The sequence below is a fragment of the Cryptomeria japonica genome, chromosome 9 (assembly GCF_030272615.1).
Source record: "Cryptomeria japonica chromosome 9, Sugi_1.0, whole genome shotgun sequence".
NCBI classification, from domain to species: domain Eukaryota; kingdom Viridiplantae; phylum Streptophyta; class Pinopsida; order Cupressales; family Cupressaceae; genus Cryptomeria; species Cryptomeria japonica.
Genome location: NC_081413.1, coordinates 540,527,538 through 540,599,626, shown reverse-complemented (window position 1 = coordinate 540,599,626; position 72,089 = coordinate 540,527,538). Strand labels below are relative to the sequence as shown.

Genomic DNA, 72,089 nt, shown 5'->3' with positions numbered 1-72,089 from the left:
GATGGCTTACTAAGGAGGTTGTAATCACTCTTCAAGTGGCTCTCTTATCTCTTTCTTTGGTATTCTTTCCAATAGAATTGAGAGCGTCAAATAGATTTTTTGCAATAAAAGAATTTCTCTCCACCTTCTTGTTCATACGAATCTTCAATTTGTTTAGCAATGGTCTCATCTTTATCATATTTAGCAATTGATCAAAGATTTGGCATTGCTCGGTCAATGTCTTATTGCTAAAATTTTGGTTGAAAATTTGTGTAGCCTACAACCGAATGGTTCTTGTTGACCTCTTGCCTTCAAGATTCGCAATAATATTCTCATCGATTTCAAATAACCATTTTGGGGTTCTTGAAGGTCTTGGATTTGGAATTTTTCTTTCATCCATGAGAGGGTCTTTATTTCTAAAGTAATTAGGTGTTAGATATGGTTCACTTGGTTGAGCAATTCCACCTTCAATGTTAAGTTTTCCACATTTTCACCTCCTATGTCAAAATTTTCCACATGTTGAGCATTTTAGTTATCACTTTCAACATTTTCAAAATTTTCAATATTTTTACTTTCAAAATCTACATTTTCATTTTCAATAACTTGTGGCACATTTTCAAATTCAATTTCCTCTTTAGTTGAAGTAACATTAGCAATATTTAACATACCTTGTCTTCTCCTCCTATGACATTCTCTATCTCTTTCTCTATACACTTCAATTTGGTCATTTGAAAGTTTTGTTTTGCGTTTAGACTTTTGACAACTACTACTCCCCATTTCCCTCCACACATGCTCCTTCATGATTGATAATGTAAGTTTTCACTTTAAGAATCTCCCAAAACCACAAATTTGTCTCTAGTTGTCTGAAAACCCGTGATCCTCGATAGAAAACAGAATATGCAGACCGTGGGCCGTTGGAATCTACAAAATGGCACACAAACCCTTTTTTTCCTGGTTTTTTGTACAAAAATTTGTGGTCCCAAAAAATTTCTCGTTGCCGCCATTTATTTAGTAAACTGCCACATGGTAGAAATTCGATATCCGATTAAATCGGATATCGAATTTTATTAGTCATATTTTAGAGAGAGAGAGAGAGAGAGAGAGAGAGAGAGAGAGAGAGAGAGAGAGAGAGAGAGAGAGAGAGAGAGAGAGAGAGAGAGAGAGAGAGAGATTAGGGGAGAGAGAGAGAGAGAAGGAGAGGGAGAGAGGGAGAAAGAGAGGGAGAGAGAGAGAGAGAGGATGATTTGGTGTCTTAAGGGCTCCTATGGTGTCGTTAGGGGTCATATGATGTCCATAGGGGTCATATGGTGTCTTGGGACACCATAGGACCCCTTAAGACACCAAATCATGTCGTTAGGGGTCATATGGTGTCCCATGAACCCTTATGACCTCTTAGGACACCATATGACCCCTAATGACACCATATTGGGTCTCTTTGGGTCATATTATGTCTTAAGGGGTCATATTGTGGCCTATGACCCCTTAGGACACCATATGACCCCTAACGACATGATTTGGTGTCTTAAGGGGTCCTATGGTGTTGTTAGGGGTTATATGGTGTCCATAATGGTGTCATAACGGGTCGTATGGTGTCCCAAGACACCATATGACCCCTATGGACAACATAGGACCCCTTAAGACACCAAATCATGTCGTTAGGGGTCATATGGTGTCCCATGAGCCATTATGAGCTCTTAGGATACCATATGACCCCTAATGACACCATATTGGGTCGCTTTGGGTAATATTGTGTCCTAAGGGGTCCTATGGTGTCCGAAGACACCATATGACCCCTATGGACACCATATGACCCCTAACGACACCAAATCATGTTGTTAGGGGTCATATTGTGTCCTACAACCCTTTAGGACACCATATGACCCCTAATAAGATGATTTGGTGTTTTAAGGGGTCCTATGGTGTCATTAGGGGTCATATGGTGTCCATATAGTGTCTTGGGACACCATAGGACCCCTTAAGACACCAAATTGTGTCGTTAGGGATCATATTGTGTCGTAAGAGGTCGTAAGACACAATATGACCCCTAACGACATGATTTGGTGTCTTAAGCGGTCCTATGGTGTCATTAGGGGTCATATGGTGTCTTCGGACACCATAGGACCCCTTAGGACACAATATGACCCCTTAGGACACAATATGACCCAAAGCAACCCAATATGGTGTCATTAGGGGTCATATGGTGTCCTAAGAGGTCATAAGGGTTCATGATGTCTTAATCTCTCTCTTTGTCTCCCCTAATCTCATAAGAGTTCATGATGTCTTAATGTCATAAGGGTTCATGATGTCCTATGATGTCTTAATCTCTCTCTCCCCCTCTCCCCTAATCTCTCTCTCTCTCTCTCTCTCTCTCTCTCTCTCTCTCTCCCTCTCCCTCTCCTTCTCTCCTTCTCTCTCTCTCTCTCTCCCCTAATCTCTCTCTATCCCTCTCCCCTAATCTCTCTCTATCTCTCTCTCTCACTTCCCCCTCCCCATCTCTCTCCCTCTGTCTCTCTGTCTCCATCTCTCTCTCTCCCCTAATCTCTCTCTCTCTCTCTCTCTCACTCTCTCTCTCTCTCCTCCTCTCTCTTTGTCCCTCTCTCCCTATCCTTCTCTCTCTCTCTCTCTAAAATATGACTAATAAAATCTGATATCGGATTTCTACCAGCGCCATTAATGTGGCAGTTTAGTAAATAAAAGGCTGCAACGGGAAAATTTTTGGGAGCCAAAAATTTATATATTAAAATCGGATATTTGATTATATTGAATATCCGATTTTTGTAGTCAAATTTTCAAATTTCAAATTTTGGCTCAGGAATGCTTTGATATTTGGCTTGGAAGTGACAAGCTTGGAAAGTCAACTGAAAAAACGTGTTTTTTAGTATTCCTTGATTTTCCAGACTTTACATTGGTGGCTGACGACTTTTTTGTAGCCAAAATTGATAAAATGAAAAGGTTTTTTTAAGGACGTTCCGAGCTTTCCAACAATATAAGGCGTGTCTTATTTTGACTTTAATAAATAATTATTATTTATTTTCTAATTGAATTCTGACAATATTCTTGATTGATATACTGATTGAAAAACACTCATAACTTTCAAACGGTATAACATTTTTTGAATCCGAAACATGCATCACATCCTATGCTTCATCTACTATAGGGAAAAATTAAAAAAAATTAAATTTCATAAGGTTTTGACCAAGTTAAGGTGGTCAGATGTAGGAGTTTCTGAATTTTTGAAAAGCTGTAGTAAAAAACTCATAAATAATTATTTACTTTATTAAAAATAAAATAAAAATGTGTCACATCCAAACATGAGTCTAATACTTATATTATAAATATTATGATTTGATTGTGATTAGGGTGGTCAGACATACGTTTACTTCTTATTTTTTTCCTGAAATTTTAGTACCACTGCATTGAAATTTGAAATTTTCATCAAATAGGATTTTTTTTTTCCAAAAAACAACTAGTAGCTTAGAAACTGCATTCATTTTTCTATATATTCTCTTCTTACATATTTTAAAAATAATGTTCACAACTTATTCAAATTTTCATGTCAAGTTGCATAACTCTGATTTTCTAAAATTTCATTGCCACTTAAGGGCTTGTTTTGGCACACCATGATCTTGCACATACCTGCAAACAAGAAACACAAACAAACAATGCAAACCCTGATGATTTTAAACAAAATCCAAACCAAAATAGGAAAAATACGAGTTATAGAGGTGGATTTAAACATACCCCAAGCCACAGAATGACACAAAAAACTGCAGTCCCATAAATTCCCCTTCAACAATGAGCCAGAATAGACGTAGGCTGCTTCAACAAGGAGCCCTTAAACAATAATATTTTCATTCGTGCATTAGTCTTCCTTTTTCCATGTTAGGCAGATAAAAAGGGCACCATGTTTTCTATCATCAAACAAACAACAGATCAACTCCTAATTGTCAGCAAACAACAGATAAAAAGGGCACCATGTTTTACAGAAGGTGGTACTGAAAACACAACTAGATCCAAATTCTAACCCCTCCACTAAATTATTATAGTTGATTAATAATATTAATACCAATTTTGATTCATTGGAAACGACAACCACCAAGAGAGTTCTGGATATATTTAAGGAGGTTCGTATGTAGACCTTTCAAAAAATGATTGAGGATGATAGAGTTATATTAAACAAAAGATTACAAACTATCTCTAGGCTTTGACTGAAGGTGGTAAGATATATAAGCTGTCTTATATTGCCCAAGTTCACAACTGATATAGACAAGTAGATTAGTATTTTCTAGGGCAAGCTAGCTGGAATTTCATAGTCATTTGATTCTAATGTTGCCCTTACCAACAACATAGAAGGTCAAGTGATGACTCTAAATGATCAAATCTCGATCCTTAATGCAGAAAAAGACAAAATTTTGAGGAGAGTTGGTGAACTCAGGAATCTTATTTCTCCCCAGATGGCCACCATGCTGAGTAAAAAAGTAGATTGTATAAAGGCTATGGCACAACCAGTTCCATCAGACTTGAAAGATGTAGAGATACATGTTTACATTTTCAGTGCTTTCATCATAATTTTGGATAACTTGAAGACTGGGTGGGATACCCACTTCAGATTTTTGAAGACTCTTTTTGCTGATATTTTCAAGTATGTATAGTGTATCCGATAGATATCCCTATATATAAGTTTTTGTGCAACACCCTAACTTTGGCATTGCTGTCAAAGGGGGAGAGTAGGATTGAAAAATGTACAGTGAATGACAAGTTTTTGATACAAGCTTTTGAGTTTTTGATCTAAGGGGGAGCCTTAGAAATTTTGATCTGGTATCCAAGTTGTTTCAACACTTACTCATTTTTCATGAGTGTTGCCATCAATGCCAAAGGGGGAGATTGTTGGCAATTGACACTCATCCAGTGGATACTAATGTGTGAATAATGGTATAAGGTTGTCATTAATGGCAACTCTTCTTGGAAATCCTATCTGGTAATTATGAATTTTGGTAACCGGAAGTGAATGTGATCTGGTGACAGATAACCAATATTTTAGGATAAGAAGAGAAATTTTGGTCCGAAACCTTTTCGGTGATTGCGGTGGTCATATTCATACACGGGATGATAGAGTCGACATATAGAAATCATCTTAACATCATTTGGGTGATTTGAATATGTTTTTGATGATCCAGTTCAAGCCGACTCATGATTACACGTTACATTACAAGCCGACTTGATAATTGTTTATTTTGTGATTGTGGATATACAAGACTAATATAGAAGATCTTTTTGGTGTGTGGTATGGTGTGATATGAGTGAGCAGTGATCGAGAAACATTTTTGGTGTAGTTTCACATGCACATTCTTGATCCGGTAGCTAGCTGAACAGAAAAAAGAGCAGAGTTGTAGAGTCGATGCAGTTAGAGTTTTTGCACTTAACTGAAACTCATCTAGGCATTGTTTGATGCTATTTTGGAGTTCAATCATTGTAAATGATTTGTAAGGCAGTGAGCCTTCTGAGGTTGTATCCCTTATTGTAATTGAGTAGTGAGCTCTAGGTAGTGTGCCTAAATGCAAGTGCATTCTCTTTTTTGTAATATTGTTTTTCTACTAGCCATAGTAGGATAATATTGTGGGTTCAAATCCCATCGTGTTTTTTCCCATTTGGGTTTCCTCGTAAAAATCCTTGTGTTATGATGATGTGGTTGATTATCTTGTGTTTCTACATTTTAATTTCTTGCATGTGCTTCTGATGGTTTGAGATTAAGTCAGAAAATTTGTTTACCGGTAGATCACTAATTCACCCCCCTCTTATTGATCCTTGATTCCAACAGAAATCACCTCGATCATGCTAGAGGAGGTCGATCTAGAATTAGAGTGGATCACTAAGGTTACAGATCTCATCTTTAGTGATGACAAACTTGATTGGGTCGAACATGCAGATATAGCAGCTGAGGTTGTAGCCGTGGTAGATGAGGAGGTTAGAGAACAAGCATAAACAAGCACAACTAATGTTAGTGAGGGTGGCATGGAGTTGCTGATGGAGACTATGGCTGCTGAATTATCTAGGACCTACCTTACACGACTTCATAAGAGGGATGCAGGCTCCTCTGAGCCTTAGAATTGTAATTGTTGTTTTGATATTTGTGTAGAACGTTTGATGTCACAAATTTCATATTACATGAGTTTTGTATACATTTGACAATATTTGTATATCTAAGTTTTCTATTTGTTTTAGTTACAATTTGTGTTTATACTTATGTGATTGATGTATACTTGTGTATGTGATCAAATTAGCTTATATTTGATGATGTTATTGTGTCTTTAAGGTTTATTTAATAAAGGATGCATGAAACAAGATTTAAATTTTTTAAAACTTCTAAATTTCTTGGGCTTTTCACTTTGCCAAGTCCTGCCAAGTCTACGCCGAGTTTTTTTCTCAAGTCCCAAGTCTTGAGCTGAGTCATCGTTGTTGAGTTTGAGCCGATTTTGAACCTTGTTTCTATGATCATAAATGAAGCTATAAGGAGCTTCCTACACAAAACAATTGTATAAAGGAAGAGTCTGAATCACTGACTTAAGAAGAATCACCCTTCCAGTAGAAAAAAGCCATGTGTAGGTTCAATGTGTAACAATCCAAGAAAATTTATCTAAAACATCCAGCTAAAACCTTCTTGGCAAAGTGCCTATAGTAGAAATAGAGATACCAAGATACACAAAAGGTAGAGTACTAATTTAGAATTTGAGAATTCTAGAAATCGTAGTTTGAATATCCTTAGGAGTGTGAAATAAAAAAATGGAGGATTTGTCCTCATTAATTCTTTGCCTAAAGGCTGCCAAATAATATCCAATAACCTTCTTAGTTGATCACCTCATTAAATCAAGATAATCCCATCAAAGTTATATCATCTACAAACTATAAATAAGATTGGCGAGGCACTATGCCACCCTGGTTCTATCCCTAAATTAATCCATTCCTCACATGAGACTTTAAAATTTTTCCCAACCTTTTAGCCATTAATATATGTAGACACCCAAAATTGTCATGTCTAATTAAATAAATATTTTATTTATTTAATTATCTAAGCTTCATTCTTCTATTAATTAAATAAATCTTTATTTATTTAATTAATTCATTTATCCTCTTCTAGCCTTATTTCTCATTTAAATAAATACATTTATTTATTTAAATTATCCTTTGCCTAAATTAAATAAATATTTTTATTTATTTAATTGATCCCTATTCTTCTATTAATTAAATAAATCTTTATTTATTTAATTAATTCATTAGCCTTTTCTACCCATGACACATGTCATTCATCTCTTAATTCATACACTACCTACCCCTTTCATTATTTTATTATTTCTTTTACCTACCCTCTAATCATAGCCGACCTCCTTTTACACCTCTCAATCTTATTCCTCCATTTCATATTGTGTCTTCTATATAAGGAGATGCTTTCTTCATTATCAAACCCTAATGAAAGATTTTAAGGACTTGACTACACTACGATCCTACTAGCAACCACATTCCATTCTTTGTTGAGCTCTTGTGCATATAAAATCTGAGAGCAAATATATCAAGCAAGATCAATGGAGATAGGAAGAATGGAGATTAAAACCCTATTGGACATGTGATGGTATAGTCTTTGTGATTTCATTTGATTTGCATTGTCTTAGGTAATCTTCATATGTTATGGTGGATCTTTGTTGATTGTTAGGCTAGGGTTTTGTGGTTGAATTCATTTAGCCTTTCAATAGCGTTATTATTGTTATCCATTTTGACCATACACATTTTGGCACGCCTGGTGGGACCCTTGTCCCTTTTGCATTTAACCTTTTGTTGCAGATTTTGTGTTTGAAGTTGCAGATCTGGCATTTCTGACAACATTTTCGACATTTTCGCGTCTGCATACTTTCGGATCGCGTTTTTGATTTTCTGGCGCGTCAGCGACATTTGGAATCGCGTCTATGTTTTCGACAAAATTTTATTTTGTAGGTTTCCGAAAGGCGCGTCTATGTTACGGAAACTTGTCTGTGTCATTTTTATCCACGTCTGTGTCTGGGAAGCGCGTCTGTGGTTTTTATCCGCGTCTGTGTCTCACAGAACCACGTTTGTGTCGTAGAGTCACGTCTGCGTTGAGGGTATTCACGTCTGTGTATCACCTGTTTCAAAATTTTGAAGTTTTATTGATTTAGTTATTGGATTTTGCATTTAGGGTTTCAGATCTGGTTTATTTTTGGACTAACATTTTCAGATCTAGCTAACAAAATTGGTGCAGCTTGTCTTGGAAGCAAAATCATTTGGTTGAAGGCCCCTATTTCACAAAGTCTTTTGGGTTTTAAAATTTACCTAACTTGTGTGCTTGCAGGAAGGGGTGATCATTTGAAACAACCCAAACTACTAACAACTCTTTGTTGCAAGTCCTTGGCAAGGGTTTTTGGATTTTTATTGTGTGCCTTGTTTTCATAGACTAGCAAACACTTCCATTGGTGCACTAAAATTGAATCATTGTCTTTTGTGTCTTGAGCAATAGGCTCTTTTTTGTTTAATCTTTAGAGGGCTTGTCTTCCCGTGTGGTCATTAGGACTACTAGTGAGAAGAGAACGACCCAAGTGGTAGCAAAAGAAAAGCCATCTTCTTCCAAACCACTATAAATAAATGTATTCATGGTGAAAACTATGAATAACGTGTGCTGATTAGTTCATACCGACACTATGTCTCCCCATAAACCCGTTTGATCAAATTTATTTGATCAGTTGTAGGGCGTAACCCCTACCGACTGGGAGTCTTCTGTATTTACAGCGCTGAAAGTGCCGCATGTATGGCCACACGAGTGGATGCCCTTACTAGCACCATTTTGTTTTAGAGGCCCAAATCTTTCTAGTTGTTGGGGCAGGAGGTCGGACCTCTGGTAGCTGCCCACACACATACGGTTCTTAGTAGAGATACAAAGTTTGCCATGGGGAGTTTTCATGGGGACTGATGCTTGGCTGACTCGAGAAGTGAGTGCCGAGGGTGGAGCCAGTGAGGTCACGCATCTAAGTATCCGCTCTGAATAACGTAGCCTCGGGGGTAAAACCCCATGTGGGATCAACAACTATTGTCTTGGCCAGCCATAAGAATTGTGCTTGACTTATGTTAAACATTCAAAATATTCAAGACCAAATAGCTAAAACATTGTGTCTTTTGTGTCTTCAAGTGTATGCAAAACATTTTTACATCAAACAACACACTTTTCTTGGAGTCATTTTGAGTCTAGACACTTGCAAACATTGAGTCATCATCAACATTGTGTCCTCTTGTCACGAAAAATAGTCAAACAGTCAGATTTGGTCACAACAAAACAACTTCATAGATTGGAAAAATTGCACAAAATTTGCAGAATCGCGTCTGTGTCGGGCATAATAGCGTCAGTGTCAAGAATCCGCATCTGTGAAGGGCAGAATCGTGTCTATGTTCCAACAGTCAACATTACACTTTGCAAAAAAATCTCAAAAGCGCGTCTGTGTCGGGAAACCGTGTCTGTGAAGTATACAGGTGCGTCTGTGTCCAGAATTGAAGAAAACTGTTACAGTCCAGCAAACAAACACAGTCAGTTTCAGAATTCTTGAGCTTCCTAGGTCATTTCTTCAGGGTTTCATCTAGCATTCAACCTGTCCTTGGGTCTCACAAAGTCCATCATTGCTTTACATCTCACTTTACATTTACATTTGTCTAAACTTGAGTCAAAAGGTCACTTGCTTGTCCTCATCATACTTTATCAACACACTACATACAACAACACTTTGCTAAGTGGTCCCTCATCAAGGTTTCTTACCTTTGGGTCTCATTTGGTCTTACTTAGAGTCAAGCTTAACTTACCTCATCAAGAGAAACTATCCTCTCTTTGGAAGTCACACCTACTCTACTACATACATACTTGGTCTTACACTTTGGACATTGCAAGTACACTTCAGATTCATTTACATTCCATCCAACTCTTGGTCTTCCATACTCTTTCCATTTTTCATCTAGTCTCACACATCTTGGTCAATACCTAGTTCATGGTTGAAACCCGTCTTCAAAAATCTAGGAGAGAAACTAAAGAGGCTCAAGAACCCGCAAACATGAGTTCTTATGAGTATGACAATGAGATCTTTTTCAATTCTGATCATACTACATTACCTGACATGGATGCCTATAGAAACATTCCAAATGTTGAGAACATGGACACTATAAACAACAATGCTACACACAATGACAATATGGACAACTTTTCTGTACATTCAGCAGATGTGGAAGAATCCATTATGAATCCCCATTTCAATCGATTGGTTGAGGAAATAATGAGGAGGGATAGACAATACTTCTTACAAATGATGGCACAAAGTGGAGCCAAGATACCTCATGATTTTGACATGTCTCAAATAATGGAAAATCAACCTTTGCAACAACCTCACTCCAACATGGATCAAAGGAGACCTAATAGTGGAGGAAATAGAGGACCACATATGGTACCTGAATCACCATCAGCTTTGCTTCAAAAACCAGAGGTCCCACATACACATGGTCAAACATATGATACTCACCTTTGCAGAACATTATGGAAGTCTTATGGAGAAAAATATGGTCAATCCCATATCAATGCTAAGGATCAACCACCAAAGCAATCGGATATTCCAAGGCATGCTCAAAATTTGGACACAAGGAAACCCCGTGTCAAATTTGGGGGCAATACAATAGAACATGACATGCCTGTAGAGTATGGTATACATGCACAAAATAGATATGGTGTTCCTCAACATGAATCTATACCAAGTGGTCCATATATGCAGCATCATTACAGACCTCCTCCATATGAACATGTGTATGATCAATATCATCCATATATGCAACATGCTCCTCCTCCAATGGGTACCTCAAACATAGGATATGGTCCAAGAAGTCAATCTCCACCTCAGAGCAATTTGGAGCAACAAATCAGGGACTTACAAAAGAAAATGGAGGACATAAATACACTGAAGCCAACATACACAATGAGAGACATATGTCCTTATCCATTTGACAAGAACATTCCAATGCCTCCTTTTCCTACACATTTTGTGACACCAAAATTTGATAAGTATAGAGGAAAAGGGGATCCTAAGGCACACATAAGACAATTTTTCACAACTTGCATTGAGGTAGCAGCAGAAGAGACATATTTGATGAGATTATTCCCACAAAGCTTAGGTGATCAAGCTATGGAATGGTTCTCCCAACTTCCACCTGGAATTAAGTCATGGGGTGACTTAGCAGAGACATTTATTCAACATTTCTCCTACAATATAGAGACAGACATATCAGTCACTACTTTGTGCAACACCAAGCAAAAAGATGGAGAGTCTTTTTCATCATTTTTACAAAGATGGAGAAATCTAGCCAGCAGATGCTCTTGTGAAATTCCACAAAAACAAATGGTAGAAATGTTCACCCAGAATGTTAACAAAGACATTGGCTATGATCTAAGAAAAGCTTGTTTGTCCACCTTCAAGGACGTCATTGAAAAAGGCTTAGCGACAGAAAAGGTCCTAATTGAACAAGGAGTCATTAAGATATTCAAGGAAAACAAAGATGACTTTAAAGGAAAAGACAAGCCAAGATTTTGGAATAAAAACAAGAACACAGTCAATGATGGTGTTGTTGACGCCAACACAGTGCGACCCAAAGTCATCTTTTCAGGATCAAGTTCTACAAACAATCAAGTGAATACTCAAACAACTTCCAGATCATGAAGGAAGTACACCCCATTGGGAGAACCACTTGAGTCGGTCTTCAAGAAGCTAGTGGCAAACAAGGTAATCACTATTCCAGATTTTCCTCCATATGAACCAAAGGTTAAACCAAATTGGTGGAGCGATGATGAGTATTGTGAATTTCATAAGAGCAAGGGTCATAAGACAAGAAATTGTCATCGACTGAGGAACATCATACAAGATCTCATTGATAGAGGTGACATTGAGATTGAGGGACATTCGTCTAATCAAGAACATGAGATGTTTAAGGAACCATTCCCAAAACATGACAAGGGAAAAGCTAAAGCCACAGAGGATCAAACCAATTATACCAGAGCATCCTATAACTATGATTCAACCATAAATCACATCTTGATGGACAATTATGTCTCTACCATTATCATCAAGGACAAAGCGTCTAAGAATCCTACTCAGAGACCCAAGATTGTCCTAAAAGGTGTTGGATCTTCTTCGGAACCTACCTCTGAATGTCATGTTACAACTCGCCGAAGTAAATTCACTTTGCAAGGTGCTCCAACTAAAAACATTGCTTCCTCATCAACCAAACCTGAGTATGACCTTGTAGAACAGTTAGGGAAGACACCCGCGCTCATTTCAATCCTTGAGCTATTACGCATATCTCCCGCACATAAAGCCATTCTTGACAAAATCTTAAGAGATACTGCTGTTCCTACTGATCTGAATGTGGACCAGTTTCAAGCCATGGTGGGATACCTTTCCATTCCACACTCCCTTACTTTCACAGAAGCCGATGACGCATCTGTAAGTCAGCCACATAATGCACCATTACACATTGAAGCCTTCATACACAAGCATCGAATAAAAAGAGTCCTGATAGATGGAGGAGCAGGTCTAAACATTTGCACATTAAGCACTATCACACAATTGGGATATTCTGATAAAGCTGTGAATTCTACAAATCAAATCACCATTAAGGCATATGATGACGAAGAGCGTTCATCCAAGGGCACAGTCACCTTATCTCTCAGAGTTGGGCCAGTTACAAAGGATGTGGTTTGTCAAGTCCTAGATCTAGATCTCACATACAACATACTCTTGGGACGTCCATGGATTCATGAGATGAGCGCAGTCCCATCTACATATCATCGATGCATCAAGTTTCCTCACAATGGAGTTGAAGTGACCATCAAAGCTGACCCAAATCCATTCATATATTGCAACAATCTGCGACCTAGATCAGAAATAACAATCCCAGTTAACAGAGAAGCTATTCCTTCATCAGCATATGTGGATCCAGAATCATTGACAGCTTCTACATCGAAACAAGCAGAGCTCAAAGAAAAATTCAAGATTAAAGACCCGGGATGTGGTGAGTATATCTTTCATGTTGATCAACTCCCATTATCTCCTAAGGTATTCAGTCAACATGAACAATCTACAAACAATATGCAAGACCAAGGAATTGGGTGTGAACCACCTAGTGTTGTGGCTACTAAGTCTGAATGCAAATCTCCTCTAGTGGTGCAAGCACCTCTTGATATTAATAGTCCTAAGAGTGGTTCCAACGAAGAATCTATTGAGTGTATTGCCAGCCCTCTTGATAACTCACATAGCCTTACCATTTCATCCGCTCATTCCATTTCCACTCCACTTTCAGACTTGGATCAACAAGAATTACAAAAGCCCTTACTAATTGGGGATGAAAAATTAAGCCTTGAAAAGAAAAAACTAAAAGTCAAAACAAAAGAAAAGTCCTTTAGTCCAAATCAAAATCAAAAGCTATTGGACTCTGCAAAAATCAAAGTCAAGGATAAAAATCCTATGAAGCAAAAAGAGCAAGAGTTGATCTCCCCTAATATCAAAATAACTGGGGGCAAAAGTTCTAAAATTTCAAGTCAAAAAGCATACTTGTTGATCCTAAGTCTCCATCATGCTATCCTACTTTCACTTCTTTTCACAATCATAAGCCTTCATAACTCATCCACTTGTTCCACACATCCATCCCCTTTTAGCGATACATCATGGACCTTTAATGGAGCTTCCTTGAAGGACTTTGTTATCAGGGATGCCCAAACTTCTTCAGGTGACACGCATACGGGCCTGTGTAGTCCACACACTAGTAATTCTATCTCAATTCCTTCATCGAGGAAGACATTCACTCGAGCTACACATCATTCAGTCAAGGAACAATGCAGTTACAATCATAAAGTCAAGCCTCGCATATTTGGGGTAGGGGACTTAGTTCTCAGAGAAAATCCTAAAAATCAGCAAGACAAAGAGAAGGGCAAGTTCGAACCAAACTGGCTTGGTCCTTATATCATTACAGCAGCATATGGATCTGGTGCATATCAGCTTTCAACTACAGAAGTTGAACCTTTGGAGGATCCTATCAACGGCATGCACCTTCGCAGGTTCTACACATAGCTCTTCGGAATATCCTAATTCGGAAAATACAAAAAAAAAATAAAAAAATTTATATACAAAAAAATCAAAAATTTCAAAAATACAAAAAAAATTATAAAACAAAAAAATCATTACTTGGTGAAAACCTGGCAAACAGGTGCCTTGTGACACAAAAAACATTGAAAACTCGAAAAAAGTAAAGAGAAATAATTTCGTCCAACGGTGAAAACCACTTCGGTGGCGCCCTGGGCAAGTACCATGGTGAAAACTGGGTCACCGGCGCCATGCGTAGAGACATTGCTCCTCCCTCCTTCGGGATTCTCTTTCATCCCTTCACTTTGCACACACTCACAACCAATTCATTCATCCTAAACTTACCCATTCCCATCATGGCTTGTTATTGATCTACCTAAGATTGGTTCGCCATTCATAATAAACTTCCCTTTTCACACCCCTTTCCATCCATAATAAATTAGATCCTATCTGTGGCTAAGGCAAATCCTACGTCTAGTGATGGGTGTGGATCTGAGAACATCACATGTTTCGAGGAGTACAGTTTCTTCCAGCTTTCTTCAGTCTATTCGCGCACAATCTGCAATAAAGCAACATCTGCATCACAAATCCGCAATAAAGTTCATCTTCTCCACAATAAAGTATCAGTTTCATGGATTCAGTCAGTTTTAGATGAGACACAGCAACAACAATGGGCTTCAACAAATCAAATATTTCAACAGACTCAGACAACATTATGGTTCAGTGCTATCTATCCTTTCTGTGAAAGTAAACATTGTGACCACAATCAAATAAGACCTATACAAGTGACAAGAGACACTAAACTTGAGGACTACAGTGGATGTTGGTGTCGAGTCTTGGTTTTCTTTTGATTTCATCTTTTTTTGGTGACATGTCTTTTAGCTTTTTCAGGATGTCTCTGACTAGAGATTCTATCTCTAGGATGTCTTTGACTAGAAAGGCGAGGATGGGGTATCGTCACCTATTTGTATTTGCTGTCTATGGATTGTCTCTTAGTAATGCTATGACTTGTCCAAGGATATGAGGACACTGTGAGTCTAGTGTGAACTGGGGCATTCCTTGTTTGTGACTGTCTTATCTCCATGCAAACAGGTACAATGACTTTCTGGGTCGAACATATGCCTCGATTGTCATAACCTACTTGCCATAATAAAGCTCAATGATGATAACGCACAAGAAGCTCTTTCACTTTCATATCTTCTGTCTTTCATCCCCCTTTCTTGATTGACTTCCATCATCCTTCTCGAGTCCATGTAGCCTACTATCACATGACTGAGTATAATGACACACCAAAAACATTTGCATTTCATGTAGCTGCACCTGCATTACCACATATAAGCATTTCATACATACATATAGATATCACAATTGCATCACATCCTGCACACAACAACTGTTAGCACAAATTACAATTTACATTTGCATTATCATATTCATCTGCATTACATACATTTGCATCATGCATACACATATAAAACATAAAAGAACAAAAACATGGCATTACATCATATAAATATTTGCATCCATATTATAAGCATCACATAAGAACATCTCATCACATAGGTACACATGCATATAGTTGCCGCAAAGATGAATCATCTCATATATATATATAAAGTGTCATGATAAAATGATGTCAAAATCATATGGCTACAATCACCCACAGGTGTCTACATCATAATACAAAAATGGTACAAAAACTGATACAAAGGGAGCCCCTCTACGGCTATGAAGAACTCCCTCCCTTGGAGCCGCCTGGCCTCGACGGAATCTGAGCCCCTGAAGGACTCGCCCCAGGATCATCCCTCCTGTCCCCTCTATCTGGTGGTGGTGGAGGACCCATAACCCCACCACTCGATGCCTGTCTCCTCCAGCTCCCTCCCGTAGCTGTCGCTGTATGCGATGGTCTATGGAAGCTCCTCGCCCGCTGATCTGCTGGCACTGCACCATAGTAGAGGTCTCTCCAGTAGGCAATCTCCTCTCCTACTCGTAGGACATATGCATACCCTGCCCCGGTGTCCTCCGCTACCTGCCTCCCAGCCCTCAGTGCTGTCTCAGCCTCAGTATAGCGCTGGATAGCCTGATCCCGCTCTCACTCAGTATCTCTGAGCTACCTCCTGAGCTGATCCCTCTCCCTCTCCAGCTCCTGGATCTCATCTGCCTGGCCCTGGCAGATCTCCCTCAGATCTAGCAGCTCGGCCTCCACCGGGTCATCCCCCTCTGCCTCTGCCTGTGGCTCACCCTGTACGGGTGCCTGCCCCTGTGCCTGTATCTGTACCTGTACTGGTACCTGTCTCTGTCCCTGTCCCTGTGCCTGTACCTGTCCAGGACCCTGTGCTGCTGGCACCTGTAGTAGAAATCCACCGCGACCCCTCACCACCCGAGCCTGCCTCTCCTCACCACCCTCCCTCCGAGCTGCCACCCTCCTCTCCCCAACTGCTCCCCTCCTCCTCCGTCGGCCTCTGCCCCCATCCCCACCACCGTCCCCATCTAATGGCTCTCCTGGATCTGTCAACTGTGGGAAGGGATGCTCTGCCCAATATGCTGTATACTCAGCATCCATACTGACATCCTCGATCTTAGGCCACATGTCCCACGGTAGGGGCATCATCTCCACTAGCTGAGTCACTGCCTGATCATATGACAGTAAGGGCCCAAACTGTGCCTGATCCCTGACTATCCGTGCATACCAGCCTGACCCCCGTGGCATCCTCTGAATCCGGCCAAACTGTCGGCTAATCCTGTCCACTAGCTGCCTCTCTAGCACATAGGGCGTCCGCCCAATCAGGTACCTGCTCTGGAAGGTGTAAGGGAGCTCAGCTGCGTCATCCTCCCACTGCTCGCAACCCAGATATGGTCTCCATATGACCACATCGATATCATCTATCACTCGCCGCCAATACTCTAGCCTGCCAATCCGTGGCTGCGATGTGATCATATCATACAAATGTACAAATCTGCGTCCATAACCCCTGCCCCTGAAGTGTATCAGTCGGGTAACCGACAGATGCTCATAGGCCCATACCTATAGCAAGGTGACCCCGCAGCCCAATCCTACTGATCCATGGTAGACGAACTGATGAAGCTCATAATACAAGTGGGCCAACACACATGGTCCCCAGGCATATCTGGTTTGCTGTGTGACCAGCGTCTCCAGTGCTCCTCCCCAGCCCACAGCTAACCCCTGTGTTGCCCTGTCTAGACACAGGAACCCACTGATAGCTCCTCCAATCACTGCTGGCAATGCTAACCCGGTGGCTGTCATGGTGTCCCATGCCATGTGTCCTGCCCTCATCTCCAGTCCAGGGTCCTGGAACACCCGTCTCAATGCCTCTCTGTCTCCATCTCAATCGTATGGGATCAGCTCCCCATCAATCGATATCCGTAGAATCCGGTATACATCCTCCAGGGTGACTATCATCTCACCCATCGGTAAATGGAAAGTGCACGTCTCAGAGTGCCATCTCTCCGCAAGCGCAGTCAGCAAACCCATGTTTGCCCGAAACTCAAGCACATATAGTACATGTCTCAAGCCCATCTCCTCGATGGTAGCTCTGTCCTCAAACGACAACTCAGGTCGCAATCTCTGCGTGGATGGGAATCTCTCCCGTGACTCTAGCATAGGCAAATACTCCTGCAGTCAAGCAAATCAATCATGTTAGTCATAGTGGCATTCACTGTTCATCACAAAATGCTACTTTTTATCTAAATGCATTTAGCTATCTATCCTAGTGACACTCACTGTTCATCACAAAGTGTTGCTATTTATCCTAGTGGTACTCCCTGTTCATCACAAAGTACTACGTGTGTGACATTCCCTGTTCATCACAAAGTGTTACTCACATTTGCACTCCCTGTTCATCACAAAGTGCTGCTCATACTCTAGTACTCCCTGTTCATCACAAAGTACTCTATCTTGGTACTCACTGTTCATCACAAAGTGCCTAGATCTATCCTAGTCTTCTTAGAGGACTTGCTTGAGTGTATCCTCTCAGCAGCTTATCCAATCGACAACATATGTTCATCACAGAACTGCCGATTTGACCTAGAAGATGCAAATTCATACTTTTCAAACGCAAACGCGCTTAAATGACATAAACATGCTTTCAGACTACACAGACGCCCCTGAAAAACACAGACATGCCTTCTTGACACAGACGTGCCTATGCTCTGCACAGACGCGCCTGGGAGACACAGACGTGCCTTCTTGGCACAAACGTCCCTGCACATCACAGACGTGGCCACATTTAACACAGACGCGGGTTCAAACGTAGATGTGCCTGGCACAACCACAGACGCGCCTAGCGAACACAGACGCGCTTGGCACCAACGCAGAAGTGCCTAGACATTTTTGACACTTTTTGGACCCTAGTCTAAGCGCATTTATTACCCTATTCGACATGCATTAATGACAAAATTAAATGCGTCAAAGTACGAGGAGGTTTGGTGGTACTTACCGGCTCTCCTGCCTCTGCTGGCCTCTGAAATCGGTGAATGCGGTTGAATCTGTGAGTGAAAGCCATCGCTGCTGACTGCTCCTGCTCTATTCTCGCTCTGCAATATGCTCTCGTGGACGTGTAGATGACAATGAGGATGTATTTTCCCCCGTGGTCTATCTTATAGACTACCCCTAGCCTTCGTTTCCCGAGTCAGTCTTCTTTATCCCGTGACTTTGTCACTTTATCCGATCAGTCCATTCTAGCCTTTCTTTCTTATCGAGAGATTGTCTGCAATCTTTTTCAAACATTTTTTCATCCAATCTCTTGAGGGGGCATATCATTCCCATCCTGGGGCAACTCTGTATCAGTTCATCTTATCTTCTTTGAAACAACGCGACAAGCCGCATTGTCTCAAAGAGGGGCAAAATGTAGACACCCAAAATTGTCATGTCTAATTAAATAAATATTTTATTTATTTAATTATCTAAGCTTCATTCTTCTATTAATTAAATAAATCTTTATTTATTTAATTAATTCATTTATCCTCTTCTAGCCTTATTTCTCATTTAAATAAATACATTTATTTATTTAAATTATCCTTTGCCTAAATTAAATAAATATTTTTATTTATTTAATTGATCCCTATTATTCTATTAATTAAATAAATCTTTATTTATTTAATTAATTCATTAGCCTTTTCTACCCATGACACATGTCATTCATCTCTTAATTCATACACTACCTACCCCTTTCATTATTTTATTATTTCTTTTACCTACCCTCTAATCATAGCCGACCTCCTTTTACACCTCTCAATCTTATCCCTCCATTTCATATTGTGTCTTCTATATAAGGAGATGATTTCTTCATTATCAAACCCCAATGAAAGATTTTAAGGACTTGACTACACTACGATCCTACTAGCAACCACATTCCGTTCTTTGTTGAGCTCTTGTGCATATAAAATTTGAGAGCAAATATATCAAGCAAGATCAATGGAGATAGGAAGAATGGAGATTAAAACCCTATTGGACATGTGATGGTATAATCTTTGTGATTTCATTTGATTTGCATTGTCTTAGGTAATCTTCATATGTTATGGTGGATCTTTGTTGATTGTTAGGCTAGGGTTTTGTGGTTGAATTCATTTAGCCTTTCAATATCGTTATTATTGTTATCCATTTTCACCATACACAATATAAATAAGGAAAAAGGGGATCCCTTTGGCGAAATCCATTAGAAACACCAAAGAGCTCAGAGGGTGCACTATGAATGAGAATAGAGAAAGAGGAAGAGGTCACATAACTCACAACCTATTTGATTCACTCACTACTAAACCTACAAGCCACTAGAACCTTATGTGAAAATTCTAGTTTACCCAATCATAAGCTTTTGAAATGTCAAGATTAATAAACATAACCTTCTCTTTGGAGGTTTCCATGGAGTAAATAACCTTAGTTGCAAACACAACCCCATCCAGAATTTGTCTACCAGCAACAAAACCCCCTCGCTCCTCTGAAATCAGAGCTCTAAGCCACAACTTGAGTCTCTTAGCTATCAACTTAGTAATTATTTTATAAACCACATTACGTAGGGCTATAGGTTTGAAGAGGTACAAAGAGTCAACTCCCTCTCTTTTAGTGATAAGGGAAAGGAACATAGCATTCATGGCTTTCAACATCTATTTATTTCTCTATAATTCCACAACCACCTTTAGAAGGTCCAATTTGATAATTTCCTAAAACTCCCAATAAAACTCAATTGGAAAACCATTTAGTCTAGAGGATTTCCCTTTTTTCATCTAAAACTCAATCCTTTCTAATTCATCTAGAGTAATGGGTTTGGGTATAAGCATGGAGTTGTGTCACTCTTTGGGCCAACTGAGGTTAGTTCGGCCAAACTGAGTTCAACCGGACTACCCCAGGCCACGTGTCGCCACGTGACGCCAAAATGGTGCCGGGAGTCCGATCGGACTCAGTTTGGCCGAACTCCCTTAGTTCAGATGAGTCCATTAAAAAAAATTCAATTTTTTTTTCTATAGTTTGAAATAAGGCTAGTGCAGCTAGACTGAGTTCGATCGGACTAGCCTATGTGTCATGTGTTGTGACACAAAAAGGTGAAAAACTCTGTATTTCCGAAACTTTTCTATTTTGCTCAATTTTTCTTTGAGCAGAATATTTGTTTACAAAAATTGAAAAATACCCTTTTGTAGAGCTCAAAGTCACGAATCTAGACATATTGTTTTTTTAGTATTTTGATTAATTTTTAAATTTTTATTTATTAAACATTGCGAGTAGCTTTTTAAAGTTAAAAAGAGGCTGATTAGAAATTAAATTTTTTTTTTTTCACTAGATGAGAGAATATTTTTGAAAAGGTTTTTTCTTTTGGTTAATGATAAATTTAGTAGTCAAAAGGTGACGCCAAATGAAAACTTTCAAATTTAGCTATGTTGGACTTCACAATATTATAATGAGAAAAATATACATCAATTTTTTTTTTTTTAACACTGCATATATATGAAACAAAAAAAAAAAAGTCTGTTTTCATTTTTTTTGGTGACGCCAACTAGAACCCCTGAGTTTCAGCATTTTTCAGTAATGAAAAATCTATCTTTGAATTTATGAAAAAAAATATCAGTTTTTTTCGTATTTAAAAAAAAATAACATACATAAATTTCATTCATATTTCTACATTTGATCAGTTTACATCATTTCAAAATTCAATTTAGAAATGTCACTTTTATGCGATCGAAGTTAAACAATTTTAGTTGTGTTGACCGGTTCCTTTATAAAAGTGTGACACAATATTGTGCTTTTACCCGTTTGTTTAAAGCATCATTCATCTCATGGGAAACCAAATAGGGTATTCATTCCAGAATAAGATCCTCTTCCTCCCAAGACAAGGGTATTCTCAATAAATGGAGTGGAATAGAATTGATTGATCTCTCTCAAAATCATCCTAAAAGAAGAGAGATTATTCCCTTCAGATGACCTGAGAGAGGTAGTGAGGTTCTCTTACCTCCCATCCCTAACAAAAGTTTGGAAAAATAAAGTGTTTCTAATCCGTTATTGTAACTAGTCAATACGAGACAACTACTTCTAGAATATTTCTTCATGCAACTCACATTCCTCCAAATCTTTCACCGCTGCTACTTCTATTAAGAAGGATTCCTCTATTAATGCCTAATCCTAGATCTAATGAGTGATAACATCTAGAAAAGAATTTGCATCTACTTTAGCCTTGAAAACATTGTCTATTCCATCTTTTCAGCCTATACTTAACATATTGAAGACTCTTAGTAAAGGAAAACATATATATGTCCCATATGTAGGGTCTCCTTTGGACCTCCAATTAGCTATAAACTCCTGTAGAGAAGAAATTTGAAGCCACATAAGTTATAATTTGAAAGAAGGATATTTAGAGGTTCTAAAGAAAGTAGTTGGAAGTTCAATTGGCAAATGATCTGAGCCTTTCTAATCAAGAATCTCAAAGATGGTAGTCCAACTATCTTCAACCCAAAAATTAGACACCAAGAATCTATCTAACTTCTCAGAGATAGCATCAATGCCCCACCTTCTATTATTTCAAGTGAACATACCATTAGATGGTTTTATGTCAATGAATTTCAAAAGTTCTATATTATCCTTTACGAGCATAGAAGAGGGGTCAAGAATGACAATACCTCCCCACTTTTCATTCATATTTAAAATAATATTGAATTACCTTGCAATAATTCAAGGCAAGTGAGGGGAAAGGGATCTAACCATCCTAATATGAGACCAAAGAAGAGATATCCATGGGATATTAGTAAGAGAATATATATTAGTGAGGAGATTAACTTTACTAGATTCCAAACTTGAGGCAACCATAGTCAATGAAGATTTGCTAGAAATCCACCACAAAGGAGTTAATTTTCTTGTATCTTAAAGACAAGCCACTCCACCTAAATTTCCTTGTGCCTCAATGCATTGACATTGGCCTCTAGCCCAGATCTTGGACTTCAAGCTCAACATACCTTCAACAAATAGCTTAGTCTCCTAGATAAAGATAAAGTATGGAGAACGATAACGAATCGAATCTTGAATAGCCTTTTGTTTAGGGATGCTATTCATATCCATTATATTCAATGAGAGAACTATCATTTTTGGGATGGAGAGAAATGGGAATCAATGGTTTTCATTGAGCTAGACTCAACCAATGTCTTTCCAATTAGTTTTATTTTTTCTTGATATTTCTTCCTACCCACTTTAGGAAGCTTCTCAGGAGCCCCCTTTCTGATAATTTTTTTCTTGTAAACCCAATGAAATTAGGGTTCCCTTACTTTTACTAGCCTTATGAGGGGCTTTCTTGAGATTGGCCACTGAGGTAGCTCTATCTGGACAATCTTTCACCTCTTTGCTCCCACTTGTTTCTGACTCTCCCAATGTCAACAAGGGGAATATATCTATATCCATATGAGCATCTAGCCCTCCAACCTATGAATCAACAAGAACAATATTGTCCTTCTCAGACATTGTTTGTTATATACCTATTGATTTGATACTAATAGGCATCCCTATAAGAACCTCATTTACTTAGTCTAGAGATTCTAGTGCATCAAATCTACTAAACATCTCATCAATATGTCTATCCTTCAAATTTCTCTTCTTTCCTCTTCCCTTGTTTTAGGCTTTGACTGGGATACAACTCTCTTTATCTTCCATCATAGGAGCTTTGTCTTTATTTTGTTTAGGTGGTGGATGGGAAGGCCCATTACTTGTAGGCCCTGCACAATTATATTTAGGGCACGTTTGTTGTAAATGACCATATTCATGATAGATTTGACAATGAAAATGAAGGGTTTCAAAATCAATATGTTGGATCCATGAGGTGGATCCTAATTGAATTTTCATAGAATTTGGTAATGGTTTACTTTAATCAATTTCAATACAAACATAAGCATAATTAATTACCTTTTTATCCATAGTTTGTTGTGACGAACTTACTGGTTTTCCAAGTAGCAATGCAATCAAATGTAAAATATCACGCAGGTCCAAAATTCTAGTGGGAACGATAGGAGTTGCACCCAAACACAAACTCTTGAAGGAAGCTATTTCGTAGGGTTGAAACCAACATGCCATGACTTAATGAAAAGCCCAACTTGATTGCAAAAATATGTCCCCCCTTCAAAGGCTTTGTTTCTATCCGAAATGCATGAAAAAACAACTTGAAAATAACTTTTAGCAAGCATCATAACCTCCATTTCCCCCTTTGGTTTCCAAGTGCAATGAGCCCATGATTAAAGAAAAAGAAGTGAAACACGAATACCGATGAACTTACAAATAAAGGTGTGATAGGGAAATTAATTAGCATCTTTCTCTATAGTATTTGGTTGAATCACAAGCACAAGCCTATGATCACTCCTAGCAAGGTATTCATTCACCTTTGAGGGTCAATAACCACTATTTTGAGAAGCATTCCCCTTGGCACTAACATTATGCATCCCAACACTAGAATTTAATTGCATGATAGGGGAGGAAGGACCCCCTAACATCACATCTTTAAAAGGAGAGATCTTATTCATCATGGCACCTCCATGCATAGCCATGCAACCCAATGAAAGAAAAAGAAAAAATCAGAAATCTCTACACACTAGGCTTGGACCAAAACCCCACCATTGACGGAAAAATCCTCAAAAACAACACCTAAGAAAAAAGAATCGAATTTTACAAGCTAAAGATGACAACTTGAACAACCTCCAAGCTACATAAAGCTAAAAAAAGTCATGCAAAGCCTTGGAAAAAAACTCACACACCCTATTATGCAACCTGCTCCCCCCCACACACCTTCAAATAACCCCATATATCTGATCCAAACATGAGTAAAAGGGTGCAAAGGATCTCCTAAGGAGATGCAACCTTAGCACAAGCCAAACAACCTCCCCATAATGTAAAACTTCATCATTTTCTCCTTGAGATTTAAATATAATGTTAGTTTAAGTATTGAATAATTGATAGTATAGATAATTAATTTAGAATAACACTTTGAGTACGAATATTGATAATTCTAATAGGATGAAATTTTATGACTAAGATGAGGTCCAAAGTACTAATGGGTGGATAGAAATTGAGTTAAAAATAAACAGGGAAGGGGTGCACCTAACATTATAAATGAGATATGTTGCTAAAATAGTTAATGTTGAAGTTCATCCTAGTGAATTAACTTATATAATTGCTAAAGATGTTGTATAGTTTGAGACAAGAGGATATGACTACAATAGATTATACTAAATAATACTTCAAGTTGAGAATCAAAGAAATTTATCATGATGAAGGCCTAAAGAAGGTGGAAAACTACATAAATGGTTTGAGAGGATCGATTTAAGAGAGTTGATTATGTTGAATACTTTGTGCTAGGTATTTTTATTTTGCATAAGGATGGGAATTATTGATAAACGTAAAGAGAAAAATTATAGATATTAACCTGATTTTGAAGAAGAAATTATAACAAAATCTCTATCACTCCTACTGCTTATTGATATTTGATATAATTTTATATTAGAGCATATGAGATAATAACATATATAAGAGACAACAATAAAAATAAAATGCAATCATAATAATGCAAATAAGTGGATAAGAGATATTGAATAATATTAAATATATAATACCAATCTATGAGGAATCTTATAGAGCTATACACATTGATGTATAAACGAAGGACAAATATATTGAGAAATAAATATATGATATTAATATATTAGCCTATTGACAAATAGGGAAAGCATACCAGTAGTTGATATAGCTAACTTCGTGCATCCATAGATCCTAAATAGTACATTGGATTTTGATCATTTTTTTTTGTTGTCTCTCTATGTGACTTAACTTCTTATAGCTATTGTTCTACATTTTGGGTAGTAACGCCGCATGCTGTGGGATCTGTGATGCATGCAAGGGTAAAAAGTACACATTTCAAAGTGTTTCCTAATACCTACTTAAAGATGCCCCAATAACCATGCACTTAAAATTTCCAATACTTATGCACAAATGACCTAGTATTTGTGCACAAATGCCCCAGTAGTTGTGCACAAATATACCAATTGTGGATAAAAAAAGCTAAAAAGTGAGCAGCTATTGGTACATGTGGACTTTATTAATGGACTTTTAGTTATCATTTTTTTGGTTTCTGTAAAGTTAATAATTGAAAGGTTCAATGAAAAATGGTAATTGAAACATAGAAGTGCTCTTCCATTACATAAATAAATAAAATGATAAAAGATTGGAGAAATCATCTATGGAAGAAAGAAGAAACATATGTGTAAGCAAGTTGGTGACCCCTTTCCTCACACCATGCCATGTGTTGAAATTATCTTTTAAATAAAATGATAAAAGATTGGAGAAATCATCTATGGAAGAAAGAAGAAACACATGTGTAAGAAAGTTGGTGACTCCTTTCCCCACACCATACCATGTGTTGAAATCAACTTTTGAATAAAATGATAAAAGATTGGAGCAATCATCTGTGGAAGAAAGAATAAACATACATGTAAGAAAGTTGGTGACCCCTTTCCCTGCACCATACCATGTGTTGAAAATAGATTTTGAATAAAATGATAAAAGATTGGAGCAATCATCTATGGAAGAAAGAAGAAACATATGTGTAAGCAAGTTGGTGACCTCTTTCTCCACACCATACCATGTGTTGAAATCAAATTTTGAATGATCTCCACCTTGCCATCATATGCAACACCAAACTCGCCCACTCACTCTCACCTTGCCATTTGAGCAACTCACGACCCTTGTAAGTGTACAATGATATACAAATTTACACATTGGTACACTACCCATCCATTAATGGGAGAGGACATGTGTGGGATGGCGCTAAGAAAGTTATGCGTGTGTTCATTGCAGTGTTAGAGAAGAGTCTAATTAGAGATAGGACAACACTAACCTTATGTCTACCAATGACATTTGCTAAAAAAATTCTAAAGCCTTTTCAACAAATTCATTTTGTGAGAATCCTGCAACCATGACAGTCCATGGGGGGCCATTTCTAGGAGGCGATCTTATTATTATTGAAGCCATATCCTTGTGATATAGAGTAAGACCCACTTTAAGAATTCTATTTGTCTTGGGTCAACAATTCTTCAATTTTCTAATGTGATGTATTTGATTATCAAGGAAGTTGACAAAAGTAAAAATCATTATCACATACGTGAAGTTCATGAACAAGTGCTTCATTCCATGAAAAGTTGTGGTGGCAATAAAATCATTAGAAATTGACTAGAGTTGATATATGATAGAAGACAAAACTTTAGCGTTAACGTGAATGAAAATCTCTTTCACGGTAGAAAACTATGTAACACTCTATTGACATGTATCTAGATTTAAGTTCAATTTATGATTGTGTTCTTTAGAATGATCTTTGTTGACTATAGACAATTAATGATATTTATTATAAAATTTGAAAAGGCATTTCATCTTTATTTATTGGGTGGAGAAAGATATTCTAAACATTATGTGTTGGTACTATATGGAAAGTTTGTGTATTCATAATTAGATTATTATATGATTATGATTTTAAACTCTAAACTTTATAAATAATATATTTTAAATTACCCTTTAATTAAGTAAATGGACTTTAAGTCTTTATGAGTTCTTACTATTTTCTATAACTCATGTGAGTTTAATGTGTTACATTTGTTTCCAAAAACTATAAGATATTTGAATAGTATAATATGGTTATATCGATTAGCAAGAATGTAAATCTTTTAAATAATATGTTTTAGATAAATGTTCTTCTACCTAATAATGTCATCATGATGAAATGATATTGATACAAGAGTTTACTTGGAAATAAAAAATTGATGTAGAAATCTAAAGTTGACTTAGAAATCAAGAAATTAATTTGGAGAAGTTTTTTAACTTAAAAAATATCAATTGACCTAAATTGTCTTATGAGTATAAAATTATGGAAATGACTATTTTCCATTCAAAATAGTATAATTGTAAAAACACAAATTCCTATAACACAATTGTTTTTCAGTTGATTTTTTGCTGTAAAATAATATTGAAAAAACAAATTAAAAAAATCAAACCAATAAAAATCGTTTAAAAATCCATTATGATTTATAAATTTTATATTTTGATCAAATACTATTTTATATAAAGAATAGAGAGCTCTTAAAATAATGACTGATTATTTAATAGTATCAATGATATGTGTAAGATTGTGAGGATACGTTGGTATTGCGTATTTTTTTCATATAAAAACACTCAAACTTTTATTGGAATCTTCAGTGCATTAAGCTGAGCAGTAAAATGGTATAGAGGAATTTCTTCGAAAGCTTCGTTGGAGTCTCGTGTGACTTAATTACAGTTATAGTGCTTGGTTTCCGTTAGATATTGACACAACATATATTTGTTTAATGCCTGTCAGTTTATCTTAAGTTTTAGATCTTTACTCTAGACCAACTTAAAACTGAAAAATAATAAAAATGGAAAAAATGATAAGAGAATATAACCTCGCAAAGAAGCTGTGATAATGCAAAGCGTTTTTGACGAGTGAGAATTGATCATGGAGGCACTAAAGCTAAAAGCCTTGACCCTTTTAGTGTTGGTTCCTAACATATGTATTGTGTATGTCTAATCAGGTGAGAAATGCGTACAGTTTTAAATCATACATATTAATCAGCATATTAATCAGCATATTCAGTTAAGAGGATGTTAGTTAATTTTGAACGTTTAACACTTTTAAATCTAAAAATGTATTTTTAGTGTGACCACATTCATTAAGCAACATATTAAGCTTAGAAAATGTCATTCAATTCTGAGTATTTAACACTTTTAAGTTTAGAAGTATAAACTTACTGTCAAAAAATGCAAACAGTAATGTACTCTGTTGTTATTGAGAATTAATGGTGCTACTTGCAGAGAAATCCATTGCAATTCTTACTATATGCAACATTGAGGAGTAATGTGGTGAGGAAAAAATGGTGGTCAGGAAAGCATGATTTAGAAGTCCAAACTAATTCTATAACTACTTCTAATGGAAAAGTTGTTTGTACTGGTTTTTGCTGTTTTCGGTGTGATATTTTCTGTGAAATGGCATCTGCATCTGTTGTGAAATGCATTGTGAGCCCTAAATATCTAGCTTCTGAGGCCTTTATCCATGACATTAAAGAGTTACGGGAGCGGTCCCTTGAACTGTAAGATGACTATTTAGTTTGTCTGGTGGAAGATATGATTACAGAGGAAGCATTGCCGACTTATCAGACTATGCTTAACACTTTAGATGGATTGCGGGATGAGAGTGGTGCCAGTCCCACATCCTGGGCTGTGTGGACTCGTATGTGGACAGCCGAAGAGAACAGACACGGTGATCTTCTCAATAAGTATCTTTCTTTGTATGGCCGTGTGGACATGAGACAGATTGAAAACACCATACAGTACCTCATAGGATCAGGAATGGTAAGCATTCATCATCATTCTAATATTATTCACTGATCTTTGCAAACATATACTGAAAGCTATTGTAATTGTTGAATTTGATGTTGGTGGCAATTAGATATTAAAAGCTGTATTAATACAGTTTATATGATTATAATTTTTGTTCTTTTGTGCAGGTTTTTGTTTGCATCAATGTTTTGGATCACATTCAGTGATTCATCATTAGAGTTCTCTTATCTTGGTGATAGATCAAAGAGCTATTACAACTCTCTCATTCTGATGACGGATCATTGAGTTGAACTATATCAGAATGAGAAAGTTGTAGATGAGTCATTGAATGTAATCGGCATCATCATTGAGTGTGGTCTAAAAGATTGATGCAAACAAAAGCCTATACAATAGAATCCAAAAATTAAACAACAATTTTTAAAAATTTTAAAACTGTAAAAATTAATCTTTTTTAAGATTAATTTTTTCATTTACCCTATTTGAAACCTTAATGAAGGTAATATAAGTAATGTATTTTGACTTGGTTTCTTGTCTCTGTAGAATCCCCGCACTTACCCTATTTGAGACCTTAGTGAGGTAATATAGATATATTAACGTAATGTATTTTGACTTGGATTCTCTGTAGAATCCCCGCAAAGAAAATAGTCCCTTCCTTTGCTTTTTGTACACATCTTTCCAGGAGAGGGCAACGTTCATGTCACAGTCCCTTCCTTTGCTTTTTGTACACATCTTTCCAGGAGAGGGCAACGTTCATGTCACATGGCAATACTGCAAGATTCGCCAAAGATAATGGTAATCTCAAACTAGCTCAAATATGTGGAACTATTGCTGCAGATGAGAAGCGCCAGGAGACTGCATATACTAAAATAGTTGAAAAGTTGTTTGAGATTGTTCCTAACGATACGGTCATAGCTTTTGAGGACATGATGCAAAAGAAGATTACTATGCCTGGCCATTTGATGTATGATGGGTAGGATGCTAACTTGTTTGAGCACTTTTCAGTTGTTGCACAGAGGTTAGGGGTATACACAGCAAGGGACTATGCGGATATCATGGAATTCTTGGTGAAGAGATGGAATGTGGAGAAACTAGAAGGCCTTTCAGCCGAGGGAAGGAAGGCTCAGGATTATGTATGCAAATTGCCGCCTTATATCAAGTTTAGAAACACTCCAAACCCTGGAGTAATTCCCTAAACCTCTTTCCTACTAACTTGGTTCCAAGACAATCGCTCACCCAAGGCCTACCTACATACTAATGAGATCAAATTCACATGTAGTTCTACTCTCCTAATCTTTCAAGGAACATAAATATAGGCACCTATACTTAGGGTTTGATAACGACACAAGTAACCTTCCTCCTAAAAGAGAAATAGACTAAAGAATAATATAAGAGAAAAATCATAAAAGGGTTTAAGACAATAATGTAATAGATCACTATTTACCAATACCATTTCCAAAATAAAGTCGCAACTCACAAATTCTATTGATTAATAACAAACCACCAAAATTCTAGAATATAATTTTATATTCTAACAAGGTTTTGTTAAATGTCTCCCAATGATTAATAATACTTTTAATAGTATGCACAAGGTAACCCATTCAGGTTCATATAAAACTTTTCCTAAAGTATTTCTATCCAAGTAAATCAAGATCTCAAATTAAACTTGATACAATTAATTGAACTTGAACATCCAAAGATCCCTTAGAGACTTGTCTCATTAACATAGAACATCGAGTTTAATACTCATCAACAATAAATTCTCAAGTTGTATGCACATACATATTGTGATAACTTCATAAAACTCATAATTCTTATGAAACCAAAGTAATTGTAGGTTCAAGTCTCTACGTGAACCTAGTTTGATAAACATAGAGTTGACTAAATCTCTACAACCCCTTTCAAATTTTCCACTAGGCATGAAAAGATACATTTATTAAATATAATATATTTTAATTATCTATCATCCCATACAAATTCATATAAAATACAGTGTTGAATATGTATATATTTAGCTCAATTAGATTATGTAGGAGCATCTCGGGCACAAGAGAAATTCGCATCATTGTGCATCTTTTTTTTTAAATTTTCGTTGGAGGCATTTTTGTTTTAGTTGCATTTTTGGGTTTGATCTTAGCGTTGCCTTGGTTTGGAGTTAGTGTTTGCAAAAGTAGTTCAAATTTCAAGCAACTCGATGAGATGAAAAAAATGCTCTCTCTGATTCAAGTAAGTCCTAATGATGTGATGTAGGAGCATCTCTGGTCGTTGAGTAATCTTGCATTAACCAAAAAAAATATATTTATTTTTTAGTTATTCTTGTTCTGTGTTGCAGTTACTGTGTTACTTCCAGAATTCTCCGGTAGTTCATTTTCCGTTGTGGATCAGATTCTTGGATTCCAGGTGTGTTCTTATTCCTTATTCTAGATTGTGAGTTCATTTGAACTCTTTTCTAGCAAGTTATTGCTTCCGGATTGGCTGTTTCTTGGTTCCAGAGCAATTTTTGAGCTTAACGACTAGTTGGAGATTTCTTCTCTTGCAAAGAGATTTATCGACTTGTAGATCTAATTGGCACCATGTACGATGTTCCTAGGCCCTTAACCAACCTTCTTGGGTGGTCCGCACTTCGTTATTATCTCTGGTGGAGGTGATCTTCACACTTTGGGTTTGACCTATCTTACACATTTCATTTTCCTATCTTTGGAGAATGCTATCTTTTGTGGCTAACTTGGATGTGTTCCATATGCTATTTATATTGTTGTAATTGATCCTTTGGAGAGTAGAGAAATATAGTATGAATATGAATTCATGTTATGTAATTTGGATACCTCTTGGGGGTCCGGATGGATTGCAATTTGGAATGTAAGTTGTTCTAGGCCTATTAGCTTGTATGTAAATAGGATGTTGCCGACTGATTTATAGTGAATCTATGATGTTGCAGATGTTTGAATCAAAATTTTCTCTATGTTTTGTTGTTGCTTCCATTGTGTTACTCTTACTACATGATCTGGATTGTTCCCTTTGAGGACCCTCTGGATTATTGCTGCACCAACTGGTATCAGAGCTGGTTGCGAACCTTGAGGCATTCCTTTGGGTGAACAGATCGCTGATTTGAGGCAGGTTGCAAGTGTGTTCAATAGATCACCGATGAAGAGGCAATTGAAACTTGTAGTTATATCGTCGAGCTGAGGAAGTTGAATCGAAGTAAAGGAGAAGATGCCGCCAAGAAGGATGAACCCTCGAAGGGTAGAGCAAATGATGGAGGATTTTAGAAATGAGATGAGGAATGAGATCCGAAATGCATTGGCTAGTTTACGGAGGAATCTAGAATCAGAGGATGAGTATGAAGAGGTTGGAGAGGAACTGGAGGTGGAAGAGGTTGAAGGACCAAAAGATGAAAGGGAAGAAATATTCCTTAGAGTGGTGACACAAGTGAGTAAAGTTCACAAAGTGGAGGTTTCTAACTTTTCAAGTACGTTAAATCCAAAAGACCTAATAGACTGGATTAGAGAATTGGAGGACTAATTTGAGTTTGAGGATATCAGAGATCTGTAGAGGGTTAGGTTAGCACAAACTAAGTTGAAAGGGCATGCTACTTTATGGTGGAAAGAGTTGCAGAGAGATAGAGTGGAGAATGGTGAGATGAAAATCACTTGGTGGAGACATATGGCTGCAAGATTGAAGGCTAAATTCATTCTGGGAGACTATGAGTTGGAATTGTTTAAGAAGTTTCAGAACTTGAAGCAGAGGAACATGAGTGTGAAAGAGTATACTGAGGAATTCTACAAGGTGATGATCAGATTTGGACATAGAGAGATGGATAGAGAGAAGGTGGCTAGATACATAAATGGACTTGGATTTAACATTCAAGATGAGATGAGTATGCTGAAGATTTCTACAATGGAGAAGGGTTACCAATATTATTTGAAAGCCGAAGATAAAGTGAAAAGAAGACAACATAATAACCCTAAGGGAAGAGATAGATATGCAGTGAATAGAGGGTAGATGAGTGGTAGTATGGAGAAGCCGACTACTGAAGATGAGTCAAGATCTAAATGGAGTAAAGAACCTAATCAAAAGACACAAAGAAAAGGGAATGGTAGTAGCAACATGGAATTCATGGGCAAATGTTTCAAGTGTGGAGAAATCGGGAACACATCTTATGAGTGTTCCTTGAGGACTAATAAAGGGATGGCAAGAAATTTCATAGCACGTGAGGAACCAAATACTGGAGCTGCAGATGAGAGTATGATAGCACCAAAGCAGGGAGAATCCCTTATGTTTAGAAGAGTCTTGGTGGAGCAAAGCAAAGAAGAAACCAGATCTACACAAAGGAAGGATCTTTTCCAGACTGTATGCAAATCAAGAGGTAAGTGTTGTAAGGTTATTGTGGATATTGGAAGTGCTGAAAATTTGGTATCAGAGGAGATGGTAGGGAAGCTTGGTTTAAAGAGGCTTGAGCATCCTTGTCCTTACAAGGTGAGTTGGTTAAAATATGATCAAGTGGTAGAGGTGAGAGAGAAGTGCTTGGTGAATTTTAATAGTGGGTCTTTCAAAGATAAAGTCTTGTGTGATGTTGTGTCTATGAGTGCTTATCATGTTTTGCTGGGTAGATCTTGACAATATGATAGAGGAGCTATCTATGATTGTACAAGAAACCTAATCACTATTGAGAAGGATGGAAACAAGTTTACTTTGGCTTCTTTGAAGGAGAAAGAGAAGGAAGTGAAGAACTTGAGTCTTGTGAAGATTTGAAGTGTTGAGAAGAAGGATACAAAGGTTATACGGATGATGGCATTGATTAGAAGAAGGATCTTGTGGATGGGTCTGTTAGCAAGATGGTACCGGATGACAGTGAAGTTAGATGTGGTAGTGGATAAGAGGAGTTCTGGTGGAAGGAATAAATCAGATCTGCGGAGGAAAGAGAGTGGTAATAAGAGATAGTGTGTAGGTATGAATCAAAGAAAAAGGGGAGAAGAGGAAAAGAAGTTGGGAAATTCAACTGAGTTACTGGAAGGGGTAAAGAAGAAGAACTTTGCAGATTTAGAAGACATTTGGATCAGAAATGAGCATGGGGTCTATATTCCAAATCCTTTTCGATGTTCAAGATTTTCCTCTCATGGAACATCTTTTTCCACTTGGGGTGTCTGATGCAGGAGCATCCCCAGTCATTGAGCAATCTTGCATCAACCAATTTTTATTTTTCCAATTGTTCGTGTTTTGTGTTACTTCCAAAATTCTCTGGTAGTTGTTCATTTTTTGTTGTGGATCAAATTATTGGCTTCCAGGTGTGTTCCTTTTCCTTTTCCTATATTTCCAATTCATTTGGACTCTTTTCCGACAAGTTATTGCTTCCGGATTGGCTGTTTCTTGCTTTCAGAGCAGTTTTTGAGCTTAACAACTAGTTGGAGATTTCTTCTCTTGCGGAGCGATTTCTCGACTTGCGGATCTAATTGGCACCACATATAATTTTTCTAGGCCCTTGAATGACCTTCCTAGGTGGTCCACACTTTGTTATTATCTTTGGTGGAGGTGATCTTCACGCTTTGGGTCCGACCTATCTTAAACGTTCATTTTCCTGTCTTTGGAGAATGCGATATTTTGTGGCCAACCCAAATGTGTCTTGGATGCTATTTATATTGTTATAATTGGTCCTTAAGAGAGTACCAAAATATGGGATGAATATGAATTCATGTTATGTAATTTGGATACCTCTTGGGGGTCCGGATGGATTGCAATCTGGAATGTAAGATGTTTTAGGCCTGTTAGCCTGTATGTACACTAGATGTTGCCGGTGGATTTATAGTGAATCTATGATGTTGTAGATGTTTGAATCAACATTTTATCTATGTTTTGTTTTTATTCTATTGTGTTACTCTTTTTGCATGATCTAGACTGTTCTCTTTGAGGACCCTCTGGATTATGGCTACACCATGATGGCACTAGGTGTTTGTTTGCTCGGTAAGACTTCACCGAACTCTCATCGATTAGAGTATTCTTGTCGATGTCATCATTTGATCGAAGTGACTCTTCTAAGCTCATCCTGAAGTTCATAGGTCTCTCCAATGGTTTTTTTTCTAATGCTCAACACTTACCAGGTTGTCGTAGTGACTTGTTAAAACTCTCATTGATGTGGCATTCTCTTACCGATTATCTCTTGATAAGAAGGACTTGGAGAACCTCTTCCTGATGAGGTCATGTAAGCTCGATGGGTTTATTTCATTATCTGTGGTCAAGCCCTTGCTCCATCAAGGAGACTTAAAACAACTCAACCTGAATATTTTCGATGGACTTTGTTCCTACTTGCCTTTAACCACATCTTTCATTGACGAGTTGGTGAGATATCAAAAGCCAACTCTCATCAATATCAGCTAGTCTCACCGAAGGAACATGAAAGAGTATTCCAAATCAGTGGGGCTATAATGCTTTGTCTTATCATTTGGTTCAGGCTTGGTTGTGATGAGTTAGATCGGTTGACAATTGAACTTCCACCACAACCAATAAAAGACCAAAATGAATAGTTGGAAAGGGGGAAAGTTGGAATTGGAAGAAAGAACTGTGAGAGAATGAAAATAATAGAGAGACCAAATTGAGAATTGGAAAAAAATAAAATCAAAGCGGTTGACATTGGAGGGATTGCTTAAAGTGCAAACCAGAACTAGGAATTGTTGATCATTGAATCCAAATTTGTAAACATTTTGTGCTCCATATAAACAAAATTGTATAAAAAAAAGATGTTTCAATTCTTGCTGTTGTGAATTTAATTCTTGTGGTTTGAACCTAGTTGCATTCTTGGGCTTATGATCAGGCTCGACTGCTCCATTAGCATTAACACACCTTTTTATCAAGTCTATAAAATAAAAATCAAGTTTCATTATCACAACCAACTTCATACCAATAATTATTAACCTTGTCAAAATTATATTCATATCCAAAAATTATATATATTAGCACAATCAATATTTAAGGTAATCTCAATAGCATCAAAGCATAAGGAAACAAGAAGCAATTGAAATATCATCACCATACAACAATTATTATGGTTGATAATATCAAGTATCATAATCATATTATTATCAAATACTTTTGGATTAACCACAACATGAACCAATAAGGCCACATAAGAATCACATAAACTTCAGAGGACCTCCCAATTTAGTACCCATTATTAATATGAACATTAATTAGTTCAAGAATTTATTATGGTTGTAGATTATGAGTTTATCGAGACTCAAATCCTTCAATGATTCACAATAAGTTATATCCATCATAATATTTCATAATTTTCGATAGCTACAAGATACCCTATCATCTCTTGAATACCACAACTTAGCACTTAGAGATCTCTAGCTTCAGAAAATGCTAATTCACTAAATATACTAATGATATACACAAATATAACTTAACTCGATCATGATTAACAATATGAGTTTACTACTTTAGAAACTACTACATGTAGGGCAATCATAGTTTATATATATGTTTGTAGATCTATATATAAGAGATCTTATGAGTGAACATAGATATTAAAAATTATGACTTGAGTATTTTGCTAGATTAGCTTTGAAAGAAAAAAATCAACATGAACTAAATATTCAAGCTTAGAAACCTTTGAAGATGCATCTGAACTCTATCTATGTCTTGAGCTTTGACAAATTTAATTCCAAAACTTATATGTAGGAACAATGTACATGTATGTGTGTATCACTTGAAGGTATGTACATGTATACATGTGTATCAATATTTGTAAACGATACTTGTCACCTAGGTTCTCTTCTAGAGATACGTTTATTATATTACATGCACTAGGGGTGGGATCGTACTAGATTCTATTTAACCTTAAAACCTTTGAAGATGATGAACTCTATAGATACCTATATAAATATATATAATTTAATAAATCTATAGATCTCACGATCTTGCATTGTTGAGTATATATACAAATTAAGAATAGTGGATTTTAGGAAGCTATATATTTGGGAAAAAATTGAAAGTATGAATTTAGCTCTAATACTTGGGACAAAGGGGAAAGGATAGGACTTGAAGTGGTGCCAAAAGATGGATGAAGCTCAATAAAACTAGGTTCTATTGAATTTATTCTTGATTCAATAAAACTATAATTATTATGGTCCACTTTATGTTCATGGTTTTTAAACTTTGTTGATGTTGTATATATTATATTTGATTATGTGTATTAACATTCTTTTGTATTGACATCCACGTGGTGCACCCTTTGATAGAGTTATAGCATTTTCATCATGATATTACATTCTTATCACTGTAGTTAGTTATAGATGTTAGATTTAGTGACTGATCATGCTTATGATGATATGATTATATTAGGGTGAACCCACATAAATTGGTTACAAATCCGCCCCTAAACAAAAATTTGAGGTTGCTAGATTTTTTTGGCAAACACCTTTGAATGAAAGTATTTTAGACAGTAAAAAATGGTTAAATGCCCATGTCTCCCTTTTTAACATGTATTCTTATCATGCGTTTGGTCTTCACCATTCGTTGATGTTCTGTCATTCTTATGTTCTCCGATTTAATCATTTCTCATCAATTTCCTATCAGTCTAGCCCAAATTACCCTTCTTGACCACCTAATTAAACAATTCTTTCGGTGACCCAATTCCTATCCTTTGATATCATTTCAATCCAATTTTTGTCCCTTGGCATCAATTTGACCCATTTCCTATCAATTTGGCCCAATTCATAACAATTTGGCCCATTTCCTATCAATTTGGTCCAATTCTTATCAATTTGACCCAATCTCTATACTTTGGCATTAATTTGACCTAATTCCCTCTTATATTTAATAATCATTTAATCATTATACCCCTCTTTCTGCTAACATGTCCCTCTTTAGATAAATAAATTTATGATTTATTTATCTCTAATTTCCTTGTCACAATTAAATGAATAATTAATTGGCTAATTATTAGATTTGGAATGAATTAATAAATGAAATTTATTAAATCCGCCTCCATTTTGGTCTCTAATTCTAACTCTCCTTATCTCTTCCACTTTGCTGATTCGCTTCACTTAACTTCACTAACCTTCCATTTCACTCTTCACTTGGAAATGACACCTTTCCTATTTTATTTTACTTAACTCAATCTCTCATTCAATCTTGTCCTTTGATCGAAATTGATCTTGTCCATCCATTTGATCTTCGAATTCTATAAATTGATCTCACATTCTTGTCTTGATAACCATGATCCTTTGATTATCCTCGAGGTCATGCTGTCAAATCACCCTTGCTTATGACACTTGTGCATGCACCTATTTAAGAGCAACATCACATTAGAGGAGAAAGAAGAAAGGATGAAGTGACATCAAGGGAATGTGATGGTTTGATTTCAGTGTGAATTCAATGTTATTTATTTTGTTTTGCAATTTGTCTTGATTGCTTTATCGGTTTGATTAGGTTTAGTTTGTTCATGATACTTGCTTTTGTGGTGGCTTTATGATATCATGCTTGTTTCTAACCATTTTCCTAGTCAATAGGTATACCTTTGTACGAATAGACTTTTCGACCCTTCATTCAAAGAAACCCTTCAATCAAAAATGCTTTTCACGTAAACTTCATTCAAGTGTCTATTTTTGAATATTTTATTAATTAAATAATGCCTTCATTCAAATGGGGCCTTTGAATGAAGGCATTATTTTAATTTTTTTTGAAAATTTTATAACTCTCAAATGACATTTATTTTTTCATTTGAGAGTAACAAGTTGTATCTTGAATTGAGAGCCTATGACGAATCAACCTAAAACCGAACCCTGCTCCTATATAGTCTTCACCTAAGTACTACCACATCACCCTAGGATTTTGTGAAAATGTCACGTGGAGTATCCAAAAAGTTCATTTTCCTTTCTTCTTCTTGTTATATTTTATTATTAAAGAAACCCTAATTTAGATAAATCTATTATTTGTTTGGTTTGTTTGATCTATTATTAGTTTAAATTTATTTGTTATTTGTTTGGAACAATATTGGGTTATAAATCTTTAATGAACAAAAGGAACAAAAGTATAAAATAATTTGAGATCTAAAATGAAATACGAAACCAATTCGAATATCATAGTTGAAATAGAACGGTAGAAGAATAAACCCTAAGGCCAAACATGCATAAAGAAAAAATAGGAATATATTCGTAAATTCATTTATACACAGATCCATTTCATAACAAGTTTCCTTAACTCATTCATATCAATTTCATGACCACATTTTGTTAGCGTAATTGTCCTGTTACTACATTGTTCTGTCTGTTCTGTTATATCCATTCCTGAACTCTATTCTGCCGTTGCTCAATGGTATGGACTTTCTACCAATATATACTTTTATTTATTCTCTAGCATGTGGTAATATAATACATCAGTTTGATTTCTACCTTCTTCTATGTGTTCTGATCTAGTATCAGAGCCCGTAGATGGCTATGGGAGAATAATAGGAGAAAACGAGCCTGCAGACGACTATGGGAAAGTGAAAAGAGGCGTAGCATTAGTCTCATCCAGTTTCTGTTCAACGAGCTTGTGATCTATGTGTCTATGATCGATGTGCTTGTAGAAAATGCCCACCAGATGGAATAAGAGAAAAGCCAACTTGGTGCAAGTCTTAACATATTTTTGTTTTCTATTAGGGGGTGTATGGTTGCTTGCCCTATCATTTTTCATAGAAGGAAAACAAATGGAGAATTCTTTTCATGAGCTAAGTAGTTGTAGATTCCAAAATCCTTTGAATGCCACACTTACCAGATGATCCCCGAGGTGTCGTCAATAATCACGGGGCTCAACATACAGTTCCTGACAGCACAAAATTTTATTTTTCTTTGTTAGATGCTCTCCAAAACACTAGCAATCTACAATTGGATGAGCTTATTCGACAAGGTTTGTTGGAGTATTTCATTTTCGATATACACTGTTAAGCAAGGAAAATAAGTGTGTAGCTTGTAGAGGGCTATGATGCTGATGATGAAGATGAGGTAGAATACCCACATAAGTATCCCTATCTCACAACAGAAGCCTATCACACTCACCTTAATGATTCTCTTCATCCTTAAAAGGACGTGTTTGTCCCAATATAAGTGTGAATATCATCATACTAGTAATAAAGATATTTCTTTTGTTGAAGTGCATTTTCTTTTGGTGTGAGCATGTTTGTTTCAAAAATATTTTTTTTTTCACAATTTTCAAAAAGGGGCTCATTATGCTGCTTGGAAGATCAAGATGCGCACAATTTTCTATAGTTTGAAGGGTTAAGGGAGATTGTTAATACTGTCACAATATGTCTCAATGATGTTGATGAACAAAAGAAGTTTAACAAGGTGGAATCAAAAGCTTTGATGTTAATCACCCTCAACAATTCCAATGAGGTCCAACCACATGTTCAAGATGCAACAACATTGAAGGTGGCCTAGGATGCCCTCTCCAACATCTACAAGGTGAAGAATGAAACAAAATTCTTTGTTTTCAGTCCAATATTCATACACTTAATATGCAAGCTGGTGAGAAAGTTGAGGACTTCTTGTGTCATGTGTCCACACTTCGAGCAGAGCTTCTTGCACTTGGTGAGATGGTGGAAGACAAATTGCTTGTTCTAATTGCCTTGAGAGCTCTTCCTTCCAAATATTGGATGTTTTTCACAATATTTAATATTACCAAACAAAAGGTGTCCTTTAAAGATTTGGTGAATCTACTTAAACAAGAAGAGGCCATTTAGTCTTTACAAGATGATCTTGAAGAAAAAGCACCAGTCTCTAGAAAGCAGCGAGGATAGAAGTCTATGTAGACACCTATTTCTGTCCACTTAATTAAATGAATTTTATTTGTTTAATTATCATTTGTTCAACTATTAATTAATTTAAGATTTAATTAATGTCTCCTTTATTCTATTAAGCTATTAATCAAATTTAATATTTGATTAATTAACCTTTCTTCTGTTAATTGAATAAATCCTATTTATTTGATTAAATCCCCTTTCCACATTTAATTGAATTTAAATTTAATTAAATTAATCTTCTAATATAAATAAATCAATATTTATTTATAAATTACCCTCCCACTTGTGTTTCCCTACAAATGCAAGTTGCACACATTAATTGAAGTAAATCATTTTATTTTAATTAAAAATCCTTATTTCTCCCACTTGCATCCTCCTAGAAGATCAACTTGCATCCTAATCATTCTTCTAGAACCTCCTAAATCCCACTTAATTAAATTAAATCCTATCCTAAACATTGTCACATTCCTAAGTAGAAATAAGTCAGTTCTCAAACCCCCAAAGTCTTCAATAACCATTAAAGGCACTTACATAAGCCATTAAGGGTTTTCTCCCTTCAAACAAGTTAACCTCCAAAGTGTTCAAAAAATATTTACTGCTCTTACAAGACCTCACTTCTCAAACACACTAACCTTTACACAAGAGTTTGTCTATTGGACAAAGTCTTTATCCTTGGATAATAGTTTTATCTAATAACCTTTCCCACATGGGATTGACCACCATGTCTACTCCAACATTTAATGTTTCTTCCCTCTCCTCTCAAGCAATCTCATGCCGACACTTGTCAACATGAGATTGGGTTGAAATCTCACATGGATTGAAAATCATTCAATCCTAGCCCTTCTTAAGCCAATTCAATCTTGGCCATCCAATTGACCATTTATTCTATAAATAGCTCCCATTTCTTCATAATCTAGATCCCCAAGTTATTTCAATCAAAAGTTATTGCATCCAAGCTATAGCTAATTCTTGTGTGAAGGTTATCAAGGAGTCTTATTTGCTTCCTCTTTGCAAGATTAGTCATTAGGAGCATTGTAGGAGTTAATTAACATATCATAAGCACATCATGTTAGTAGTATATCATCTTAATACCATTTTCATGCTAGTTTAAATATCATCCTAATCTCATCATCTTGAACCATATCATAGCTAGTTTCATATCAATATCATGCTAAGATCTTAGTTGCAAATTGCATTTAGATCTTTTATCATCTATCCCTCTTTCTTTGGGTAGTCATCCTAGAGATCAAGTGCTTGAATATAATCTGAGAGCTATCTTGGTTTGAAGGATCCTTGGAGATAGAGAACAATGGAACAATCTTAGGAGATGGACGATTAACTTGTATTGTCATTTAGATCTTTATTTTCTTATGTTTCATTGGTATACTTTCTTGTCTATGCTGTTGATTGGATAACCCTCATTTCAGGTATACAGTCTCAAAAGGGCCCCTTATTAAAGAAACCATAACAACAACAAAAGCCGTTGGAGGAAAATTGATGGTGTCACATTTTCCATGCTAACACACATGATATAGATTTTGTTGGTATAATGAGCTTACACAAGGAGATTCAAGTAAGGAAGGCCCTTCTGGTCACAGTCATTTCTTATAGTCAAGAGGCTGTCCTTTTCAAAGAAGGCATAAAGGAAATGTTGCTTCCCAATAGGATGATGCCTTTGATGGGGCATTTGACAAAGATCTAGATATTACAAATTGTGGTGTCAACCAGAATTTAGTTCTTATCTCCCAAATTTCTCAACCCTCGAGAGATGTTTGGTTGATTGAATCTGGTGCCAACAACTATATGATTGGTAATAAATTGTTTAATACTTTGACTACTCAACCCACAAGTAATAAGATCTAATATAGAAAATGATAAAGCATATATGGTAAAAAGAATTGGTATTGTAACCATCCCTCTTGGAACAAGAATCTTTTCTCTCACTTAGGTGCACTCTATGTTCTAGGTTTGACAACCAATCTCTTATCTGTCAGTCAACTTTTGAATCATAAGCTTAAGATGGAGTTTCAAGTCAAGAATGGTGTCAAATCCTATCTCATCTCCCAAGATGTCATGGTCATTGCTAGAGGTTTTAGAAAGGCCCACTTGTTTTCTCTTCATGTTATATCCTCGTCTATAGTTTCTCTTTGTTCCTCTATGGTCAAGTCCACTACTCTCCAACTTTATATATATGGTTGTTGAACACACCACATGACTAAGAGGGGGGTGAGTCAATATGGACCTTAGAAAAATTTAGTTTTAATCTTTTACACTTCAAATCACAATTAACTTATCTCTTCAATTATGAAACATGAAGCCACAAAGCACACCACACACAAGAACACCATATTTACATGGAAAGCACAAGAAGGGAAAAACCATAGTGAGAATCAAACTCATAATATAAATAAATAATTATAATGTTTTAAGCTCAAGGCCAAGGAAGCTCACTGCACTTGATTGGACTTTGAAAACTAAGGCACACAACCTTAGGGCAAGATATACGGGACTTACATTATTGAGACACAATCTCAATGCAAGGTACAAGGATTGCACAAGCTTGCAAATGACTTATTGTCTTTTGATAGGTACAAGAAAATAATGAATTGAAATGAACAATATAGATTCTAGATCATGAAACTATCCTTGGACCACTTTGTCAAGAAAACAAGATCATGACAAACACATCTCACTATATTTATAGTCTCAAAACACTATCAAACTGAAGTTATGAACATCAACACTGATCCCAAACTAAAATCCACACTTCTACTTCTTTGCAAATGCTTGCATATTATTCACATATAATTCACAACAATCCACATTCCAATTCACACATTTGCACTTCCCTTTATACAAGGTTATACATTGAAACCATCAACTAGGTTGGCCATAACCATAATATACATAAATTACATAAGGTTGGACTCTTGGCCAAAATCACATAATGTTTTCCACTCTAGGAGATAAAGAGGACCCAAATATATCACACTACATCTTCCTAAGTGAGTTCTAAAAAACAACACATGTTAACACTTCCTCCAAAATCTGCATCAAACTTAAGGTGTAGAAAAATAATGAAGCACGTTAACCAATTGACCCACACACATCACCCAAAGAAAACTAATCAATTGAAATTTGTACATTCCACTATGAGATCCTTCAATATTTTAACTCAATCCCTAAAGTATATCTAGACCAAATGAGCATGATCCAAATAAGATAAATCAACTAGGTCAGCTAGAGATTGACACAATAGACAAAGCCAAACACCGAGCAACATAAATTTACTTGTTGATCAAAACAACACAAGAAATAAAAAATGGAGCACTACATGAACTATAACTCCAAACCACAAAAATTGAATCAACATAGTGGATCAATGCAGAGCATTCTCCTGACTAGTCTTGATAGACAACCTCACTGTTAGTAAATCACCACAACCAGCTTTATCATTTGATCAACTATAGATCTCAAAGCATGATAGTGCAACATCCATAGAGTGTAGAGATTATATGTAGAATCACAATCCATCATCATCAAGAATTGGAGGAATGCAAAATATTCTTGTACAAGGACATTAATTATTGTTTCCTGCATATTGTAACTTCCACTATTGTAGCCTTCTAAAAATACCTCATACTTACTCAATATCATCACCAGACAAAATCACAACATGTGAACACTCATTTTCGGACCATATACTACATCTACACAATTGAACAAGTTTGATATTAATTTGACATCACAACTGAAGTTTCCAACAATGGTCATCTTTCTGCCCACTCCCTCCATTATCTCAATTCCAAGGAGATGGTAAGAGGTTTTACTCATCTTCCCCCTTCTTTTCCTATGTGTTTTGAATGTCTTACATGCAAAATTCATCACTATTCAAGCCCAACACCTACCACACCATTGAGCATCTTGCAGTTGTACATACTATTATGTGCAAACCATTGCTTGCCTCTTTTGAAGAACAAATATACTTCTAGCTATTTGTGGATGACTTCTCTCACAAAGCTTGGGTGTATTTTATTACGAGGAATAGTGAATCCTTTCCCTACTTTCAAGACTTCTACCATCAAGTTGTATGGAAGTTTGGCAAGCCTCTTCTCCTCTTCTGCTCAGATTGAGGGGGGAACTCACTTCTAAGGTATCTTTGGAGTTTTTGAAGTGTCATGACATTAAAAAATCATTTGACTATCACTTATACAACTCAATAAAATGTTATTGCAAATAAATTCAATTGAACTGTCATGGAAATGGCTCAGTGCATGCTTGTTATAGCCAAGCTGGAGGATCAATTTTGGGTAGAAGCACTCAAGATAGTTGTGTATCTATTCAATAGTGCTCCCACCAAGATTTTATAGGATAAGACACTAGAAGAGGTATGGAGTGGTTATAAACCATCAATTTCTCATCTTAGAGTATTTGGTTGTACTACATATATATGTATGTTCTAGCTTACGGAAGGAAGAAACTTGATTCCAATAAATTCAAGTGCATCTTTTTGTGTTACAGTCTAAAATCAAAAGTTTATCATCTCATGGATCCTACGATACATACTATTTATGAGAGCCAAGATGTGGTTTGTGATAAGTCATCTTTTGACTCCCTACCATGTAATGAAGATTCACCCTCTTCCCATATAATTCTCTCATAGTCAGATGATGTGATTGAGGACTCTTCTTATCAAGAAGATGAAGGTGAGTTGGAAGGGGTATTGTTTGTTGATCTTTGTACTTTGGAGAATAATTCTTTAGAACAGTAGCAACGTCTATATCCAAAATGGGTTCAAAATACCATCAAGGATTCCCACCTAAGTTCTCTTCCAAACCTCTCCATAGGAGTAAGGACACAAAGTCAGGAAATAAATAAGGTGAATCTAGAATTGAAGAGTTAAATTGTGAAAATTATTAAACCTGATACAACTTGTGAGGCCCTCAAACAACCACATTGGAAGAAAGACATGGATGTTGAGTATGAATCTTTGATGAAGAATGAAATTTGGGAGCTTGTCAATTTTCTTGTAGAAAAGAAACCCATAGGCTGCAAATGAGTTTTCAAAATAAAATATAAACCAAATGATTTAGTTGAAAAATATTAAGCATGTCTTGTTGCAAAGGGATATGCTCAATATGAGTGCATTGATTATGAGGAGACCTTTGCACCCGTTGAAAAGCTCAAAACCATCTGACTTGTGTGTGCTTTAGTTGTGTAGAAGGGATGGAGGCTTCATCAGATTGATGCCAAGAGTTCTTTCTTAAATGGTGATCTTGAAGAAGTTTACATGGTCCAACCCAAAGGCTTTATCAATGAGTATAATGTTGGACATTACTGCTGCTAGGATATGTTGTCATTGATGTCAACATTGTCCTGCTCCAATTATTGTAGATTGGTTTATTGGGATCATGGTTTGGTGTATGGAGTATCTCTAGCTTCATTATATTCTTCTGTATTGGTTTTGGTGATCCAGGAAGCTTAATTGATCATAACATATGATCCGGTTTTACAGTTTGTTTATTTGATCAGTGCTTTGTAGAGTTCAATATTTCCTCTGGTATATTCCAGTGTGATCAGATCTTGAGCTGAGATTTTGGAAGATTGTTTGGGATGATCTTGTGTATCTTCATTTTAGATGGTTCATGATTTGGTGCTCTGCAAGTTATCTTTTCTTCGTGACAATTGTTGTTGTTTAAGTGTTCTTGAGGTTCAGATGTTGATCAATGAAGATTTGGTTAAGTGGTGCTGGTGAAACTATTACTGATGATTCTAATGTGCTTGATGGTGTTTCCTAAGTATGTCCTATTTTTTTTGGTGATCCACATTGATTGTTGTGCGTGTTCTTGATGATTTTTCTGAACCGAAGATGTTCTTCGTGTTATGCGGTTTTCCTGGTGGTGTAGCTTGTTGCGCTTGATCTTGGCACGATTTCCGGTGGTGATGAGAATTTGGGAATTTGGTTTAGGACCATGTTATGTCATGTATATCATTATAATGGTTCGGTGGTCGATCTTTGTATGGTGTGATGTAGTTTTGTAATTGTGAGTTGAGGGTTTAGCTGACCTTGTTGTCAAGGTTGATGATTTGTATATATAGGTGATATTGTCATGTAATTTAGGTATCATGGTTGTGTCTGCATTATTAGAGAGTGGTGTATGTATGAACAAGTGATTCATCCATCAACATTGTGATTGATCAGTTATTGGTGTTGCAGAGCAGACATTGTGCTTAACTGGAACTATCATTAGGCATTTGGAGATGTTATTCTTTCAATTCATTCCTTTTATATTGTAGTCTGAATCTTGTTGTAAGTCAGTGAGACTTCCCTGAGGATTGTAGCCTTCTAGGTTATCATCTTTTGAGTAGTGAGCTCTAGGAAGTGTGCATGGAAAGTATCATCTTATTGTGGGTGGGTTTCCACCATGGTTTTTTCCTTAACCGGGTTTTCCATGTCAAAATCTTGTTGATGTGTGTCGTGTTCTCAATTTTCTTATCTTTGTTATTTATGCAGTTTATTAGATTTATTTTTTGTGGTTAAGTTTGTAGATCTGGTGAAAACTGATTCAACCCCCCCCTCTCAGTTTTCCTTAATTGTTGTTACCAACAATTGGTATCAAATCTAGATCCTTTGGAAGAAGCTTAACCGCTTGAGGAGATCCGAGATGGAAACTGGAAGTGGAAGTGTTATCTTTAAGATGGAGAGTCCGAGATTTGATGGTGGTAACTATGCTATATGGAAGAACCAGATGGAAGTGCACTTGAGATGTCTTGGAGAAGATTACTGGAAGATTACAAAGAATGCATATTTTGTTCCTTCGAATGGACCGATTACTGCTGATGAGATCAATGAAGCTAAAAATAACATTAGAGAAAAGGAAGCATTGCTGAGTTCCCTGACTGATTCAGAGATGACAAATGTAATGGGACTTTAGATTGCACATGAGATCTAGGAGAAGATTGAAACCTGTATGAAAGAGATAAACAAGTCAAAGTTACTAAGTTGCAGAGTTTGAAAGGAAAGTATGAGATGTTGAAGATGGGATAAGATGGGAACATAAACACTTTCATGGCTAAGGTGAATGACCTTGTCCTAGGTATCAGATGTTCTAGTGGAACCCTTGAAGAAGATGAAATTGTTGCTAAGGTACTGAGATCTTTGCCTCCTGCTTACAAACATAAGGTAGATGCTATTGATGAGATCCAAAGTGTGAATACTATGACAAGAGATATGCTGGTTGGAAAGATTGCTGCATTTAAGATGAGCAAGTTTGGTGAATCACATGGTAAGTCCGAGATAACTTTTAGAGCATATGTATCTGAAAAATAGAAATATGATCCCGAAGAATGCAGAATATCCAGATATGAAAGAGAGAAAAGAGAAATGGAAGAGAAAGAAAGAGAATTGGATGAGCTTGAAGCATTGATTTCTCGAAGATTGCCTAAGGGAGCTGGTAAGTATGATGGAAAATTGCCTTTTAAATGTTTCTCTTGCAATAAGGTTGGAAATTTTGCTTCTAGGTGCCCAGAGAGAATGGATAAATATGATAGGCATGATAAATTTGATAAGCATGGTAAGAATGATAGATATGAGAAGCATGAGAAGTATGATAAGCCTTACAAGTCTAACCAAAAGTATAAGCATCAGAAGAAATTCTACTATGATGTCGATGAAGGTGTTATAGATGAAGAATCAAAAGGAGATGAAGTTGTTTTTATTGCTATCAAATAAGATGGACCAATGCCTGTTGATTCCATAAGTTGCACTATTGAGGAGAAAGCTTTAGTTGCTAAAGTTGAAGAGAAAGATGAATGGGTGATTGACAACAGTTGTTCACATAATATGACTGGTGATAAAAGAAAATTTGTGAATATAGAAAGGTATGATGGTGGAATAGTGAGATTTGGAGATGACAAAGCATGTGTGATGCATAATAGAGGTTCTATTTCCTTTGATCGTAAGCATAATACTGATGATGTCCTATATGTTGAAGGTTTGAAGCATAATCTTTTAAGTGTTGGATAGATGGTTGAAAAAGGTTATGATTTGCAATTCAAGAATGGTAAATGCAAAATCCTAAATGCCTCCGGTAAAGAGATTGCATGTGGAACTAAGACTGAAGGTAATATCTTTCATCTAAATGCTGGTGAGAAAAGTTGTTTGATTGCTCAGATTGATGAAAGTTGGTTATGGAATAGGAAAATATGTCATGTTAATTTTGATTCAATGATTAATATCAGTTCTACTCAAGCTATTAGAGATCTCCCTAAGATTGTTAAGCCTGCTAATCCAGTATGTAAAGAATGTCAAATGTGTAAGCAAACAAGAATTTATTTCAAGAGAAAGAAATATACATTTGATGGATTGAGAGATCTCGTGCATACTAATCTATGTGGACCTAAAAAATGTTAGAAGTGTGCAGGGTGACATATATTTTATGCTACTAATTGATGATTATTCTAGGATGATGTGGGTTGTCTTTTTGAAGGAGAAATCAAAAGCATTAGACAAGTTCAAGATATTCAAAGAAAAGGTTGAGACTGAGACATGATTAAAGGTGAAATATCTGAGATCTGACAGGGGAGGAAAATTTTGTTTCGGTGAGTTTAATTCATTCTATGAGAAGCATGGGATTAGAAGACAATTATCTTCTCCTAGAACTCCTTAGCAGAATGGAGTTGTTGAAAGGAAGAACAAGACTGTTTTGGATGCTGCAAGGACTATGCTGATTGAAGGAAATATTCCAAAGATCTACTGGAGATAAGCTAGTAGCACTGCTATTTACACATTCAACTGAGTTAATATTAAAGGTGATACCGGTAAGACTCCTTATGAGTTGTGGTTTAGTCATGTTCCTACTGTGAGATATTTCAGAATATTTGGTAGCAAGTGTTATATCAAGAGAGATGAGGATATAGGAAAGTTTGATGCAAGAAGTGATGAAGGAATTTTCTTGGGATACTCAAAAAAGAGAAAAGCCTACCAGTTCTACAATAAGAGACCGAGGAAGATAGTAGAGAGTGAAAATGTGAAGGTTGATGAGAACCTTGGAAAAGAGATTAGACCATGCAGATATGATGATGGTAAACATGTTATAACGCCTATTCAGACTGAAGAATTGAAGCAGAATGATTTGATAGAGACCGTTAATCTAGATGTTGCTGTTGTCGATGGAGAGGTGCAGGAACTTGAAAATCAGAACAATCAGAAGACTCTGAGGTATGTAAGATTAAATCATTCAGAAAATCAGATTATTGAAGATAAAAATAAAGGTATAATGACTAGAAGACTAGCTACTGAAGAGGTATGTTTGATTTCCAAAATTGAACCTAAAGATGTTGTTGAGGCTTGCAAAGATGAAAACTGGATGAGAGCTATGGAAGAAGAATTAGATCAGATTGAAAGATAAACACATGGGAGATTGTGCCTAGACCTAAAGATAATAATGTTATTGGTAGTAAATGGGTATTCGGGAATAAATTGAATGAAGCTAGTGAAGTTGTTAGAAATAAAGCAAGACTGGTATGCAAAGGATATTCATAGAAAGAAGGGATTGATTATGAGGAGACTTTTGCTCCGGTAGCTAGACTTGAAGCTATTAGAATGCTATGTGCATATGCTGCCTATAATGATTTCAAGGTATATCAGATGGATGTCAAGTCAGTCTTTCTGAATGATCATCTTGAGGAAGAAGTCTACATTGAGAAACCTGATGGATTTTCATTATCAGATGATGGAGACATGGTGTGCAAATTGAAGAAATCTCTTTATGGATTGAAACAAGCCCCTAGAGGCTGGTATGCTAGATTGAATAAATATTTGTTGAAATTAGGATTTAATAAAGGTACTACTGATAGTAATTTGTATTTCAAGACTGAGAGTGATAACATCTTAATTGTTGAAGTCTTTGTTGATGATATTATCTTTAGAGGAGATGATGACTTGAGTATGAAGTTTGTCGGTGATATGTAGAAAGAATTTGAGATGTCTATGATAGAAGAAATGAAAATTTTCTTAGGTTTGCAGATTTCACAGATTGGAAAAGCTATTTTTATATTTCAAACTAAATACGTGAAGGAATTATTGAAGAAGTTTGGATTAGATGACTCCAAACCGGTTGGAACTCCTATGGTGATTGGCTATAAATTATCTAAAAAGGATGAATCTTTGAAATCTAATCAGTATTTGTATAGATCTATGGTTGGTGGACTGCTATATCTTACTCAGACTAGACCTGACATTATGCATGCTGTGTGCATGGTTGCTAGATATCAAGCTGATCCAAAAGAGAGTCATGCCACTGTTATTAAGAGGATATTTAGATACTTGAAGGGGACGGTGGATTATGGTTTGTGGTATCTGAGGAATGATGATTTCATGTTATGTGATTACACTGTTGTTGATTGGGCTAGTGATGTTGATGACTAAAAGAGTACATCTAGTGGAGCATTATTTTTAGGTAAGAAATTAGTTTCATGGGTTAGTAAGAAACATGATTTAGTGTCCTTATCTACTGCTGAAGCTGAGTACTTTGCTGCTGCTAGTAATTGCACTTAGGTAGTTTGGATGAAGCAAATGTTGAATGATATTAGAGTTATCTATGATGAGTCTTCTATCATATACTGTGATAATTTCAGTGCTATTAATATGCCAAAGAATCTGGCACAACACTCAAAGACTAAACATGTGTCAATCAAATATCATTTCATGAGAGAAAAAGTCAGTGAAGAAGAAGTTAAGTTGGAGTATTTATCTACAAAGGAACAAATTGCTGCTATTTTCACTAAGCCTTTGCTTGCAGATACATTTTTCTATTTGAGAGACAAGTTAGGGGTATCTACCCCTCATTATGAGAACTAGATGCATTATGTTGCATCAATTTGGTGGATCTTAGAGCCTTATCTTTCTAGCCGGATTAATGAGTTGGTACTGCTCCTTTGGTGGAGTAGTTTGTTGGATTGGTTATATGTTTTAGGGGGAGAGTAGTTTAGTTTTTTATTTTGAGATCATTGGCATTGTTTTCAAAGGGGGAGAGAAGCATGTGAAAAACTATTTTATCTACTTGATCTTAGGGGGAGTTTGTTGGTTCGATATCTTCTTTCTTTGCATTGATTATTTTTCACATTCATATGTTGCCATCAATGCCAAAGGGGGAGATTGTTGGATATTGTTGCTACTAGGATATGTTGTTTTCATTGATGTCAACATATTCCTGCTCTAGTGATTGCAGATTGGTTTATTGGGATCATGGTTTGGTGTATGGAGTATCTCTAGCATCATTATATTCTTATGTGTTGGTTTTGGTTATCCCAGAAACTCAATTGATCATAGCATATGATCCAATTTTGCAGTTTGCTTATCTGATCAGTACTTTGCAGAGTTCAGTATTTCCTCCGGTATATTTCAGTGTGATCAGATCCTGAGATGATATTTTGGCAGATTGTTTGGGGTGATCTTGTGTATTTTCATTTCAGATGGTTCATGATTTGGTGCTCCACAAGTTATTTTTAGTTCTTGATAGTTGTTGCTGTTTGAGTGTTCTTAAGGTTCAGATGTTGATTGATGAAGATTTGATAAGTGGTGTTGGTACAACTGTTACTGATGATCATAACGTTCTTGCTGGTGTTTCCTAAGTATGTTCTATTTTTTTTGGTGATCCACATTGATTGTTGTGCATGTTCTTGATGATTTTGCTAAACCAGTGATGTTCTTCATTTTATGCGGTTTTCTTGGTGGTGTAGCGTGTTGCAGTTGATCTTGGCGTGATTTTTAGTGGTGATGAGAATTTGGGAATTTGGTTTAGGATCATGTTATGTCATGTATATCATTATATTGGTTTGGTGGTCGATATTTGTATCATGTGATGTAATTTTGTAATTGTGAGTTGAGGGTTTAGTCGACCTTGTTGTCAAGGTTGATGATTTGTATATATAGGTGATATTGTCATGTAATTTAGGTATCATGGTTGTGTCTACATTATTAGAGTGGTGTATGTGCGAACAAGTGAATCATCCTTTGGCATTATGATTGAGTAGAGAATGGTGTTACAGAGAAGACATTGTTCTTACCCGAAACTATCATTAGGCATTTGGAGATGCTATTCTTTCGATTCATTCCTTCTAGATTGTAGTTTGAATCTTGTTGTAAGTCAGTGAGACTTCCCCATGGGTTGTAGGCTTTTGGGTTATCATCTTTTGAGCGGTGAGCTCTAGGTAGTGTGCCTAAATGCTAGTGCATTCCCCATTGTAATATTTTTACATACTACTGCAGAGTATCATCTTATTGTGGGTAGGTTCCCACCATGGTTTTTCCCTTAACCAGGTTTTCCACGTCAAAATCTTGGTGTTGTGTGTTGTGCTCTCAATTTTCTTATCTTTGTTATTTCTGCAATATATCAGATCTATTTTTGTGGTTACGTTTGTAGATTTGGTGAAAAATGATTCACCCCCCCCTCATTCACCCCCCTCTTATTTTTCCTTAATTGTTGTTGCCAACATATAACCTCACAAGGTATGTCATATGATCAAGTCATTGTATGGTTTTAAACAAGCTCCTTGGGAATGGTACAACAAAATAGATGGTCACCTTTTGTAGTATGGTTTCATTTAGAGCTCCTCTGATACTTATTTTTACATTAAGAAGGTAGGGAAAAATATTGTCATACTTGTGTTGTATGTGGATGATCTTGTGATTACATAAAGTCTAAACAATCTAATTGAAATTATTAAGCATGATCTAAAGAAATCCTTCAACATGACAAATTTGAGGCTACTTCACTATTGTCTAGGCTTGGAGATATGATTGAAGGAGCATTATATTTTTATCTACTAGATGAAATATGCTAAGAAAATTTTGGAAAGATTTGGCATGTCTAATTATAAACCTATACCCACTCCGATGGAGAAAGGTTTGCAACCCTCTTGATTCTAGGATTCACCACAAGTTGGTGCGACTCTCTATAGGAATCTTATTGGGAGTCTTATTTACTTAACATATACTAGACTAGATTTATGCTTTGTTATCAACTATCTATCTTGGTTCATGCAAGAACCAAAGAAATATCATTGGATTGTAGCTAAGCATTTTTTGCAATATGTCTGAGGTACTCTTGAGTATGGTGTAGAATGTATGAAGAACAATCAATTTTTCCTCAAAGGATATGCTTATTGGGACTATGGTAGATGTCTAGATGACGAAAAACCAACATCAGTGTATATTTTTTTTTAATCTTGGATCTGGTCCTATTTCATGGATAAGTAAGAAGAATTCACTTGTTTCTCTCTCATGCACCAAGGATGAATATCATGCCACATGAGGAGCTATGTACAAGCCAATTTGGTTACATCACATTCTAGCTGATGTGGATATTTCTAAAGAATAGTCACTAGATATTTATGCAACAATCAAGAGGTATTGAAGATTGTCAAGAATCTAGTTTTGAATGAGCACACAAAACACAAAGAGGTTGAATGTCATTACTTTCAAGAGCAAGTGATCCACCACCATATTTAGCTACAATATTGCTCCATTGATTCACAGATTGCTGATATATTCACAAGGCCTCTTGGTAAGGTGAACTTGAGTTGTTCTGGGGGGGTGAGTTAGTTTGTTCTATTATATCCATTCCTTAGCTGCATTATACTGTTTCTCAACGATATGGAATTGGTCCAAGGTATAGACTTGTATTGATTCTCTAGCATGTGGTAATGCAATACATTATTTTGAGTTTTGCTTCTTCTATAAGCTCTCACATATGTCATGCCATTATTTTTTCAAATATATTTCACTAGGTCTTGAGGCTAACCTATACCCTTATATTCTTTTGATTGATGCAAGACATAAGGCCATATTGTGCAATACAAAAGCTCTAATTTTTGTAGTTCCACAAATTTGAGAGTCAATCTCACACATTCAAATTAAAATAAACCATAACAATTTAAATGACTCTTAAAATTCATCCAACATTGGAGTAGATTTTAATAATGCTTAAGGGCAATTAAAGACTTTAATAATGCTTTGCTTGCTAAATAGGTTTGGAGGTCTTATGGTGATAGAAAGGATTGGAATTTGGTTTGGTTCAACAAATACCTTAATGGTATTCCTAATATGGTGTCTTTATTTCATTCCTCTGATATTCTACATGGTTCCTTCATCTAGAATAGCATTCTCAAGGCTAAAAAGGTGGCTGAAGTTGGAGCTGGTTGGGTTTTAGGTAAGGGTTCTTGTATCAGATTTTGGGAAGATGTTTGGATTTTTGATGAACCCCTCTATTTGCACCCTGATCTATTGTCCTTTATCAATATTTTCAAAGCTAGATTTTTCTCTTTTGTCTTTGACTACTGGAAGAATAATTCTTGGGTTAATCTGGAGGAAATCAATGCTGTCTTTTCTCCAATCCAACAGTCTATGTTGTCCTTGTTTCTTAATCCTTCGGTTGAAGATTGTTTTATTTCGAGGTTAACCCAAGATGGATCTTTCTCTGTAGCTTCAGCTATTAATAGATTGGTTTCTCCCTTGCCCCATCCTCCTATTTGGGCCAAGGCTTGGGTTAAAAACCTCACCCCTAAAGTTAATATTTCCTTCTGGCTTCTGCTCCAAAATAAAATCCTTACTACTAAAAACTTATGTATGAGAGGATTCTTGATCCCTAATAGATGTCATTTGTGTCTCAATGCCAAAGAATCCATCTCTCACCTTGTGCTTCACTACCCCTTCATAGCTGACATTTGGAGTCCGGTCTTGAAGAAATGGAAGATAACTTGGGTGTTTTCGGATAAGGTGGAAGATTTCTTTGTTCAATGGAAGTGTCCCTCATCCAATTCTTTTATCAAAATACTCTCATCTCTGGTGTGTCCCTATGTCTCATGGAATGCTTGGAAGGAAAGAAACAACATAATCTTCAAGGAATATTTTTGTTCAGCTGAGATTGTTTTTGACAAGGTGTAGAGAAATTAAAGAAAATATGAAGTTAATTTGTTGTGGCATTAACCACCTTCCCTCCACTTCTATATCTGAGGAGGATAAGAGGATTTGTGTGGAGTGGGGGTTAGAGGATGATATTAGCAAAATCAAAGCAAAGAAATCTAGAGACAACGTTGTTTGTAATTACCCCCGGAGGGATGGGTGAAACTTAACTTCGATGGGGAAACTAAGGGGAACCTTGGACCTGGTGGAGGGGGGGGAATGGTTAGAGATTCTAGAGGGTTTTATGTGGCTATGGTGGCCCTGCCTTGTAACTCCTGGACCAATCATATAGCTGAAGCTATGGCTACTATGGAAAGTCTTATAATCATTGAGAAATTGCAATTTAATTAAGTTTGGATAGAAGTAGATTCCTTAAATATTATCAATTGCATAAAAGGTTTGGCTAAGCCTTCTTGAAAAATTAAAAATATTATTATTAGAGCCCTTAAGATTATTGAAGGCTTTGATAGGTGTGTTATAGTGCATACCTATAGGGAAGCAAACAAGGTTGCCGACACCTTTTGCTCACTTAGGAGTTAAGTTATTGACCCCTTTTATGTGGCAAGGTGAAAGCAATATGTCCTTAGAGGCTAAGGAGAAATTATTTTTTGATCGTATAAATGGAAAGGTTGTTCCCTTTTTATCTCATGATGGCCCTTAGATTGAGCTATATCATTAATAATGGTCGAGCTGGTGGGGAGTTTCTAGATTGCATGAGGTGGACTACCCCTCACGCTTTCTGGGCGATTAAGTGCTTGCTCTATCTCGATTCTGCTATTCTTTGTTGTTCTTGTAGAGTTAATATTTTATCTGGCAAAGGAGTTGTGGTTGGAATTTCTAAATCCATGGGGGGCAATATTAACAAGAATGGGCCAACTAGCTGTGAAGGTTGGAAGAAGGAACAAAAAGTTTGGAGAAGATTACAAAAAGGGGGGATAATCGGTTATATGGAGAAGCTACATGGGAAAAAGGAATAGGTTTCCAAACTCTTTGTCAAGGATTGAAATAAGAAGAGAGTCACCCTATTTAGGCATACGATGAATTTGGATGAGAAGCTGATTTCGAAGGTGACATGGCTATCGACGGAAGGGGTCAAATTCTTCAGGGATAGAAAATTCTCTGACAATGCAGTGAAGACCTTTACCAAGAATGAAGACAGAAAGGAGAGGCTTGTTAAGCACGACAGGACTTACTTCATTCCCAACCAGGTAAAAAGCTTCTGGCATAAAATGTTGAAAGTGATAATGGAATTTGTTACGGTTGATGGGAGGTTTACTAAAGTTTATAGCTACCAATTTATGTTACTGAATCATTTTAGATATGGGAATAATGTTTCCTTTCCATTTTATCTAGTTTCTTCCCTTAATGACTATTTGGCTGACCATATTAAGAACCCTAAGTCGAGCCCTTTGGCTCATAAGGGGTTAATCCTTTTAATTTATGAGCATTTGGAAGCTAGGGTTAATAGGGAAAAGGCTAATCTGGATAATAAAGAGGAGGAGTATATCCCTAATGATGGTTCAGATGATTCTGAGTTTGATGACAAGGCCGCCACCCTAACCCCCCTAAGAAGAGGGTTAGAATCCCCAAGATCAACAATGATATTTCATCATCGGAGGAAACCTCTACTAGAAAGGTGAAGCCCAAGGGGAAGGGTAAGAGGATTATTTTATCTGATTCTGATTTTGGGGATAAGCATCATCCTAAAGTTTCTAAAAATCAAGAATCAGAACCAATGGACTTGGATTCCCAGGACTTACAAGACAAGCTAGAAATGATGTTTGATATCTTGGGAACTGATAGAAGTGTCTCGGTTGATCTATATTGATTTCAATGATGGACATTTCATGAAATTAAGACATCTTAAGTAGAGAACTTCCTTCGTTAAATTGGAAAGGATTGAAGGGGTCATGGAGAAAGAGGGCCAAGTGAGAACAAAGGAATAGGGGAAAGGAAGTGATTTTGAAAGCAATGAGTGTGCCCTATGGAAAGAAGATGAAAAGAGAGTGATGTTGGACTATCTTCAAAAAAATGGTGAAGCTATAGATATTTTTAAGTACATATATGATGAAAAGTTTGGGGAGATCAGCTTGAAGATGCAGAAAAATGAGATTGCCCTCAAGAAGATAATGGAGAACAATGCGGCTATGCTGAGAGTGTCTGCTACCAATATGTCAGATATGGTGGCTATATTGGAGAAAATGCACAATGAAAGGAGCTTTGTGGATGTGGAGATGGATGTTGGGGTCTCTAGCTCCAAGGATATCCCTTGCTCCATGAGGAGGACCAGACAAAGCACCAAGGCTGTGGAGGCTCCTATGCCTCAAGATCATCTTAACCTCAAGGAAGCTAGAAAGACCATGTTAATGCTGAAGAAAGAGGCTACTGATAGTCTCAATATTTTCATGTAGTTGGGTGGTTGTTTTTCGTTGCTTTTTTGCCAGTACCTCGTTGGTTTTTTGCTTTCTTTTCCTCTGGCTGCTGTGTTTTTGCTGTCCTTATCTCTTGGAGCCCGTTTTGTTTTGCTGTTGTTAATGTTGGTCTAGATACTCTATTGTTATATCTTTGGAAATGATATATGAGGTTTTGGGTCCCCTCAAAACCTATTTTTGCTTAATCAAAAACATTGGAGTAGATTTTGGAAATATAAACACAACAAAACCTTAAGGTAACTTAACTATTATAGGATTTGTTTTATTGGCTTGGGCCTATTTAGTGGGGGTGTATTAATTGGAAAATGATTTTATGTCTAATATAATTTTCAACCTCAAGCTGAAGCATACTAGAGATGGAAGGTTCATCAAGTTTATAAACACCCCAAACCTTAGAGCAATTCCCTAAACCTCTTCCCTATGAAATTGGATTCAAGATAATCATTCATCCAAGGACTACCTATATACTAATGAGATCAAATTTACATGTAGTTATCCTCTCCTAATCTTTCAAGGAACATAAATACAGGTTCCTATACCTAGGGTTTCATAACCACACAAGTAACCTTCCTCCTAAAAGAGAATTAGTCTAAGGAATAATATAAGAGAAAAACCATAAAAGGGTTTAAGATAAAATAGTGTAATAGATCACTATTTACCAATACCATCTCCAAAATAAAGCCACATCTCACAAATTCTATTTATGAATAACAAACCTCCAAAATTCTAAAATACAATTTTATACTCTAACAAGGTTTTGTTAAATGTCTCCTAATAATTAATAATACTTTTAGTTATAATTTTTTTCATTAAGTATTTATATCCAAGTAAATCAAGATCTCACATTTAATTTGATCCAATTAATTCAACCTGAACATCCAAGAATCCCTTGGAGGCTCATCTCATTAACATAGAACATTAAGTTTGATACTCATCAACAGTAAATTCTCAAGTTGTATGCGCATACATATTGTGAGCACTTCATAAAACTCACAATTCTTATGAAACCAAAGTAATTGTATGCTCAAGTCTCTATGTGAACCTATTTTGGTAAACATAAAGTTAGACTAAATCTCTACAACCCCTTTCAAAATTTCTACTAGGCATAAAAATATACATTTATTAATGCCATTTCATACGTATGATAATTATCTATCATCCAAACCTAATGCAAATAAAATACAAGGTTGAATATATGTATATATTTAGCTCAATTAGCATTAACACCCCATTTTATCAAGTCTATAAAATAGAAGTCAAGTTTCATTATCACAACCGACTTCATACCAATAATTACTAACCTTGCCAAAATTATACATACCCAAAAATTATTTATATTAACACAATCAATATATAGTAAGCTCAATAAAATCAAAGCATAAGGAAATAAGAAGAAATCAAGATATCATCAAGATACAACAATTATTCAAAAGCCTTGATATGAATCCAAGTGAGGACTAGTATAATATTCTTCTTGATGATTTCAAGTATCATAATCAAATTATTTTATGAAATCCATTTGGATGAAGCACAACATGCACCAATAAGGCCACATAAGATTCATATAAACTTTAAAGGACCTCCCAATTTAGTACCAAATATTAATATGAACATTAGGGTCAGTGCAAGAAGATGAGTCCACTTTTTGGCCAAAAAGTGGAAGTGTTTTCCCTGATTTTCAGATTTTGTCTCATTTGAGCTTAAATTTTGAAACACTTAGAGATTGAATCTTGGAAAAAGTCAGGAATATAAAAGATATCCCTCTGAGTTTACTTTCCAAATATATAATTTATTTTAATACCCACATAATAAAAAATAACTTTTTAAATGGAGTTCTGAAAACTATGTTTTAAAATGCCTGTTTCAGGACCATACCATGCATGTGTACGACCCACACTTTTTGATACAATTAAAATTATTTTCTCAAACCGTTTTGGGAAATGGTTTGTAACACATTGAAGATTGATGAGCATATTTTTCTGTATTTTTTTTTCTAATATTTTTTTTTTAATTAATTTTTTAATGGCCGTAATTATCGTTTTAAAAATTTGACGTGTACGACCCACATAATTTGATGTAAACTTAACATTTTTTGATTTTTTTTTTTTAAATACAAAAGAATTTTGTGTAGATTGATGACATATAATTTTTTTTCCAAAATTCTTTAAAATAAAAAATTTATTAAATTAACAAAATTAGTTAATATTTCAAATTTATGGACCCGATTTAATATAAATTAAATGAAAAATAGTTAAAATAATCAATTTTTAAATAAATTTACACATTTAGAATCTAGACAGTATAATCTGAAATGGGTTTTAATTTCGTATAAAAATTCTCTGATTAGAGGCGCGTAAACTATTTCTAAAGTTCATATTTGTGCTTTCATTCATGGAGGTTTGAATTTGCAGGTCCATGTCTCAGGTGTGGCCATCCCAGGCCTATCCCGGGCCTAATCCCGAGCCAAGTGGCAGGTTGTGGAATCAACTTCCACAAAACGGGCCCCCATTTTCAAACAAGGGCGGCTTGAGGGAAAAAAAGGAAAAATGCCATTTAGAAATGAGGGCCCGCTTTTAAACAAAATGGGCCCCCGTTTTTAGAAACGGGCCCCTGTTTCTAAAAAATGGGCCCCCGTTTCTTAAAAACGGGCCCCCGTTTTTTTTAAAAGTGGGCCCCCATTTTAGAACAAACTGGGGGCCCATTTTTTTTTGCTTCGGACCCCCGTTACCTTTCGGCTCGGGAGCCCAAGCACAAACGGGCCCCCGTTTTTTGAAAACGGGCCCCCGTTTATAAGAGCGCGTTTTTCAACGCGTAGACTTCCGCGAATTTGTGACTCATTACCTTGCACTTGCCCATTACTTAGTTCAAGAAATTGTTATGGACACACTAGTACATTTGGGGCTGATTTCCGATGGCCTATCATCAGTATTTTGACTACATTTCATCGAACTACCGACAAATGAAGCCATCGAAAACTTTTCGTTGGACATTCCGACGATGCCATCTAATGTCAAAATTCTGACTACCTCCTAAACTCTTCCGACGATGGCCATGACCGCTCCATCGGCCAAAAATATCATCGGAATTTCGACGCTCACCATGAATATGCATCGACTATGACTATGACATCCGGCAAGAAAGTGTCATTGAAAATACAACATCCTTGTTGGATGTTTCTTTAATTGGTGTCACAATTCCGATGCCTGCCTGAAACTTTACACTGATGAGGATGTTGTTGATCCGATGGTTTGGACATCGGTGCAAAGTTGTGTTGCCTTCAGAATTCTACAACTACGATGACCGTCCAACAAGAAAGTGTCGTCAGATATATAGCATCCTTGTCGGATGTTTCTTCAATTAGCGTCGCAATTCCGATGCTTGCCAGAAACTTTGCACTGACGAGGATGCTGTTGAACCAATGGTTTGGCCATCGATGCAAAGTTGTGTGGCCATCGAAATTTCGACAGAGATTGATTTAAAAAAAAAAAAGAATACGCATGCCAATTATAATGGTGCTTGTTGGTTCGCTTTTAGCATGTGGGGTATGATTCAGATTGCATGAGAGGTAATACATAGGAATTTTAATTGTCATTGACAACACTAAAATTCAATAGTCAGGTATCTGAGATAGCTACAATTTTCAACACACAATAGAGATCACTGCTCCACTAAGGTTGAGATTGCAACACTAATAATAAGGTTGCTGCCTTAGTTGATAATAGGACCACTCCTCAAAGACAATGATATATACCTTGATTGTTGTGTATATATCATTAATTGCACTAACAAAGGGTCAAATTGATGTTTGGGCATGATTTGATTTATAGAAAATTGTGAAGTCTTGAAACAAGACAATTTTCTCTTATTAGAGATGGTGTGAGTCTGGTTGTCATGGCGGGGACATGATAGAAGCTTGCGCGTGAGAGTTAGAGTTGAAATAGTTTTCTATGTAAGGGTGGGAAAGTGTTTCATTTTGGTTCTAAGGGGAGATAGATCTAACTTCGTATGGCAAATTAGGATATACAACCATGGTGAAAAGCTTGAAGAATCTATTCATGTTCTGATCAGACTTGGGTGTTAAGGACTTCTATAATTTCATTAAATGTTTGTGATTGACAAAGCTACCTAAGTTACCTTTGGTCAAGTCATGGTGTTGGAGTTATTCAACAAGAGTGTTTACTATAGCTTATAGTTCAACTATGGAATGGAATTTAAGAAGATTAAACCATTCTAAGAGGATCCTCCAATATCCATGGCCATGATGTAGTGAGCTAATGATTCATTTTGTAACGTTTGTAGCAGTTTGTTGCATATTGTAGATTGTTTAATTGATCTCCCATTATCTATTAGGGAGTAGGAGACACTGATTAGGTGACTCCATTGATTTGTTTAGGTCGATTTGACATTTATTATTTATATGATTTGGGTTTGCATATGAATAATTTGAGTATTGATTAAGGCGCATGTTGGCCGTGAATTGTGAATGTGAGGGTCATAATTCCCAATTGTATAACACAAGTAGTGAAAATATAAAAACATCTTAACAACCCAAATAGTTATGAGAGTTGAACTTTAGGCTAGATTTAGTTGTAAAGTCGATAATGAATTCAAATGGTAAACAAAATACAAGGAATTCTTGTTATCTTTCATGCTAGGGCAACATAAGATCATGTACAATATATAAATAATTAGTTGTATATATATTTTAACTTTTCTCCAATCCAATAACAAAATATCCTTGTGATTGACCAAGAAAAGTGATCTAAACCTTTGAAACTAATAAACTTATCCTAATGTTTGCCAAAAATAGTGATTCAAAACCTTGAAACATTAATCTTTCCTTGACGATTGCCAAAGAAAAGTGATACCGAACACTATAAATAAATAAAAGTATATGCATTTTATCTATAAAGTCTGCAATTATTAACTAAAGAAATATGTATATAGTGCATGACATCTTTTAAAAGGAATTTAAAGCATTCACCAAATGAGGAGATGAAAGTTAGATGTACGAGTTTTATTAATTTTAGAGCAATATCATTTTGGAGGAGATGTAATTCTAATATTGTGGTTTGGAATTCTCTATTCAGTAACGTTCATTTGGCTATTGTGTGTGTGATATACTTGCATTATAAATCTCTGAATTACAAAATGGATATCAACAGTCTGACCTTAGATATACAAATGTTGTGCACAATGAATGATGATAATAAGGAAAAGGAATACCTGAAGTTTTGCCTCAAACACAACAAAGGCAGATTGATCAATATTCTCAGATCCAGCCATGTCTACTAGCATCAATCTCCCTCCCACGATAGGTACATCCAAAGTTATCAAATAAGCATGATAATGGAAGATAGAAAATAATGAACCTTACAAAGATCTACTGGAATAAAACAAACTTAAAATAGTAAACATTGTATTAAAAATAATTGCCCACCTCGAGAGTGTTTTATTTTTCAAGAGCTGCTCAAGTCCAACAATTTCAGACTCATTTCTTTGACTTTCCACTGGGTTTACTTCTCCCTCTTTATCAATCAAATTTGTTAGCACAACATTCTGCAGACATATAACAAGTTATCAAACCAATTAAGAATGAAATACAATGAAAAATAAACTCAGAAAATATAATTTCATGAATATATTTAAGGCATGATTTGAATAAGGATCGTACAAGTGAATATATGTATCTTATAAAGCATGGGGTGTGTTGGTTCCCAAAACCACAGATTGGAAATCACAGAGTATTGCCACTTCTCCTAATGATCTCTCAATCAGTCTTGGCCAACAAACGGGAATGGTCACAGACCAAATTCCCTTGCACTTCAGGCTTCAATCAACCTAGGCGGGTAAACCTTATCACCCAATCCACTATGTTGGTGTGAAACTTTTCTATAGCAAATTTAGAAAACCTTATAGCTCCAAGATGGCAATTGTTTTTGAACCCGATTTTATTATCTAAAAACTGTAATTCTTACTTGTAAATGAATGTTTATAAAATGATAATTGTATGATTTAGAATCCTTAATGAAGTTCACTCTGAAAATACTTGATTCAAATATATAAAATCAACAAAAGACTAGTGCCTTAATTCCTTATTGATTTCATAACATTTTAAATAAGAGATTCTACGTATAACCTTAGAGGCAGTTTTAAATACTTGTTAATGAAACAAGACCATCATTTCAAAAGATTCTATATGCGTTATAATTAAAATATAACATCTAGTTAGTCTTATTGAATTTAACCTTGCTGTGAAAGACCAATAAGACAATTTGAAGTTTGTCAACCAATCCTCCAAACTGATATTCAAACTGAAAATCAATTTTAATCACAACAACATAAGACTGCACAATGAAACAATCTAGGTAAATAAATTTATGTAAGGAATTAATCAATTTAATTGAAAGATAGATACCATAATGAAATAAAAACACTTAAATATTTATATTGAAAATATAATACTTAAACCAGTTGATTTCAGCATGTATCATCCACCAACTTGATACTTCCAGACAACGAGTTCATAAGAAAAGCATGAAAGATTGTCTTGATAAAAACTATAAAGAACTTATGTCATATGTTTTTCCTAAAATATCCTCTATATATGGATGAGGATTTAGTTTGAAGATGAAAGGACATACCCTTTCATTAAAATTAAAACTAACAAAAAACTAACTAGAAACTAACTGCCTAAAAAATATCCTAACGGACTGAAACTAACTTAACTACTGGACACATTACATAAAAGTACGTGAAAACAACAGTTTGCAATGTTTGAAAATAATTTTAATCTCCAAGGACCCCGCCATATTTCTGAAGATGCTTCAAGTATTCTTCTAATTTATAGGTGTCTACATCATGGATTAGGTCCCTAACAACGATCTCCCATGTGATGAACTTTTCCATCTGTTCCATAGTCCTTGTCAATTCCAAACCATTAGAATGAGAAACGCCAAGAGCAAGACTGAGAAGGGTCTGACATTCTAAGAGCCACTTGTCTTTATCCTTGATTCCTCCATTATGATCTGTCAACTCTACAAAACCATACTGTGTAATTTCTTTACATTCATCAAATTCACTCTTCAATTCTTCTCCAAACCTTTCAAGTGCATCTATAAGACCTTGTATTTCTTCAATCAATTTTTTATTAGCACCTGCCATCCTCTTATCATGTTGCAATGTTGATGATGGGACAAGGCAGTGTCCATGTTCTTCTGATATATAGTCCAAAATTCTCCCAGAGGTATCAACAATTTATTAAATCTGTTTGTTAGGAATACAGAGGAAGTGTCTGATCTCACACTTTGAATTTCCCTTTGGATCCTCTTATTTTCTTGTAATAACTCTTCATATTTATTTTTGATTTGGGATCCATCATGAATCATTGGCAGTAGTTGACCTCCTCCTCTTAGAAATCCCTCATACAAACCTTTATATTGATCTCTGCATTTTATCACCTTGATTAATTGTGCTTTATTAAACCGTGAAAGATAAATACCCATATCTGCTATTATAACAAGGTCCACTTCAGCTACCTTCAATTTCATCATGTGCCCAAAGGCCTTATCCACATCAGTGATTTTTGACCTTTTGTTAGGAGGGTAAAGGGCCCATAACCGTAGAGCTTCCTTGTCTTGATCAAATCTTGAACCAATAAAAGCATCTTGAACTTCTTGGATATCTAATTTGAACTCTTTATTTCTGATTTCAACATATTATAAAAAATGAAAGATGCACTTAAGTCCCATCCCGGGAAAACAATAACACCAGCTTCAATTAAAATTTGTCTCCCTCTATGAGGGGTCATAGTTGTGACCTCTGCATCAATCTCTTCCTTAAGTTTTCTCAATAACTCTGCTTCATTTTCAAGGGTAATATTAGGGACAGAGTCCCTTAACTTCTTTCCTTTGAAATGATAAAGAAAATATTTCAATTCCTTAGACTGAAAAAATACATCATCTGAAACAAAAGCTGAATAGGCATCATACTAAGCATCACTATGAACAATTAACCTGGTGATAACTTATTCCTGCAAGTTTGGTTCCTCAACAATATCAGGTTCCTGCTGTCTGAATATGGTTTCAGCATCCTCAGATTCTTCTTCACCTTCCTCTTCTTCTGCTGCCATTTCTTGTAATCTCAACCTCTTCTCTTCCAGGTCTTTATTCAAATTATCAATAACTAGTTGGGCTTCTTCCTCTTCCATATTTTGAAAAAAGGCCTTTGATTCCACAAGAATGTGCACATAATCTCCCAAGCTCTGTCCTTTCTTGCACATACCTATGTATCCTTTGGGGTCATAATTAGCTTTATAATAAAGTAGAATAGATTGTATTCTTCAATTAGTTTTCTATCAATGGCCTCATAGGCCCTGATTGATACAATAATAAAATCTCCAAAACTAAGGGTTCTAGGCAGAAAAACTTGTTTGCGGATGCTTGCAAAATGTTTATCATTTGATACACTTAACTGCCTCACAATTTCCAAATAGGCAATTTTGTCTGGTACAAGTTTTGGCAGCAGATTAGGGTGTCTTTGAAAGCCATAAACTCTAAAACAAGTGAAGTCCTTATGCACTAGCCAATCACCCCAATTGTGGTTCACTAGACCCCTATCATCAAAGGTAGCAGGTCTTAAGAATTTCTTAATTTTAAGTGAAATTGATCCCTCACATGGGACACCGAAAAGTTGATATAACGGTTTTACAATCCATTCCTCAAACTTAATGTAATTTTATATTCCATACCATGAGTCCCATACCGATGTCCACATCTGTATAGGTTGTTATTTCCCTTCCCTGTCTACTGTGTTCAATCATAGACTCAAAGGCCACATGCTCCGATGTCTTCCATAAAAAAAAATTATGTGCATAAACAATGAATAAAATTGAAATGTGGGTTCCTTATTATCCCTGAGGTACAAGAAGCCCTCCTGTAGTTTCTCAGCAAGGTATGAAACATAATTAAAGAGCCTTGGTTCATACATTTGTATATTAACTACTAATACTAGAGGCCCAATGTTGGCCACATTCGAAACTTCAACACCCCCACTTGTCCACATGACATGTAAGTATACTGCAAGTAATTCCTGAATATGTCCATGCTATCCTCATCAGTCAAAACACCCTCCTCAGCCTTATGAAAGGCGAGATTCCACCCTTTATAACTAGTGTCCATTTTCACAAATTCTTCTTCCAGTTTCTCAAAAGATAAGGGCATATCAGGATTAAAGTCAAGGTTAAAAACTTCATCTATGGTGCCTCTATTAAACCTGATAAATATATCATCATTTGGAAGCTGTATGCACCTCTTTATAGAATCATAATTCCTAACCAAAGTTTCCAACAGTCTAATATTTACAAACACATTTGGAACAACCAGCTTGCCTAAATTCGTCATCCATGGGTTACAAATTGGAACTTCCCTATTCTGCCTCAAGAAATGAAACAGGAAAAGTTTGTAACCCCTTACCTTAGTCCACACATCTCCGATCCTCTTAAGTTTGTCCTCCAGTTGATCTCTAACAGGCAAATGTTGTTTTGATCTTCTGGATTTCAGCCCTGGTGCTTGCATTTGGTCGATCATGTCCTAGTTCAATCTCCATGCAAGAGGAGTCTCTGATGTTTTCAGTTTCTTTGATGTGGACTCAGACCCTTTAGCAATTCTCTTTTTCCCTGAAGAACTTGAGGCCTCAATTTCTGTAATTGTGAAGATTTCTTAGCTCTAGTTCTTCAATTATGTTATCTACTTGAAGAAGATACGCTGTGTGAAGAGTTATGAACATAAATTCTCTATTCATGTGCTTTTATTTCTCGAGTGAGTTCTCAATTAGCCTCATGTGAGCCACCAATTAAATTGAGAGCATTAAATATAGGTCACTTCTAGTTTCAGTTTGAATTAACTCTGCAAGGACTTATCAGTGTTACTTTTCTGATGAAATATTTTCCTTGGCACCACAAAAACATTTTGTTCTGAGTTATTTTATCGACATGTATTTTATTGATGTTTCCATTAGGTATCGATATAGCCCTTATCACCTCGTACCGATGGTTGTTTCTTCCCCGATGAACGTTTTCTTTTGTGTTTCCATTGGGTTTCGGTACAGCCCGTCAAGCCAAATCCCGATTACTTAGGTTACCCCGATGGATTGTAACTGTTTGCCGATAGTGTTTTATTATGAACATATCAGTGTATGTCTTCCCGATAGACCCATCGGGTATCGGGATAGCTTATTTCCTTCTGCTTCGATAACTCACATCTTCCTGATGGCTTTGCTAATAAGCCTTCTTTGAGTTAAGTTACACTAATGGACAAATAAGCCTTTTTCTATAACCGAACATACTTATCTTAATGCAATATCATTTCTTATAATTTTATATATAAGCAAAAACCTCTTAAAAGCTTAAAATCTGAAATATCACATAGATCTTGCTCTTCCTAATCAAATTTGTCGAGATGAAAACTGAAATTCAATTGCCCTCTTACAATTTGATCACTTTTGGAATTGTCTAATAGGTTTAGCTCCCAAATAAACCTCAGAAGTCTTATCCCAACTCAGTGCCACTCCTTAATCACCTATTTGATGGTTGAATCTCAGGAGATGGATTATAGATAGAAGAGGACTGATGTTGTGAGATCATCCCTGCACAAAAAATCCAGCAATAACTATTCTCATGACAAAGAGTGTTCAATGTATAAAACCAAGAAATACAGGAGAGCAACATTTTAAGAGCATAATTAATTTGAAAAATTATATGCTAACAGGATGTTCATTGTAACGCGTAGAGTGTCCATGAATTCACTTAAGCACACATGTTGTGCATGGAGCATGAAGAATATACTCGAAACATGAGGACTATAAATGAATACAGATGAGTCATAAGACATACATTAAATGAATACCTTGAAGCATGAAGCATACAATGAGAACTTAAAGCATGAAGCATACAAATGAATACACTTGAATTATGAAGCATAAAATGAATACTTAAATCATGAAGCATACTCGTGAATATACTTAACACATAAAGCAGGAAGCATACATAAAGAATGAGGCATCCAGATGAATCCACTGAAGTCATATAGCATACACTTGAATATATGTAGAGCATGAATTCTCTTAAGTCATGAAACATACATATTGTTACACGCAAGGCAAGAGCATGAAGCATCCATGCAAGACATGAAGTGATACACACAAATACCCCCTAAGGTACAATGCATATATGAAAAAGTACACATATAAATCATACAATGAGGAAATCATGTTGAAGACATTAATATCCATAATTTATTAGGTATATATACATAAAACATGCATTTAAGAGTAATATACATGAGGCACATGGATTCACTTAAAGCATTAAGTATGCACATAAAATATAAAGAATACATATAGAGCATACACATGAATATACTTGGGGCAAGAAGAATTCATACAAAACATAGAGTGTACACATAAGGCACAAATACATGTAAAGCATGATGTGTACGCATTAATTCACTTAAGGCATGTAGCATACACGTAGCATAAACTATACATACAAACCATAAGATGTGCATACACATAGTATAAAGTATACATAAATGGGAGTTCATTATACCCAAGAACTTGTGGTGTTGTTGTTCGTGTTGGCTCTGTTGGACCCTGCAATTAAGATTCAATATACATTATTCAATAAGATTAACTGTGCAACATAATGAAATATTGAAAAGTGTGTTATCTTATTGAGCTTCACTTGGTTTCGACAATAGTTTAATATTCTCTACTTAACAGGACCAACCACGTGAAGGTGGAAGCTCATTTGGCCCCTCCCCCCCTTAACATCACTCTGAATTCCTCGTTAACATCTAACATTCATTCATTCATTCTTTTTACCATTAATAAAATATAACATTCATTCATTAATATCACATAAAGTTCATTAATACATAACATTGATTAACATTAATTAACACCCAACATTCATCAATATTAATTAACACATATCATTCATAACCATTCATTAGCACATAATTGCATTCATTAACACATAAAAATCAGTCATTATCAAATAAAGTAAATTACAATAATTTCTTTTTTTGTTTTTTCTTTGAAGCTATAAAAAGACTAAGTGGAACATCGTTTTCTTCATCATTTCCCCCCTCTTCAGTTGTTCATCCCTCTGCTCATGATCTCGATGTATGCCTAGTCCTATACTAAGGACGAGGACACTGAAGCGAAGGGGGGTCCTCTACAATAACAAAGAAATGGGTTAAATTCAAAATATTTTTTATTATTGTTACAAGTATTTCATTAATTTAGAGAACATAACTGTTGCGCTCTTTACCTGATGGGGCCACATCATTTTGTCTAGCCTCAACCTCAACATGCTGAACACCCCCTAGATCCTCTGGAGTTGAAATACTAAAGGTTACATTAATGCTGAACACCAATTGCAATTAAATTTGTTTAAAGGAATAACAATTGTCCTCTTTACCTGATTGGGGAACATCATGTTCCTGATGTTGTCTACTCGGATCATGCTCCACTTGGTCACCACCGACTATATGCTCTAAAATATTAACAAAAAAGGTTACATTAATTACTACTCTAATTACAAATTAAGATGTTTAATTGTATTAATAATTACATAAATAAATTTGAATAGCAAATGAATACCTCCACTACTGGGATGCATATCTGAACCTTCATGTGTAGGTGGTGTTTCACGATTAGCAGGCTACATTCCAATGTCATGCACATTGTTATCATTGCTTTCTTATTTAAAACAAATATAGTCACTTTATGTTGGAACTCAACATCAATTAGATTATAGTAGGTAAAGTATTCAATTTGAAACAATTTTCATTTATCTTATTTACCTCTGTGATGGATGCACCAGAATCTTGTGTTTGCCCACTCAATTCTTGTAGCCGATCAACCACGACTGTATAGCCTTGATCGTAGGAAATTCTCTTGTCATCTTCTATGGGCGCTCTATTGAATTCAGAGCCCTGCATTTTTGCTTTGTATCATGAATTTTTCTTGCATTGTTTGATAAAAAAAAAATCGTTTGCAATTTATAAATATTTGATGCGATATTTCATTTACAGATACTTACAATTCATGCAGAAAGTTTCATATAACCACTAGAGCCGAGTTTGTGTTGCCCGTGCTTTTGTTGTCTTGCCTTGGTTTCTGTTGACGTGTCACTTAGCCTATGAAAATTTTGAAATATGTTAGATTATATAAATATAAAGAGTAATTAATTAGTACATAGTTACATTCTTAATAGTATCCCATACCTTCTTTTGGCATCTGTTGGTGTATCTCCTTTTTTCATTTCAATTCTTTCCTTGGCATCCAAAATCAGGTCCTTCCACTCCCTCTCTGGAATCATGGGGGGATGCTCGTACTTTACGTTCTTCTCTAAATGGGTTCTGTATTGGTCCCTCACATACTTTAGATATGTGCCAACTTTTTCAAGGAGCTTGGTTTTGTCAAAGGTATCATTTCCAAACCACTCAACCATACGGTTTGTCAATTCATCTTTTAACCTTTTTTCTTGGTCATTCCACCTTTTAAAGAAAAAACAAACCTGTTAGATTCATAAATGAACTGAAGCTACTTTTATTATAGTTCAAGAAATGGATCAAAGGAAAACTATTCTAGCAATGATATGAAATCAAAATAGTGGATTAGGGTTAGTTTACATATGATGTTTCACCTTTTACGTATGGTGGGCCCAAATATCTGCAATGCAATGTCATTAAGATTTTTATAAAAAATATCATTTCCTGCAAAAAAATCCATGGGATCATTAATCCAAAATGAGTGATCAGAAGTAAATTACAATTAGACTATATAATAATAATTTTAAAGTACCTGAAACATTCAGTATCTTTAAGGGAATCATTTC

General features: G+C 36.0%; 1 pseudogene; it reads left to right on the top strand.

Moving 5' to 3' along the window:
• The first annotated feature begins 28,750 nt into the window (after positions 1-28,750).
• On the top strand, positions 28,751-32,532 carry LOC131858486 (stearoyl-[acyl-carrier-protein] 9-desaturase, chloroplastic-like; annotated as a pseudogene).
• The last annotated feature ends 39,557 nt before the right edge of the window (positions 32,533-72,089 follow it).